General features: G+C 39.8%; 2 protein-coding genes across 5 annotated transcripts; both read right to left on the bottom strand.

Moving 5' to 3' along the window:
• Positions 1–18,861: 18,861 nt before the first annotated feature.
• On the bottom strand, positions 18,862–71,012 carry LOC118235604 (myelin protein zero-like protein 2). Of its 4 annotated transcripts, XM_035433119.1 has the most exons (6): positions 70,701–71,012; positions 59,521–59,728; positions 32,442–32,611; positions 32,058–32,268; positions 25,686–25,848; positions 18,862–21,367 (listed from the first exon to the last, which is right to left on the bottom strand). In XM_035433119.1, exons 3-6 carry the CDS (start codon positions 32,589–32,591, stop codon positions 21,034–21,036), a joined length of 858 nt encoding a protein of 285 aa, XP_035289010.1. In that variant the 5' UTR covers positions 32,592–32,611; positions 59,521–59,728; positions 70,701–71,012; the 3' UTR covers positions 18,862–21,033. The 4 variants fall into 4 exon arrangements, with proteins under 4 accessions (XP_035289010.1, XP_035289009.1, XP_035289007.1 ...); XM_035433118.1 differs by lacking the exon at positions 59,521–59,728 and having other exon boundaries at positions 32,442–32,619; XM_035433116.1 differs by lacking the exon at positions 59,521–59,728.
• LOC118235593 (general transcription factor II-I repeat domain-containing protein 2B-like) lies at positions 34,482–37,068 on the bottom strand. Its single transcript, XM_035433081.1, has one exon. It carries the CDS (start codon positions 36,812–36,814, stop codon positions 34,997–34,999), a length of 1,818 nt encoding a protein of 605 aa, XP_035288972.1. The 5' UTR covers positions 36,815–37,068; the 3' UTR covers positions 34,482–34,996.
• Positions 71,013–72,089: the final 1,077 nt, after the last annotated feature.

Below are 72,089 nucleotides of genomic sequence, written 5' to 3'. Positions count from 1 at the left end.
AAAAACTTGCCCTGAACCCCCAAATAGCCAGCAAATTAAAAAACTCCCTAACGGGGAGAAAAAACCCTCTAACAGTGGTGAGAATAAGCAGACCTGCCAACCTTGGGAAAATATTTTGAGTACCACAAGTCAGTGTAACGCTTAGCCTAGTTCTGGCACAGCCATACTGTTTGGCTATCTTACTATCGGGAAACATCTTCCTTGTGGTCAGGCATGGTCTGCAGCAGCTAACGTCAAGTTGTGTTCTACAATGAATGTACTGAAAAGGGTTTCTGCCCGAATTGGTCTCAAATTGCGTGCTTGTAGTTAATGAGTTAATTCTAGGGACTGAATCTGTAACAGCCATAATTTTAAAATGTTTTTTCCCCTCCACATGGCGTCGAAGTCTGCAAGAGAGACACACACACACACACACAAGCCTTTCTTCATAATTCTAGTTTTGACTGTTGAAGTGATCAGGCAAAATTGTATAATTTGACCTGAGTCTAAAATATCACTTGTACTGCACTGGGCTATATTATGATATACTTGCAAGTCGAAAGTTTGAGTAGCCTACACCTGCTTAAAACCATTTTTTTCATGATTAATATTTCATTATATGATATGTGCGCTTATACAAACTGATAACCATAAGTGAATTGCATTCAATTATTTAATAAAAACTGAAATTATTTATTTTGTATGTTGTAACGTTTTCATTTTCAAGTATTTACAGAAACTTGTTGTAATGTAAAAAAAAAAAAAAAAAAAAAAAACGTTGCGATGTAAAACACTGTCAATTATGAATAAAACCAAGTTTCTGTTCATGATTTCCATTTTTATTTAAAGTAATAATCTCGAAGATTTTCATTAAAATAAATGTCTTTTAAGTCACTATCTATCGCTGCATTGGGTAACACAATGGTGATTGAGCCTATTTATGAATTTATACTATTATTATTACCATAATTCATGATTAAAAAACTTGGTGTCTGTGGCGACATTCCCGGGAAAAAATGGCGCGTTTTTCATCACCCATCAGTGGTTGGTCCGCCAGAGAGGGTAGGCGGAACTAACGCAACAGGCTCGCTCTTCAACTCACTTGTGTGTGAGCGGCGTACCGTTTTTTCCGGTGTCTGCATGCTTTACAATAACAGAGAAAGGGGGGGTTGGGGGAGTTATGGAACCCTAAAAAGTTTTTGTGTAACATGAGAGATCATATTATTTGTTGATGTAGAGTTCGTATTACATTTAATGACAATGTAAAATTACTAAATTACATAGCTATTTGCACAGCTAACGCTAGCTACCGGACCATGTCAAGAAAGACAACATTAGCTTAGACAACGTTGCGCACAGTATCCATCTCTCATATCAGGTAACGTTGCGTTAGCTAGCTAGCTAGCTAATGTACTTAACACAATCTAATGTCGGCTAACAATTAGAAAAAGCGCTAGCTAACGCTATCGACCGGTACCGACCTCGCAAACCATCTCTCGAATGCAATGCTACCTTGTTGCAACGTTGCAGTGTAGCTAACTTAAGGCCAGTTCAGATCAATGATTCGCAACGAGACTGGGTGCAACTTGCAAAATTCCAAGACGTCTGATTGTAAACGTTCTAAAACTGCACTTGGCGATTTGACAAGGACGGTCTTTTAAAACCTCAGGGCAGGCAACGGCTCTGCTACTAGCCAGTTCACACCGCTGCAATTTTCTCTGCAACATTCTAAAACCGTTTCGCCTCGTTGCGAATCATTGATCTGACCTGGCCTTAACGTTACCGTTATTGACATTGCCATCCAGTTCATCAATATATTATAATGATCGGTATAAAGCCGGGGTATGTGGAGCAGAGTCGGGTCTGATTTCTGAAGACGTCATGCAGGAGAAAACTAAATAAAAGAATAGGGCAGTATAGATTAGCATTGTTATTTTATTACGCTTCCTCATATGTTCCTTCAGCCTTTATGCCCTTTTTGATGAAATCTCCTTTGTTTTTGTTTTATTCTTCTTGTTCTGATTGCTAATTTAACACCCAGGTCAGCTTTATTCTCGAACAGTTTAGCTAGCAAAACCAGAAACACCAGGGGTAACATTTTGTATGGCAGTTGTTTAAAAAATACCACACAACAATCATTCACGAAAAAGACTGCTTATTGTGCACGAGATACATAATTGCACGAGCCACAGCGAATCCTTTTATAACAACCGTTTTTTATTCAGTAAATAGTAAGTGTTTACAGTTGGCGTGCCAACTGACTGACGTCACACAGGCGACACTGGTTGGATCCGGTTGGATCTGTGGGAAGTGAGGTCCAAAAACACACCTGCAATTACCGCTTCTCGCCATTGGCACCGCCATAGAGAACGAAACTGAAATCTTCGAGATTGTCACTTTAAAGCTTTATAACTTCAGATGTGAACACCACAGAGACTTGAAAAACGGCTTAAATGAAGCAAGACATTTGTACAATTTACAATGCTAATGCAGATTAGTTTATATTCATAATTTTGGAAGAAATAAAGTGCCACAAATGCAATTCTCTAGACAAAAAATCAAAAATGAATTTGCACTTTTTTAGTTTGCAATGAAATACTGAGAGATTGCATATATACAGCAGGTTAAACTATACATGTGCTGGATCAAAAACTTCTTGACCATAAAATATAAGGGTGGATATGTAGAACTACTATAGCTTTATGAAGCAAAAACTAAGCAGTGTACCCTAGTAGGGTACACTGCACCGATCCACTTTTTTCAGTTCCCATACAGATTCCAGTACCTGAATTTGGATATCTGCCGATACCGATTCCGATACCGATACTAGAGCTCTTTTTTCTTGAATAATAACAATGATATTATTTTTTTTTTTTAATTTATTTGTGTAAGCTTATATGAGGCTGTAATAAACACACAGCTCTTCTTATTAAAAGAGCAAAAAATATAAAAAGCAATTTATTTGAACTGTAGTTTAAGTAGGCTTCAAACACAAACTGGTAGTAATTATAGGAGTGCAAATTGCAATGGCAACTCCTTTAACGTTTTTAAATACTTGAACAAATCAAGTGCAGGGCAATGTATTTTCAACTACTAGTAAATAGATGAATTCAAAAGCAAAAGTAATAAGAGAATTTCAAAGAAACATCAGTACAATGGCAAATTGACAACTCCTCAAAAAGTTTTTTAAAGTGAATATTTGAAATAAAAGTGCAAGAACTGTGTAGAAAAATAAATATCTACACTATCAAAAAAAAAAAAAAAAAAACCCTACAAATAAGTTAAAAACAACGGTCCACCTCCTCAGCGTAAGCGCCGCATCTCCTTCTAAAGGCTGTTTTATACGTACTTCTGCGTAGTTTGCTTTGTGTACGGCACTCGCGAACGGGCAGATCATTCATGCTTGTGCGGCATGTTGCACGGGCTACGTGATTAGATTTTGTTACTGACAGTTATGAATGAAGGTATTTTCTTTAGGACTATATTTCCAAACCTACTAAATACTGCACCAATGACCACAAAAATGCTTAGCTAGGTGTAACTTGTTGCAATGAAGACATTCACCTGACAAAAGCGCTTTTAGCCGCATATTTAATGTTGCCTATTGGTTTTGTGCATCAACTGTTATAACCTGTTAGCCAGAGCCGTATGCCAGTGACCTCATCTTCTTTACGGTGTATGCGGGCACTGGTTGCTACCTACGCGCTTTTAAATTTTTAAGTCTATGGACAATATTGTCTATCTTGGCATTCATAAAAGCCATTTTTCAAGTCTCTGTGATGTTCACACCTGGAGTTATAAAGCTTTAAATAGGGTACCCCCTAAATGGGCAAGGATTGGCAAGATTTGGCATGTGCGCTAAGAAGTTAAGTATGTCTGTGTATTTATGTCTGTTTATAATTTGTAGCCTATATAAAGTTTACCACTGGGTGGCAGTGTAGATTAGTGTGGTAGGTGAAATCTAAGGGCACAGGTGCAACAGGTCTAATCATGGGTGACGGGGAGGTCTCACGGTTTTTACCGCTTGCACTCTCGCGACAGCCACACCAGAAAGCCAAGCCAGCCATCATATCACCACACAGGTTTTGTTTGCAATATAAAATCAGTTTATCAATATTATTCAACTAAGTAATTTTGCTGTAAACCGAAATCTTCATTAAACGGGAACCTCGCCGAAAAGTGAATACTGCCTGGATATCTACTCATTGAAGCGCGTCAAGAACAAGATCTTCTCCCGAACCCAGCCGAGTGGCTAATTGCTGGTCAGGATAGTCGCTATAGCACCTAAATGTGTAATAATTAACTCTTGTATGTATTTCTATACTCTGTACTCTTGTATGTTTTCTTGTATGGGGATGGGACAATATGAAAACAATTTTCAACCGTCCACCACGTATTGGCAATGTTCCAACACTAGTCATCACTACGTTTTCATGCACGAAATATTCAGTTTTTTGTCCTTATTCCGAGAAAGACAATATTCCTACTAAGCTGTTTACATGGCTAATGAAAATGAATATTCCACTAATATTCTTGTTTTCATGCAGCTGTGCATACTCCAATTAGCGTAATGACATATGTCCTATGGCTACGCCCTATGGAGGAATCTATTGGATTTTTACAGGTATTTATTGATTTTTACACGTAAACGTAAAAATAAGATTTCTTCAAAGTTTTCCACCGGTGGCGCACTTGTTTGACCGTGCGAACACAGCTTCCCTCTTTCATTTGTTCAACCACCTTCTTGAAAAGGTCAGCGTTGCGATATTTGCGCAAAACCTGTTGATATCCAAGTCTTTCATAATGTTTAAAAGTAGGTGTGTTTCTCCTTCCGACCATAAATGTGGGCTTTTCCTTTGTGCATGCATCTCTACCCCAGCCTTGCAAACTGTTGGCTAGTTGGTTTGTTTACTACACACAGAGCTGACCTTAAACGGGCAAGAGGCCGTGTTGCAAACTTCGGTAAAAACCCCAATTGAGATGTGTATTCCAAATGCGCATGTCCAAAGAATGCTCCTAAAACCCAAATAATATCGGGATATCCCACATGTCTTAATCGGAAAATGCTACATTCGGAATAAGCCTAATTCGGAATATCCAAACAGAATATGCTGTTTGCATGACCCGTATCAAATTCGGAATATTGTCATATTCGGAATAATAGTGGAAAATTAGTGTGCATGGAAACGTAGTCACTATTGCATGCATCACAAAAACTATTACAGTACTAACTAACACTTACATTACAGTGTGAAATATCCACATTATATAATACCACTAACCCATTTAAAGATACTCAATTTAAAAAATAACGTATATAACCGAAATATTTTGAGCAGTAATACTTACATAGCAATGATGAAGTAAATCAATAACAGTTCTATCCGCTTCTGTTTTGCTCCAGAAAACGATGTCAGATAGGTCTATCAGCGAACATATGGCTTAGCTATGCCCAGAAGTCCTCAATAATAATGGTATTTTCCAAGGAATTACGAAAAATCGTTGACAACGTTTCGTTAGGTGCAACGTCTTTTAATGCTACCATATAGCGAATGCCATGGTAAGAAAATATTCGGTTAGGCTAACCTATAAAACGCTATTCCAAAAGCAAAATTAGACATGTTATACATCGTTAGAAAGCTTATACTCTCACCTACTGATTGAGCGTCCGCCATTGTAGCAACCTCACACAGTAAACAAACATAGGCTACTACCACACGGCTTTATTTATGGGCGGTGGCTTGACTGAAACTAAGTGACAATAGCCAACGAAATCAAACATGCTAATTAAACTGCACCCCCATCACGCCTCCAAAACCTGGCTGTAAGAATCACTAAAACAAGCCGACTTTGCTGACGAATTATAAGTATTTAATGACCCTAAAAATGTTGTTTATTCTATTGAGTGACTTCTTTAACACTTTAACTTTCGTAATATGAAAAAAAGGAAAACAATAAAAAAAAATTTAAAAAACCTTTTTTGCCTCCTAGCGCGATTTCAAGATTTGCCACTTGTGGACCTTTCCTCCAGAACCCGTCACATATTGTAACTGTATTTTGACCGCATTTGTACTGTAGACTTACATGGAAACCGGATGTGGAAACACCTATACTGGAGCCAACCGCAGTGGCGCTAGTGATCAACGTCTCTCAATAAGACCAGGAAGTGAGCTTCAAAAACAAAGTCTGGTTTTGGCCGCTTGGTTTGATTATAGTCTCAAAATGGCCAGAAAAAAAGAACTTTCTTCTGAAATTCGTCAGTCTATTCTTCTTCTGAGAAATGAAGGCTATTCCATGCGAGAAATTGCTAAGAAACTGAAGATCTCATACAACGGTGTGTATTACTCCCTTCACAGAACAACGCAAACTGGCTCTAACCAGAATAGAATGAGAAGTGGGAGGCCCCGGTGCACAACTGAGCAAGAGGACAAGTACATCAGAGTCTCTAGTTTGAGAAACAGACGCCTCACAGGTCCTCGACTGGCAGCTTCATTAAATGGTACCCACAAAACACCAGTCTCAACGTCAACAGTGAAGAGGCGACTCCAGGATGCTGGCCTTCTAGGCAGAGTAGCAAAGAAAAAGCCATATCTGAGACTGGCTAATAAAAGGAAAAGATTAAGATGGGCAAAAGAACACAGACATTGGACAGAGGAAGAAAGTGTTATGGACAGACAAATCGAAGTTTGAGGTGTTTGGATCACACAAAAGAATATTTGTGAGATGCAGAACAAATGAAAAGATGCTGGTGGAGTGCTTGACACCATCTGTCAAGCATGGTGGAGGAAATGTGATGGTCTGGACAGAATCCAGAAGTGGGCAGAATCCTGGAAAATTAAATTCAATATAACTAAATGTAAAGTTGTACATGTGGGGGAAAAAAACATAGGGCAGGATTACTTTATGGGTGTTACAAAATTTGAATGTGCACATGGAGAGAAAGACTTGGGAGCAATAGTTGATCAAAGCCTATCAGGGTCTGGTCAGTGTGCTGTAGCACCCTATACATTACCCTTGTCAGACCACACTTAGAGTATTGTGTGCAGTTCTCGGGACCGTACTACAAGAAAGATATAGAGGCGCTGGAAAAGGTCCAAAGACAGGCAACCAGGTATAAAAGATAAGTGCTATGAGGAAAGGCTCGAGATGCTTGGACTTTTCAAGCTTAGTAAAAGGAGACTTAGGGGAGATTTGATTGTGGCTTTTCAATTTATTAAAGAGATTAACAAAGCGCACTGCAGGAAACTATTCAAGTTGAGTTTGATTAGTAGAATGAGGGGGCATAAATAGAAACTGGCTAAGGGTAAATTTCATACAGACATTAGGATTAAGCATTAAGCAGTGGCGTCACTAGGGTTGGCAACACCCTGTGCGGTCGACCGTTGGTGTCACCCGCTGTTGACGACCGGGGGGGGGGGGGGGGGGGGGCTGTTTGAAGTTTGTTGACGGGGGGGACTCGTTATCATTAGGGGTCCAAGCAGCGAAGCTGGTGGAACCCTATCGTATCTGTTAGGATTATTATTATTATTATTAGGGGTCCAAGCAGCGAAGCTGGTGGAACCCTATTGTATTTGTTCTGATTATTATTAGGGGTCCAAGCAGCGAAGCTGGTGGAACCCTATTGTATCTGTTAGGATTATTATTATTATTATTATTATTAGGGGTCCAAGCAGCGAACGCAAGACTGCGTTGTTGCTGTTCTTGTTTGTGTTAGTGTTAATCAGTTTAACCTACAGGGTCCAAGTTGAACTATGCGGTTGTTCCCTGCACTTGGAGCGGTACTTCTCTCTAGGGTTTTCGACACACTTGTTCCTGATTATGATTATACACTTTGTGGTATGTCGCTTTGGATAAGAGCGTCTGCCAAATCCCTGTAATGTAATGTAATATTCCGTGGCAACAAGCGACATTAGCCCTAAAATATGCCAATACAGCAGTGAAAACGCTGCTGACTGAATAACAAAATAAACGAGACAAAGTTTTTTTAATTATACCATGTCATTCTACAGTCAATGTCTGGGACTAAACATTGAATAAATATACAATCATACCATTGGTTTTACCCGTAGAGATGTCCCTTTTGCAACTGAGTGGTCATATATTGTCTTGGAAAATCAGTTTGTGACACATACGCGCATTTGTGACGCCTGGGTCGGCTACCTTCAAAAATAACTGTGTGTAATACCACACCTGTTGCTTACGGCATTGTCGCCTTTTTTAGTACAATTTGGCTTGATTGACAGTTCATTTATTCAGTAGGTGAGAGTATAAGCTTTCTAACGATGTATAACATGTCTGAATTTGCTATTGAAATCGCGTTTTATCGGTCAGCGTAACCGAAAATGTTCTTATATGCCAGTGTCTAAATAAATAATACGGTAGGCTACTCTGTGAGCAGCACGCAGGTCGCTAGTTGATATTTCGTTTTTTGTTTCGTTTTTTCTCAATGTCATATTTATTATTTGAAATGAGTACTTATGTGTTATTATTATATATGTCTCTGAGGCGCTCTGAAATGTGCATTCTCTGCTAAGCTGAGCAATGGATTGGAATAGGTATGTGTCTGACGTAATGTTGCACGGTGTACCGAAACTTCAGCACTTTTCGGTACTTAAAAAAAAAAGAAAAAGAAACGGTTCGGTATTAGAATTTTCCGACGTTCGGTAGTTTTGCGTCAAATGTAAAAGCCAGGGAAATGTGTCTATCGCATTACTGAATGAGAGGATGAAAAGTGTAATTTATCAGAATCTTCGCTAGATGGCAGGAGCAACTAAGGTTGGCAAGTGAGGTGACGTGCGCTTGTGCATTTCCCGTAGTTGATACAGCGGAAGCTTAGACTCAGTTCACTTCAGTAGCAATAGCTGTTCTATCTATTTTAAAGTGAAAGACCTGTTTAAAGATAATTTACTTTACAATTGTTTAATTTTTGAAATATATTTAATATAGTTTTCTATGGTTTAGTGTTGTAACACTATAGTCCTATGCTTATTGATATGTTGAACAGGCTTCAACTTAAAGGTTGTTAATAAACCAGGTTTTTAATAAACCATGAATTCGAAAATGAGGTCATCCCTTGTGGACATTACGTTTCTGATCTATTAAGGTAATTTCAGTATTGTTAGGTACCGAGTATTGAATCAGTATCGTTTCAGTATCAATTATCGTGATGCTAAACCTGGTATCGGTATCAAAGTAAAAATTTTGGTATCGTGACAACACTAGTGTGACACCTTTTTTAGTTGCGGCATGGAAGCGCTGCAGCTCTACATACACACCGGGCCAGCTAAGTGTTACGACATGCCATCTAAATGTTACGACATAGTAAAGGCCTTTATGGGAAGCGGCCAGGACACATCCATGGCGATGCAACTGTCATCCGACAGCGTCTCTTAGTACAAAATTGGCCATAAGTCATCAATATTTTATACAATCATCATGATATTCAGTAGATATGTTGGGTGAAGGTGTATGATCATGAGGACAAAGCCATTTTAAAATCGCTCTATAGGGGGCGCGATGGTGCCAATGCTTGGACCCCTCCCAACGCCGCTTGCGGCTTTAATTTTCTTTGTTTTTTAATTCTTCGTTATCTATCAAATGATTAGATTTAGTGGCCAGGTATCCACACTTTCCACAATTAGGAACCTGTTGATTTGCCTCAGTCTTTATTTTGATTAGTTAAAAAGTTTTTTTTAACCTCTTTACGCAATTGTCTACAATATAGCACAATGTGAATATGGGACCTTTATTCTTTATGGCATGCATAGCTATTTCTGACACAAGGTGGCTTAAGTGGGCAAATAATCCCTCTGATATGAGAAGCACCTAATTAAGGAAATATTACATTTTTCCTGATCATTAGCTTACATACTAAATATGCATATACTGTTTCACACACACTTCCATCTTATATTTAATCAACCAATCTCATAAATTAATAATATAAAAAGCTATAATCAGAGTGACAATAAAAGTTCCCAAACAATTTGAGAAATAATAATCCCAATTACTCCCAGATGAAATTCCAGTCCCAGCAATAGCTTGACCTGTTTAGAACACCTTAATAGCAGTGAATCATTTGTGGGCTTCCTTCACATGGCCATTAGCACTACGAACACGTTTTTCAGCTTTTAGGATTTCAACCTTAGCTTTAGGATTTTCAAGATCAGTTGCGATCCGCTTGTTAAGTCTGGCAAAACGCGTGACGGTTTTGCCCTTTCCGGGTCCACACGCTTCTTCAGATCCCGAACCTGTGAACCTTTTCACGATCACTTCCTTCTTTAGTGAGGCACCATTGAGGGTTAAAAAGGGTCTAAATTCTTTCAACTCCAATAAAATCAATGCACTACAAAATCCAGCATTCAAAAGCAGTTAAAACAGCAACATTATTCTTTCGATTTTGAATTGTTGTTATTGTTGTGTCCCCTCTCCTTTTCAATGTTCAATTTCGCAATAGATGGCAATGTTGAATCACGGTTCTAATTACTTCATTTAGGGATGCCAACCATCCCACAAAAAACTGTTTTTCTTCATTTGTTTAAGAATTGTAACCTAATTATCAACTGCAGCCATTTCCTCTTCTCTTTCTCATCGCAAGGAAAGCGGTAGAATGACAATTGAATAGTTTTTTTGGACTCAGATCTATTCAAACAACAAGGGACACGGCATTGCGGCACGTTGAAAAGACGAGAGCCTCAGCCAACGCAGCAGAGGCTTGGACCCGGAAACAGTATTATCGGAAGGTCGATACATCACGGCTTAACAAGCGGATTTCATGGGCCATATGCCATCACGTACATTACCCAGTTAGTCTATAATAAATATATAATTTATTATTATTATTATATATTCTCACTAACCAATTATGTGGCTCTAAGTGAAAATTAGGAATATGCAGAGTCTGTAAAATAACTTGTCCCATACAGGTCAAAGAACAAGGGTTTTGGGTAAAACAGACAGGTCTCATAGAACAATCATTTTCAATAATAATCACTTCACCTGTCCTGCACCAGTAAATATGTGCTAATTTGAACCAGCTGGAGATTTGGGAGTGTTGGTCACTTCAAAACCAGTGGAAAAACCCAAAATGTTAATTTTAGAAACATAAGTGACATTACAAAACATATCTAAGCCAACTTGTTGAGTGTTAGCAAATCAGTTAATTCTTGTCATCTATATAAGCCATTTAAACCAGTGTTGATAATGGTCTCCACAGGGAAATGTGAGAGCAGTTACACAGCACACAGCGCATCCAGGCCTGCAGACTTAAGGACATGTAGCAACACCCTTTAGTGTGTGATGAGAATCAACACCGACCCCCAATACAGGTAGAACTTTGCCTACAATGTGCTATGGAGCTTGGAAGTGTTATGGCAGCCAGAACCTGGCCTGCTATTTCGACGATCCATAATCATAGTGATCCACTCGGCCACAGTGGCTTGTCGTGCTCTGCAACACTGCTGCTCTCGCTCCGCCCTCATCACCATCCTGCTAAATGGAAAACATAAACACTCCAGTTCATAACTTTTACATTCTCACCAAGTATGCCTAGGCTGTGTTGTCGCATTAGCAAAACTCGAGGCAACGTTAACAGAAGTGTTGGCTGCTCAATTCACCCACTCACTGGCAGTTAGTAGTTTATGAACTCAGCTATGGTTATATTCAAATATAGCTTGGGCGAACGTGTTATGTGTTCCTAGACCTAACCAGCCCTCAACTGATCTCCTCTCCCTTTCTCGAGGGCAGGAAAGAAGATGGGCAGGCATTTTTTCACTAATCTCATCAACTAAACCACAAAATACCTTACACATTTTTATCCAAGGCGAAAGGCCCATACCTCAGACACCTGTAATATGTAAAGGGGATAGATTGTATAGCATCTAGAATGTTTTACTAAACCAGTCGCTACAATAGACTTAACTTCTGGACAAAACTCAACCCAATCAAAATTATTCATATTAACACTAGTATGGTTATCATTAATATCCTTAGATAATATCCCAGAAGGTCCTACCATATAACATTTCCTTGGTGAATGACTATAATATACGATACAATATTGTTTTCCAGTCTGGATTTGCCTCCCATTGTTTTGTTAATTTGTGTTAGATTAAACATTCCTAACAAGAGGATAGTTCCCAATCCTCCTAACGATTTCATTTTCTTGGCTTTCGAACTTTGCAAACTCCAGGTTTCCCTCCTTTTGCAAAGAAAGAAAGTCAAGGCACCTCCACATAACTTGTGTGGTACGTAAAAAAAAAGAAAAGAAAAAACTAGAAATACCGCCTTGCGGTTGTATGCCTCCGTCAACCAGTAGCCAGTGCTCTGTTTTTCGCGGTGATGTCCTGGGGTGGTGGTATCAAGGCTTGGAGGCCAACAGTCTCAACTAGCTGTTAAGGAAGGCCAGCTAGGTGATCAGGTAGGAACTGGACAGTGTGGAGGCAGTGGCGGAGAGGACGACGAGTGTGTATATACATATTAATTATGAAATTATAGATAAAATGAACAGAGTGGAAGCATTTTTTTGGGGTTTCAGAATGGTTTTATACGCAAGAAATGCAATGGAATTTATAGCGGAATTTCACACTTTACAATCCGTGTCTCTGTAGAGTTATCTTTGTAGACGTGATCATCACTATTTGGTCCTTGTGGATGTGTGCCTTACCGTAATGAAAATGCAGTAAAATGTGTGTTGAATAATGGCCAGAAAAGTGTTTTTGCAGAACATTATGATGTCTCAGTGAAGTTGACCTTTGACCGTTTGGAAATAAAATGTCATCACTTCATCATTTTATCCTATTAGCATTTGTGTGAAACTTTGTCATAATTAGCGTATGAATTCTTGAGTTATGGCCAGAAACGTGTTTTGTGAGGTCACAGTGACCTTGACCTTTGACCACCAAAATCTAATCAGCTCATCCTCGAGTCCAAGTGGACGTTTGTGCCAAATTTGAAGAAATTCCCTCAAGGCGTTCCTGAGATATCGCGTTCACGAGAATGGGACAGACGGACGGGCAACCCGAGAACATAATGCTGCCGGCCACGGCTGTGCCATAGCGGAGGCATAAAAATCTCAGTTGGAGATACTGGGGGCCATGCTTCTCCACTGAGAAGCAGATGCTGTTGTAGCCTTTTGGGAACATTTACAGTATCAGTAAGCACTCAAATGTCCAATTGTGCCCACAGTTGTAAAATAGTAAAAGTATTAAAATTAAATCAATAACCATGCAAAATCAAAACAAAAGCCGTGTATACACTTAAATGAAAATAAGAAAGGTTGCAGAAGAAAGCCCCCTTTAAAATAATTGAAAATAAAATATTTATGCAATCCAAAAGGCATCTAAATTTCCTCCCCACTGCCCTGACCAGACGAAGTGTCATTTTTTAGGTTCATCTGGAGGCAGAGGATCGGACGCTGTGCGCGCAAGTTGTGCAGGTGGAACTAACTTCATCTAGCTCCTGTGAATGTACAATCTTATGCCCTGCAGTCTTACTGCTGATGTTACCACTAATAGCAAGACATGTGGTCTGGACCAGATTAGTTTGAAAGATCCTTTCCTAACCATTAATCATTTGTTTTAGTCAAGTCAAATCAAGTTTATTTATATAGCACAATTCATACACTTGAATGCAGTTCAAGGTGCTCAATCAATAAAGTGGACAACAAGACAATTAAAAATAATTAAACATTATAAGTAGATAAAAAATAGTGCAAGATAAAAAGTAATTAGACAGTATAAATGGATAAAAAAATAGTGCAAAGATAAAATAAGGTAGAAATAAAATAACACATGTAAAATAACACATGTAAAATGAAAAACATAAGATCAAGAGGGCAGAAAATTAAAAATAAAGTGCAATACAGTTATAGTGGAGCTCAGTCAAAGGCCCTTGAGAAGAGCAGAGTTTTCAATCCGGCTTTAAAAGACAGAACAGTGGAGGCATTACTAAATTCATAAGGTAGTTGGTTCAATCTGTGTGTTGCATAAACACTGAAAGCTGCTTCACCATTTTTTGTTTGGACCCTTGGCACTATTAGGAGGCCAGACTCTGCAGATCTAAGTGTTCTGGTTGGTTCATAATGTTGAAGCATTTCAGAAATGTATTTTGGTCCTGAGTCATTTAGTGATTTGTAAACAAGTAGCAGCACTTTAAAGTCTATTCTTTGACAAACCGGAAGCCAGTGTAGGGACCAGTGGCGTAAGGTGGTTACGACGGGCCCCAGTGCACGCTATTATGACAGGCCCTAGTGCACGCTAGTTACTAGTTATGAAGCACACACACACACAAACATACACCATTAGGCGTATATATATTTTACCAACAAAGTGTTGGATTTTACAGTCGAATGAGTTACTTAGGCTATTGTATTGGGAAAGTAGAGAGGTCAAAGAGAAAGCTATCAGAACCATGGATAGCGCTGTGACACCCGGTAACATAAACAGACGGTCAATCAAATCAACAAGTCAACTAATCAACTATAGCTGGAATGTTTCTTACTGCCGCTTCGATGTTTGAAAGGCATGATGACTGCTCACTCAGCTTGCAGATGTGCTCAGCTTGTCAGTCTAGACGTTAAGATTTTGCGCCTAAACTAGCTATATCATATTGTCTCGTTACATGATAAAATAGAGACTTGACATTGGACAACAACATACATATTACCCAGCAGTCATCATTGCATATCTGTATATGACAAAAATACCAAAGAAAATAAGAAATTATTCATTTAATTGAATAGTTTTTGTATAGTTTGTTTAAAGTTTTTATAGTTTATGTAGAATAAGCATATACTTTTGTTATAGATTGCAACAGACTATTTTGCCAAAAGAAAATGAAAACCATGACGGAGATGGGTTTACCTTTTCGAGGGCATATATAGCAAATGGCACCATTTTTAATTTAATGTGAGTTCTTTGAATACAGGCGTACTTCTGAGGTGGCAATCTGAATCACTCGCAAGGGCCTGTTCTCTGCCCAACACATTGTTGGAGGGCCCGCTCTCTCTATGGGCCCCCCCACCCCACGGGCCCCAGTGCAACCGCACTGTCTATATTTACGGCCCTGGTAGGGACCTGAGGATTGGGGTGATATGTTCAGTTCTCTTTCACCTAGTTGAAAGCCTGGCAGCCACGTTTTGGATAAGTTGATGTCGTTTGATTGACTTTTTGGAGAGACCGGTAAAGAGAGCGTTGCAATAATCGACTCTACTTTAAATAAAAGCATGAATGAGAGCTTCTCTCTCTTTTTTGGACATAAGACCTCTGATTCTAGCTATGTTTTTGAGATGGTAAAAGGCAGATTTGGTTATTGATTTAATGTGGTTGTCAAAGTTGAGACCTGAGTCAATTAGTACACCAAGGTTTCTGACTTGTGTTTTTGTTTGTAAGGCTTGTGACATAAACTGGTCTTAGACATTGACATTGGGGCTTGTTGCAGCTGGAGGTCGTCATCACAATTGGATCTGGGAAGAGATTGAGAGAGCGTCTTGCAATACATTAGTAATCTGTCGCCCATAACATACAATTCTCTACCTTTCAGGCAGAGATCTCCAGGTGCCTCTCTGGTCAACCTGTCAACATTTCAAAAGTTGATAAGTTAGAAGTTCTGTTACACATCACTCTCATTGGCCTCAATCCTCTGTCTGCCGAATCACCTCCATGTCTTCTTGGAGTGTCTTTTCATCTGAGGATGAGATCAATAAATCATCAGCATATTATATTGTGTGACTTTAACTTAAGCAATCCTTTAAGTATTTTAGCTAAAGCTAAAATTAACCTATGTTGGGGAATTATTAAAACCATGGAAAGAATGAGTCCAACATCATTTTTGAGAAGAATTACAAAAAACAAAAACAAAAACAAAACAAATGCACGTCAGAACTGCAGATCAAAAATCAAAATGAACAGAAAGTGAGAAAAATCCTTGGCAAATATCCAGAACGGAAAAGTATTTGTGTTCTTTTGGTATTGCAGTAAACACAGTAATAGGATCAGCCACTAGGCCGAGGATCTAACTTAAGTTGTGCGCTTTTTAACCTCAGAATAATCAATAACCAATATGTAAGAACAATCTAGTTTACATACAGGAAGTAAGAGTTACGAACAGGGAGAGATAGTGTATTTCACGATGCAACATTCCTCCAAACTATCAATAGTTTTCTTTACAGCTTCTTCTGCTTTAGGTTTACTAGGATATTGACCTTTGGGAGTGGTTGTTATACTGTATGTACAGGCCCCATATCAATCAACCCAGTCTGACTTATCCTTTGCCCAAACACCATCAGGGCCATGGAGCCCATGACAGGGATATATCTGAGTAGAGATGTATTTTTTTATTCTTCATTCATTGAAATATTTTATTAAATCTGTGCAATCTTGGTCTCAAAATACACCCACGACATTATTCTTAACTTCAACTGGAAAATGAGCTACTCAATGTTGCCAACTTAGTTACCACGTCACCAGATGTGGACATTTATACCAACCAGGATAAGCAGTGTACACAAGATGTTCAATGTTTCTCTCTAAGTTGTCCAAAAACAAATATGCGGTATTTTGTTGTACAACATGCACAAAATGGACCTCAGAACAATGAACAACTGCTTCGGGTGACTTCCATCTACAAGACATAATGCTTTGAGGTTTACCTCTCAAGTTTTCTGTAATGCAGGATTGGCAATATTTTGGGCACTTAAACCTGTACACAGTAAGCCTAAGAAATGCACAATGACATATAAAAATGGTAAACAAAATCTTACGTTCCTTTTCGTAATCAAATTTTGACTTTTATCCACTTGAACATGCATGTTCTGGATCAATTATTCCAGTAGTTATACTAACTCATGTTCCCAAATATAATGTTAAAGTGTAACTTCACCCTAGCACAAACATTTCTCACTGAGCTGCGGCTACTGTGTAGTAGTAGTACAGATTTGTACCTTGAGACTATATGTCGTCCTCATTACTAACATTATGAAAACCCAAAACATTGTGAAATTACAATAATGTTTCTAATGAACCATGATACACTTGCACACGTACCCCTTTCCTTGTTTTAATGAAACTGTAAACTGTAGCATGATCCTTTCCCCAGCTTTCAACGAGACTAGTAATCCAGCCTTATTTTTTCAACAACAAGGTTATTTCTCAATGCTACAAATATTCAGATTTGTGTACAATCTTGAGACGCTCTAGTCTGCACTCTGCAGCTACAGTCGGTTGAGGATTTACAACCACCCTACCTCCTTGTGCAGCTGTGAGTCCTCCAGTTACTTATTTAAAACATTTTTTTTCTTTTCCTGCACCTACACTGAGCATAGATGGCAGTTTTGCTGCAATACTCTTTCATAGTTCAAAACCACAATATCAACAGCCATATTTTTCTTAACCTTGTGTTTTGCCATTATTTCTTCATAGTATTAACTTGCTTGATTATTGGAGCATGGGGTCCAAACCCTTGTTTATCATCTTACTTATACTGTTATTAGTTTCACCACCTAGATTCAGAATTCACCCTCTTTTCTGTCTCTTCACTGTCAGTCAAAATCACTTGTAAATAAATGTATTTCAGTAATGAGATCTTAAACTTATAGTTAATGATGGGACAAAAGTAAATCATCCCCTTAAAAAAATAAAAATACACAGCGTCCTGTGTTTTCCTCATTTTTGACTGCAGTCTTGCCATTTCTGATTGATGGCCCTTTTAGCTAGCAAAATTCCAAACAGACATAACACATATTGCATGGATCCTAGGGGGACTTAAATCCCTTTTACACACATATCAAAGGATCCATCTCCTGGAAACTGCAATTTAGGATAATCTTTTGTATACTAGTTCAACTTTTTCAGATAAGTTTTATATTAATTTTTATGATATAAACATATACATATTAAATACTCTTAGGGTGTAACAAGCTCCTGTTTATAAATAATAATAATATTTAATCGGTCATTGAAATATCTTTTAGAACAGGAAAACATCAATCTTCCCTCGAACTGCAGACTGATGGCAAAACAAGTCTAGGGACACTTTATAGGGAATTTAAAAGGCTCCCTAACTTTTTAGTTTTTTGGTGGCAGTTTCACAGAGTTGCAAGTCAGAAGTCATCAGGAGAACATTTCTTACGTGCTACTTTTTCCTCTTTAACTTTGAGTTTAAACATTTTGACTATAAAATTTTATCCGTTATAGATTTTTCTCTATTATATCAATTCATATAGTATCATTTCCGTTAATTGATTTCAATTAACTATACCTGGTCTTGCCCTGTCACTTATCAATAAGGCTTAACGCCTTTTTCTACCAACTAGTTTCACTTTACCAATATACACCAACTTCCAGAACCCCGTTCTGGTTTTATTCCACCATACAAAAAAAAAAAAAAAAGAAAAATAGCAGCCACACCTCCCGATGCAGTCTTACGCAACCGGCCCGCCACAGGACTTCCTATGGACTTATTTACCGTAAACAAACAGCAGCCCCACCTCCCGGTGAGGTCTTACGCAACCGGCTTGCCATAGGTCTTCCTATGGAGTTATTTACCGTAAACAAACAGCAGCCCCACCTGCCGGTGAGGTCTCACGCAACCGCCTATAGGACTTTTATCACCACGTGCATGCGTATAATACTATTTAGTCCTGCTTCAATATTAACAAATCATCAAATCAATACTATATCTATAAAACAGAATAACAACAGAATAAGGAATTTCCATAACCTAATGAGGGTGGTATTTTAAATTTACTCACCTCTCCTTGGAATCCTCAGGTTCTATAGCCAAAATGAGAGATTATTTCTAATCCCACCGCTGCCACCAAAAGTAACTGTAGGAATTTCTTAACAAAAGTGATGGTGTTGAAGATAAAGATAACAAACAACAGAGTCAGGAGCTCCTTTATATAATTGAATAATACGACCGATCGGGGTACAAGTACAGTCTTCAAAAATAAAAAGTCCAATATATGAGTTTATATAGTTTACAGAGACAAAGGACAGCCTATGAGATTCATTTAATCACCATATGCAAAGATTCCATTTAGCCAATCATCAGTTAGGATCAGGGAGACCATACCAAGGCTGACCATGCAGGCCTAGAGGTCCTCTAAACCCCTAAATCACTTGATATATATCACAGCTGCATTCTATCTCCTCTAGCTTACATTGCAACAGGAACATGGCATGGGGTGAAACAGCATACACTTAGATGTACAGCCTTTAAAAGTACACTTTCAGAAGTATACAATGAAAACGTTTATGGAACTGCAATAAATGTTTTCAGAAATTGTACATTATCTGATTCACAAAACAAGCCATTGTTAAAGCTGGAAGCAAAGCATGTCACTAACTGTGCCCAATGAGCAGGGCTTGACATGAACTTTTTGCCTTGCCAGCCACTGTGGCTAGTAGTTTTCTAAAGTCATTAGCCACTCAGTGTTTTCACCAGCCGATAACCTTGCCATGAATATGCTCCATGTATCAGTTACAACAGCAAAAAGTACATGTATTCACAATTTTATATAATGGTGATGAAATTTGCACAATTTAGTGATGCAAATAAAATTTATTTTATTTCTCACCCATAGCCTAATTGAGGAGACCTGGCTATATCAGATGGTACTGAGCATTGTCAGAATAGAATGTGCTTACATTCATTTAATAATGTCAATGTTGAAGCTCTGCAGAGGCACTTTCATTTATTTATTTACTCTTACGTTAGTTTTAAATTGCAATTGCAAAATATCATTGGCAGTGAGAAAATTACTACACCTGTGTAGGATCGTGCATCGTATGCTACAGGGTTAAACCGAACACTGCGACAAGCCTACTTTCTTCTTTGGTTTTTCTGTAGTGCCAAATAAACTAAAGCCACTCTTAAATTGTGGACATACATTTTTTACATAGAAAATGCTACCAAAAGGTCACCAGCCAAAGTGGCTGATAAGAGTGACAGAGTTACAAGCCACTACCAAATTCTACCTGCATTTGGCGGGTGGCAGGTGTTAATGTCAAGCCCTGCCAGTGAGACCAGTGCGAAAGAATGCCTACCTGTGTCTGTTCTAGTCATTCCTATGTACATATATAATGACTGGGTCTTGTACCAATCACAAGACAGATTTAAACCTGAACATGCCATGATAAACCTCCTCCCTGGTGTTGTCATAGCTACACCCACAGAGCTTGCCACTTACAACTGGCGAATTAAAGTCTAAATGAGATCATTGGTATCAATGAAACATTTTAACCTCAGGAAAGAAATATCACATCTTCATCATTAACTAAGAAGACAACCACAGCAGAAAGTCAGTCCCCATTTTAGGAGGAAGCCAAAGGTTGATTTGAGTTGGCAGTGTGACGGTCATGCAGAATGAGTCGATTTCCAAAGCAGAGAACATTTAAAATGCAATCCCAGATCATGAAGGCACCCCTCAATTTTAGCGCCAGAAAAAAAACCATTTGGTTTTGGTGGAACAGGTTTTTGTTAAGCCCCATAGGTGGTTTTTTATAATTTCAATAAACCCTGTAGGCAGTGGTATAGAATTCTAATAAGTGCTGTAGATAAAGGCATCAAATTTTAATAAACCCTATATGTGGTGAGACAAGATTTTAATAAGCCCTTCAGGAACATTTTATTAGGGAATGACAGCTGTACAGAATCATTTCCACAGGGTCATTTTAAGATTCTGGCAGTAATATTAATGATCTATGTTAAAAAATCATAACCAGACCTGAAAATGCAGTAAAAATTCTTGTGAACCTTTAGTCCAGTATGATAAAAAAGTAACTAAAATACTTTATAAAAATGATAACAAAATGTAGTAATTCTCCCAGTGAATTATACTTAGCCTCAAAAATGGCACAGACTTGAATAGCACACCATGGAAATGTAAATTTGGTGCTTTGTGAGCAGTACTCCAAGGAGCCTCTGTCCTTCAATGGGACAAGCTGAAAGTATGACCAATAGCTTCCAGTGAGCCTAGGCAGGAAAACATTCAATTCCCAGTTCTGCTTGCAAAAACTGCAGATCTGCTGGATGATTAAGTATCTAGAGTAGATCTCATTTTCCTGTTGGACTATCCTCTGGCTTTGCTTTCTCTGTGGTTTCCTTGTTCATGCCAGATGGATGGTTTATCCCTTCTTTTGGGTCCACATCCATATCATTCATTGCCAGGATGGAATCAGCATCAGGTTTCATGGGGATGTTGTATGTGTCATCCTTTACTGAGATGGTGCCAGAGTTTATGGTCACTGTGTCAGTTGTAACTTCTGCCATCACTTCCAGGCTTTTCTTCTCGTCCTCCCTGGAGCTGATTTCTCTAGCACTGACCTCATCAGTGCTGTTGTTCTCCACCTCCTCTCTTGAGTTCAGCGGCAAGGTTTCCACTGGGTCACTGCAACGCAAATACACATGCATATGAGCATGCACACAAGCATGTACACACAAACATGCATGCACAGATACAAACACGTGCAGAAGCGCACACACATGAGCAGTCATTCATAGAGTCAAATACAGGACTAGAGAATCCATATCAGCAACTTATATCAGCTGCAGCTCCTCAGAGAAACACCCAACCATGCCCTTCAAAGGCAACCACATGATCACAGCGGCTCTAGATAATAAAACAGAGTACACAGTAAAATGTCCAGTGTTAATTCAACTCTAACAGAGTACATATGGTCCCACTCTGGTACATACGTACTCTGCAAGAGTTGATTTAACACTGGCCATTTAACTGTGTAAGCAAATACACTTTGAGTACTAATTTCAAAGTCATTTTATAAATTTTTATTGATTTATTTAAAATATTGGTGCACAAAGTGGGCTGTAAATATCCAATTTCCACCCTAATTTGGAATGTCAGGTGCACACCTGACCAGTGGGAGTTGCTAGAGAGTAATGAAATGTTGACCCCTAACCGACTGAACCCTCCCATACCCAGGGCACATCACCTTATGGAGCTACCAGCCACAGTCGGCACTAGCATGTTATTTATAGCACTAGTCATTTCTTTTTGGGAGGAAAGGCAACGGCCCAGGTCTGAGACATACCCGAAACACCCACAGCATGAGAATATATAGCAGGCAACACATCTCCTCCTGAGAAACCCTAACACACAGGGACAAAAAACAGGAAACTGCAAGATTTTAAGTGAACAGTAAGTTGTGAGATATCACATTAGGTGACAATGTTACCAATAATATTACAATGTAGAATTTAAAGAGATAAAAGAATGAGTCTGTGAGGGTGGGGTTGTTTGGTATGTTAATTTGTGAGTATTAATTAGTCATGTAAGCTGTCAGTTATTAATTTTAACTGAGGGATAATTTTTCCCTGTTTGTAAATTTACAGCATAGTGTTTGTTAGTCCACAAATCTAGTCACTAAAGCAGTGACACCCGGCATACAGAACAGGAAGTAAGACTGCCCTTCGTCTGTGTGGTGTGGGGTGGCTGCACCTGTGCGTAGTGAGGCAATCAGTGCGCACAGGTTAAATCTGCCATCCCCACCCACACAAAGGAGCCTCGGTCATGACTGTTTTACATCTGCTCATGTGGCTGTACCATCTTGCCACCCTTGTAAATAAATCTGGACTGTTGGAACATCATCTCCCTGTGTCTCTGTGCTGGAGGGCCCCTAGGAAAGCTACTTCGGTGGCCTGTGGCAGGCTTGTTTGCCACAGTGGCGCCCAACGTGGGGCTGCTCCGGCACAGGAAAGAGGCACAGGAGGGCCAGCCAGGAAGCACACTGGAGGAGGGGCAGCTCAGGTGTTCCCGACAGGGCTTCAGACGGATCCTCCAGGCCAAAAACAGGGAGCGGGAGATGACCATGGAAGGGAAGGAAGCGATCCTCAGCTGGGACGCTGGGGAGCTGGACCTGGCCGGGAAGGCAGGTCAGCTATGGGCGGTGCACGAGAGGTGGTCGCGCCGTGAGCTGGACTTGGCCGGGAAGGCGGGTCAGCTACGGGCAGCGCACAAGCGGTGGCCGTGCCGTTTTGCTTCCTTTTTTGTCCGTTTTGTTGTTTTAGTTTGTTGTTTTGGCCTGGTTGGTTTGCCCGGAGCCCATGAGGGGGTAAGCCTGCAGCAGCCTGCCAGCAGAGCCGACTGGCGGCCACCACAGCTACGAGGGTTCCAGGTCCCCAGCCCCGCAAGGAAGCAAGCCCACCAGCCCAGCCACCCCACCACAGCCCCTGGAACAGCCCAAGCCCGGCGATGCCCCCACCAGCCAGCAGAGCAGCCCAGGACTTCCCGTGCTCTGGGAGGGAGGAGGAAGAAGGGCTGCCTTGTCGTCCGGGGGAGGGTTGCAACATGTACTGGACTGTTCTGGGGCCACCCACCCTGACTCTTTAGTGGAGTGTTTTTATTTTGTTTTTTGCTTTGTTGGGAGTGCGGGGGGGGGGGGGGGGGTAGGCAGGCTTCGGCCAGTTTGGCATTGGGGGTATGTGGTGTGGGGTGGCTGCACCTGTGCGTAGTGAGGCAATCAGTGCGCACAGTTTAAATCTGCCATCCCCACCCACACAAAGGAGCCTCGGTCATGACCGTTTTACATCTGCTCATGTGGCTGTACCATCTTGCCACCCTTGTAAATAAATCTGGACTGTTGGAACATCATCTCCCTGTGTCTCTGTGCTGGAAGGCCCCTAGAAAAGCCACTTTGGTGGCCTGTGGCAGGCTTGTCCAAATGTCTTTCCCCATAAATACAAAACAGACAGAACCAGCATTTCATTCATTGTTGTGAGGCTGAGCTGCTGTCACCTGATGTTGTCAAAGACAAATTATCATGAATATACAATATAAATACACTACATTTCCAAAAGTATGTGGACACCTGAACATCACACCCATATGTACTTATTGAACATCTCATTCTAAAACCATGGGCATTACTATGAAGCCTTTGCTGTTATAACAGCCTCCACTCTTCTGGGAAGGCTGGGGGAGCATTGTCATGCTGAATGAGGAAAGGGCCTTCCCCAAACTGTTGCCACAAAGTTGGAAGTGCACAATTATCTGGAATGTGATTGTATGCTGTAGATTTCCCTTCGGTGGAAAAAAGGGGCCTAGCCCAAACCATGAAAAACAGGCCAAGACCATTATTCCTCCACCAAACTTCACAGTTGGCACTATTCAGGCCAGTACAGTTGGCACTATGCATTCCACCAAACCCAGATTTGTCTGTCAGGCTGCCAGATAGTGAACTCCAGGGAATGCATTTCCACTGCTCCAGAGACCAATGGCAGTGTGCTTTACACTTGATGAACAGTTCTTGTGCTGTCATTGTTTCTAGAGGTAGTTTGGGACTCTGTAATGAGTGTTGCAACTGAGGACAGATGATTTTTATGCACTACACACTTCAGCATTCGGTGGCCCCGCTCTGTGAGCTTTTGTGGCCTACCGCTTTGTGGCTGAGCTGTTGTTGCTCCTATATTTTTCCACTTCACAGTTACAGCACTTCCAGTTGACTAGGGCAGACCTAGCAGGGAAGATATTTGGCGAACTGACTTGTTGGAAAGATGGAATCCTATGATAGTGTCATGTGGAAAGTCACTGAGCTCTTCAGTACGACCCAATTTATTGCCAATGTTTGTTAATGGAGATTGCATGGCTGTATGCATGATTTTATGCATATGTTAGCAATGGGTGTGGCTGAAATAGCTGAAACCACTAATTAGGAGTGTCCACATACTTTTGGAAATATAGTGTATTTCACAGGAATGTGACAATGTGACTCTGGTTCATTTGCTTTTCGCCTAAGATATTTCCCTACATACAAATCTAAACTTGACCTGCATTTGTTAGAAAAATAAACTAAAATTTGCACTAGCATTTGGGCACAGCCATCTTGGAACAAGCTAGGCTTGTGACATTTTAGCTTGCTTTGTATTGGCAGCTCAAGCTATTCCTATTACTACACTGCTGACTTTCAATTAACTCAATGATGGATTATGAAAAAAATTAACTTTTGTATGACTTTTGAATTATCAAACAGATTTTTATTTTACTTTCACAAGCTACCTCTGATGAGACCACAACTACTGTGCTGCTGACTGGCTGCTCTGAAATAGTGCACTTGTAGAACAAGGGGTGAGGGAGGGGGTGGGTGGAGTCCAAGATGGCTGCACCCTAACACTGCAAAAAAAGATCAAAATTTAGTTTATTTTTCTTACAAATATGGGTCAATTTTCAGATTTGAATGCAGGACCATATCTTGTCATATCAGGTAAAAGGCAAATGAACCAGAGTGCTTTACCCACATTTAATATGAATTTTTAAATCTTCAAATTAGTACTTGTCTGGATTTTCATTTGTCTTGCTATTTAAAAAGAGCAGCTTGTTTTTTAACAAAATTAGTAAAATTAATAGAATTGGTGCACGGTAGATGACCATACAAAATACCATAGGCCAGTAGGCGACTATACAAAATAATGTTTAGCCACAGTCTTCTCCTTAGAACAGAACTGAATAGAGCTCTCCATGGACCTGCCACACAAGAGGAAGTACATATAGAATTGTAAAGGAAGAGCACAGAATATACAAAGGTACAGGGCACATAGAAAATCAAAATTTTTCAGAGTAAAATTAAAAGGTTCCAGAGGAGAGCTACAGGTCAAAAATTTACCCAGCTGTTCCCCAGAGGAGGGGGATTTCTAGAGGACTGACAGCAGTGTGTGTATGTTTGAGTGTCCCCTGTCATGCCTCACTGCCTTACCACACAGCTAAGTCCTTCCTGTCACATTGAGGCATCCCCAGTTCCCTCTCCATGCTCCTCCGCCGGCAGAACTTGTACGACACAATGATGGCGAGGATGAGGAGGATCAGCCCAATGGCACCCCCGACAGCTGTAGCCAAAATAGCGATCTCCGAGAAGGAGGCTGCAATGAATGAATGCATCCGGAGTTAAATAATGACACCAAAAGAAGGGCTGCAACAAAGTTCAGGATCTGAAGCCTGTCTTTTTATTGATGCAAATGACTATCTTCCAGTGCCAAATTAGACACAAATCACAGGAACTGTTGTCTACCAAAAGGTCAGAGTAACAAGTGCCTCTGCAGTATCTACTCAGATATTAGTCTAATGTAACTAACATAACAGTACACAATTACATGAATTTAATGTAACTACTTCAACAGTGACATCATTATATTAATCCAAGTACAGTTGAGGCCAAAAGTTTACATACACCTAGGCTAAAGATATTCAAACTCAGTTTTTCACAAATCCGCACATTTCATGATACCATACATATCTTTTGGAAAGTCAATTAGGGCATCTACTTTGTTCACAACAGAGGTAATTTTAAAACAATCGATTAGAGACAGATTTATTTCAGCTTTAATTCACTGTATCAAAATTCCAGTGGGTCAAAAAGTTTACATATACAGGGTTCATACACTTTTTCACCAATGATTTTCAATGACTTTCCCATGACTTCTCCACAACCTTTAACTGAATTTCCATGACCAAAACAAATTACTTTATCCCAGCGGGACGATTTAAAATTATTTATTGTAACACTAAGTGAAATTAGGTCTGCATCTGAAACATATGGTGCCTCTCTAAAACAAATAAACACCAGACAGACACACTTAGATACATTCTCTCATATTTTAATTCGAATAGTTTAACATTTTCGTCAATTTCTCAAACAGGGCTCGAAATAGCGACCATTTTGGTCGCATATGCTCTCGAAATTTAATCTGTGCGACCTCGAAATATAATTGGGAGCATTTGTGTGAGTGCAAATAATTGTTCTGGTGCGACCTTTTGTTTTCTTTTTCCAGTTGAACGTCTTTCTCTGTACATTCGCTAGTTAGTACACTCAGTATGTCCCTTGTGAGCTGACGGTGACCCTTCTAAACAATCGTGAGCTTGACATTCTTACCTTTAATGCTGATTTTAAATTGGTTAATATTAGCCTTCAATCACTCCCTTTCACTGCACTCCACTGTCACGCGACACAGAGAGCTAACACGTTAACTAATGTTACCTGAAGACAAAAGTTTATGTTCAATTTATTAGCGTTATCGAAAGCTGAAAAGTTGAAGCGAACAATTACGGCATTTTTTTTTTAAACGTTAACGTAGTGTTTTGTGTAGCGACCCGGTTGAAACAGCTAATTTATCCGATGCAGTTTACTGGCGGTTGATTTAATTAGCGGTATTAATGTGACGAGAAGCGCTTTGTCGTTTGAAAGCATAACATGCAATTTCTTGAAGAGTCGACACATTTTAGGCGTGACAGTTTAACTGTTAGGCTACTTGTAAACCGTACTGTTATATTGTCATTTTTTATCAATAAAAAATCTATTGCATATATTGTTGGTGCTCCTTACATTTTGGTGGGTGCTCCTAACTTTTTGAAGTTAGGAGCACCAGTGCTACGAAGTACAAAAGTTAATTTCGAGCCCTGATATATTATTGAAGCTGGACTTCCCTGGCATATTGTCGGGACAGTAGGGCCTACGTTTACTAACTGTTACATTAGCAGAAGCGTGCCTGTTGGGCGTGCCTGTAAACAGACTGAGCCAGACCGAATTAACTTCTCACACCACCAAAATACCGCGAAGGTTACGTGCCAATTTACGTTTTATTACTATATATACTATTTTTATGATTGGATTAATTAGTAATTATATTTGATGCAACTTTAGCTGTGTTTCCATTACTTTTCCAAAACTTTTCAAAAAATATTATTTTCCATAACTTTTCCAGGGCCTGGAAATTGCATTTTAAATTTCAATGACTTTTCCAGGTTTTTAATGACCATGCGAACCCTGCATATACCAAGTTGACTGTCTCTTTAAACAGTCTGGAAGATTCCAGAAATTGATGCAATGACTTTTTAGAAGCTTCTGATTGGCCAAATGTCATAAGTATGAGTTGACTAGGAGTTAATTGGCGGCTGTGGTTGTATTTAACCTCTTAGTGCAAAGCCACTAGTGGTCGGCATGCCGAGATTGCTGAACTCAGTCATTCAGTGCTACTGCAACCAAAGTATGAGTTAAAAACAGAAACGCTTTGTTTTAGTTTCATTAGTAGACAATACACGACAACTATGCCAAATACGGAGTTTTGCAGCACCACCATTGTCACTCTGGTCGTTCATTTAACAAGCACCCCCCCTCCCTGCAGTCTCACCTGCAACTACACCCCCCACCCATGACATAACGGACAATATTTTCGATCTGGGCATTCGTAAAAATATTCTTTCACCACTCAAAAATTGTATTCCGTCATGACAAGGAGATAAACCCAACAGCCTTAAGATATGCCAATACAGCAGTGAAAACGGTGCTCACTGGACTAAAAATTGAATAAATATACAACCTTACCATTGGTATTATGTGTAGATATGTCCCTTTTGAGACTGAGTGAAATATACACGCATTTGTGATGCCTGGGTACCTTCCAAAATAGCTGTGCGTAATACCACACGTGTTGTTTACGGCGTTGTCACCCTTTTTAGTGCAGTCTGGCTTGAATGACAATTCATTTATTCAGTAGGTGAGAGTATAAGCTTTCTATGTATAACATGTCTAATTTTGCTTTTGGAATAGCGTTTTATATCTCAGCGTAACCAAAAGTTTTCTCATCATGCATTCACTTACGCATTGACGGTGTTAGCAGTAAAAGACACTGCACCTGACGAAACGCTGTGAATGATTTTTCGTAGTTTCTTGGAAAATACTATTATAATTGAGGACTTCTGGGCATAGCTAAGCCATATGTTTGATGATAGACCTAGCTGACATCGCTTTCTGGAGTAAGACCGAGGCGGATAGAACTGTTATCATTGATTTACTGTCTCTGTCTCTATCTACTGAACACAGATAAGATTTCATCATTGCTATGTAAGTATTACTGCTCATAATATTTTGGATATATACGTTGTTTTTGAAATTGAGTGTCTTTAATTAGGTTAGTGGTATTTTATAATGAGGATATTTCACACTGTAATGTAAGCGTTCGTTGGTAGTTTAGTAGTTTTTGTGATGCATGCAACAGTGATGACATGAGAGTTGGAACATTGCCAAAACGTGGTGGACGGTTGAAAATTGTTTAACATGGTAGAAATTACCAGGACCATTTAGAATGGTATAGAAGCTTGCATTTCCTCAAAAAATTTCAACAAATTCAAGGGGTATGAATAATTTTGGACATGGCATTTTTTGTAAAAATGTAAAAAAACATAGAAATAGGTAACATTTTTCATTAATATCTCTAACACAATGTCTTACCGTCTTTTGTCACCTTCTTATGTCATTTCCAACCAGAAGAAACCTATTTGTCAAATAAAAATTCACTATAACTCAATTTGGCATGGGTATGAATAATTTTGGGCTTAAGTGCAGGTGTTACAGCAGTGCACCTTGATTCAGTGACCGATGAAAGCAATAATTTACAAGTATGCTACTTGTAAATGCCTGCGTCTAATTGAGGTTCAAGAAATTAAACAGGCTTCAATGGGATGAGAATTTCTTAATTACAAATCTAAAGTTACACAGCAAATTTCAGGGATTCAAAAATCTGGAGTGTTACATGTTAGATTTCTGGAGTTTATTTTCAGACCTACGTGTTCAGGGTCCATCCTTTGCGGTGTATTATCTTGGAGTTCATTTATTAGGTGTATATGAACTTGATTCAACTCCACACCACAGCGTTGATTACATACCTTGCACTGTGCTGTGCCCTGTGGACTTCACGTGGTCTTCGTGTTGCAAGCATGCTAAATATAACATTTAATTTTTATATGACCAAATAGCAGTACTTTGTAGAATCAGGCACACAATTACACAATGCCAGCACAGCATGGTGGTGCAGTGGGTAGCACTGTTGTCCTTGGTTCAAATCCCAGCCAGCGCCTTTCTGTTCTTCCCATGTCCATGTGGGTACTCTGGTTTCCGCTCGCAGTCCAAAGACATGCAGAGGTCAGGTTAATTGGAGAGTCTAAATTTCCCCAGGTATGAGTGAGTGAGTGAATGATGTGGGTGTGCCGTGTGATGGACTGCAGACCTATCCAGGGTGTATTCCTGCCTCTCACCCTCCAACCCAGACAAGGATAAGCGGATTAAATAATGGATGTAACATTGATGTAACATTTGCTAGTTAACAGTTAGCTTCAACTTTGGTTGCATTTTCTCCTCCACGATTTCCATAACATTTAACCCGGTATTGCTCAGTAGGCTAACCCTGGTTTGCGTACATGTATATTCCTACATGTGTTCAGTTCAATCTTATTTTTAGCTTTATTGTTTTACTTTCATTAGGATTCAAGGCAGACTCTACTCAACATTGAGGAGGATAGCGTTATTGACTCCAGATCAACGAGAAGTCAAGGGAATGACAGGGTAAGCTTGAACTGTTGGTAGCGTTAGCTATGATTTTGCAGGTGTGTTCTGTTATCTAAATATAAAGTTGAACAATCTACAGCATTGGCAACACGGTGGTGTTTGCATGTTCTCCCCCTGTCCACATGGGTTTTCTCCAGGGCGTACTTCTGTCGCTTACCCAATGTATGCTGGGATAGGCTCTCATAATCCTGCCCAGAAAAATGCAGAATAGATAATGGATGGATAGAATCTTCCAAATGGAAGCAATATTTGAACTCCCTTCAGTTTCAACTCCTGAAGAGAGTTAAAAGATAAGCTCTCAGAAAAGAGTTAGTTTAAGTCTATTCGATGGTACACTCAAATCGAGTTGAATCTAACTCCCATGGAGTTTATTCCAAAGACCAAAATGCTGTGCATTGACTGTAAAGAAAATAATGGTTTCATCATGTTGCCACTCGCTGAGGTCCATCTAAACTGGAAATTTGTGTTTGGTCGCTCATATCTCTGTTGTTACTGATATTGTATCTTATATCATTGGAAAGCCTGTTAATTTCCCTGTACAATGATGTCCCATTTGTAAGGATCATGCATTTGTGGGATGAGCAGCACAGCTGTGTATGTGGGTGGGGTCCCAAGTGAAATGTGCCAAATTTCCCTGCCAATGTCAAACAGTGTATTCTCCTGTTGGTATTGACTCTATTGTTTTGAGTTGTTTGGGGGATTGGATGATTGAACTCTCTATCAGTAACAAGGAATAAACAAGACATATTGGTAATTTTATGCTTTATTCATTGAACAAACAGTCAGGAGCCTCAGTAGCGGGTGGAAGAACCATACGCAGCCACAACAGCCTGGCACCTCCTCCTCATGCTGGTCACCAGAGCCTGGTCATGCGTTGCTGTGGGATGGCATTCCATTCCTCAACCAGGATTCGTCGTAGGTCAGCCAACGTGGTTGTGTTGGTCACTCTAGCACGTATAGCACGCCTGAGCTGATCCCACAAGTGTTCAATTGGGTTGAAGTCAATACCAACAGGAGAATACACTGTTTGACATTGGCAGGGAAATTTGCCACATAATCAGCTGTGCTGCTCATCTCACAAATGCATGATCATTACAAATGGGACATCATTGTAAAGGGAAATGAACATACTTTCCAATGATATAAGATACAATGCTAATAATACAGTGACAACAGAGATATGATCGACCAAACACAAATTTCCAAACTTTTTTTGAGGAGTTTATTTTAGAACCAGAGCAGGCTGGCAGTGGGGAATGACAGGATGTCAGGGAGGAGGGAAAAGGAGATGAGGGGTCTGATGATAATCAGCCATCTAACCTGGCTGATGACTAGGAGGATGCAGGAAAAGAGAGGCGTCCAAAACAGTGCAATGTCATTTGGAATTACTTCACCGGAGGTACAGTACAGAAATACAAATAAATTTAACAAACATTAAACATGAAAAGGCAGGCACATTAGAAACAAAATTTCCAGTTAGAGGCAATCCACTGAGTCAATCACTCAGTGAATATGAATTTCCATTGGCTAAACCCTCTTATTTCCTGTACTGTTATACGGCGACTTTATGGTGATACGGCGCTAAATTAATCCAGTGAACTGCATATGCGCTTAAACTAAGTGCGTTTCATTGAATCTAGCCCAGTGTAATCCCGCTTCACATTTTTCCAGTGCACTTTTGTGTTAGGTATGCTATCATACATTTCTCCAGGTGAGTTGTTTTAGACTCACCTGTGCGCACCACCTTTAGCTGCAGCTCTCCCGCCATGCCATGCACATCAGGAGGGTTCTTCACATGGCAGCTGAAGGTTCCATTGAAGGTGAACTTCACATTGCGCAGCAGAATAGAGGCATCACCCCTGGCAATGTCACCTGCCCACTCCACCTGTTCCTTGAAGCGACCTTCCAATACAGGATATGCCTTCTCTTGGAAGTAGAACACCTGGAGGGAGCAGGGTGAGAACACCCCACTGGTTAAGAACAGGGAAAGTGGCCAAATAGGTAAGCAGTGCAGTGTAATCTGTTATGAACATAGTTCCTTAACTGGTACACTAATATTGCCTCAATACCCGACACATCCTCCTGCTACCTTAATTGCATTTCCCAATTACTCACTGACTCTTCAATCCCACCACCCAGGGGCTGGAAGTTCCAGGTCACAGACGCCACGGACGGCAAGATGGCCACTGTAGACTGGAAGGTACACTTAAGCTTCACATCCGTCCCATTTACCGCCTCTACCTCCTCAGGTGTGTACACAGTCATCCCACGGACCTGGAACACACCTGGGAACCTCACACAGAGAGAATGACCAGTCAAGAATAGATACAGGCTGCATTTACACATGAAGTGACACTTTACTCTTAAATATAACACCCAGGACTTTTAAATATGTTAGGACATCTGGCAATGCAATTCAAAAAAGCATTCTGCTTTCATATTCCAGCTGGAATCCTACTGAATAGTTTATATTTGTACTTATTTGTAGCTTAATTATTTGTACTGTACTTATTAAGTAATGTCTCGGACATTCACAAAAGTGATTTTATGGAAGTGAATTTCCTGGAAGATATGTCTCTCTCTGTTGAGTGAGAAATCCCCCGAATCCCTGATTTCACACCATCTGGTATACAGTATAACCTATGCACAACGGGAAAAAATGTTTAAAAACATGGAATTCTCTTCAACAGAACAAGAACTTAAAGGATTAAAGCCACAAGCGGCGTTGGGAGGGGTCCAAGCATTGGCACCATCGCGCCCCCTATGGAGCGATTTTAAAATGGCTTTGTACTCATGATCATATGCCTTCACCCAACATATCTACTGAATATCATGATGATCGTATAAAATATTGATGACTTATGGCCAATTTTGTGCTAAGAGACGCTGTTGGATGACTTAGTTACGTCGCCATGGATATGTCCTGGCCGCTTCCCGTAAAGGCCTTTACTATGTCGTAACACTTAGATGGCATGTCGTAACACTTAGATGGTCCGGCGTGTATGCACAGCTGCAGTGTTTCTGCACCGCAACTAAAAAAGGCGTCACACTAGTGTTGTCACGATACCAAGATTTTGACTTTGATACTGATACCAGGTTTAGTATTACGATACTCAATACTGAAATGATACTTGAAACTTAAACGATGCTAATTCGATACTCGGTACCTAACGATACTGAAATTACCTTAATAGATGAGAAACGTAATGTCCACAAGGGTTGACCTCATTTTCAAATTCATGGTTTATGAACAACCTGGTTCATTAACAACCTTTAAGTTGAAGCCTATTCAACATATTAATATGCATAGGCCTATAGTGTTACAACACTGAACAATAGAAAAATGTGTTAAATATATTTCAAAAATTAAACAGTTGTAAACTAAATAATCTTTAAAACAGGTCTTTCACCTTTAAATAGATTTAAAAACAGCATATTTTAATAACAATACAGCATCTATCTATAATATAATATTTCCAAATTGGAACACCTATTGCTACTGAAGTGAACTGAGTCAAAGCTTGCGCTGTATCAAGGAGCTGAGTGCACAAGCGCAAGTCACCTCACTTGGCAACCTTAGTTGCTACTGCCTTCTAGCGAAGATTCTGACAAATTACACTTTTCATCCTCTCAATCAGTAATGCGGGAGACAATTTTCCCTGGCTTTTACATTTGACTCAAAACTACCGAACGTCGGAATATTCTAATACCGAACCGTTTCTTTTTTTTTTTTTTTTTTTTTTACGGACCGAAAAAGTGCTGAAGTTTCGGTATACGGTGCAACACTACGTCAGACACATATTCCAATCCATTGCTCAGCTTAGCAGAGAATGCACATTTCAGAGCGCCTCAGAGACAGATATAATAATAATACATGAATACGCATTTCAAATAATAAAGACGACATTGAGAAAAAACTTTGTCTCGTTTATTTCGTTATTCAGTGAGCAGCGTTTTCACTGCTGTATTGGCATATTTTAGGGCTAATGTCGGGTTTATCTTGTTGCTACGGAATATTACATGACATTACATTACATTATTACATTATAGGCCAGGGGTGTCAAACTCAGTTTGGCTCTGGGGCCGGATCCAGACTTTCTGTTCTCGGGTGGGCCGGATCAGTAAAAGAATGTCAACTCCAAATATTTAGCTTTGTTTTTCAGTACTATGCTTTATCATTCAGCCTACATTTGTAGCCTACCCTACATATTATAATCACGGATGACAAGGGATCTTTTCTAAGCACAACACATTTATTCACAAACAATGGAAAAAAAAAAATGATTTCATGTTAGGCGGTGAATGTGTTAACAACTGGTTTATTTTAACAGTTAAGTGAATGCAGTTTTACACCTGAACCAACTCACCACACTAAACAAACTCAAGTGGGAGCTATGAAAAAAATATTTTCGCCTTAATTGTCATACTGCTTTGAAATAAATAAAAAAAGAAATACAAAATAAAAGTTATAGCAGTGCATGGGCAATAAGATTAGACTACATCAGATCAAACTACTAGGCTGGGCCTACTGAAGCTGAGAATATACTGCACAATATTAATTGTCTTTAATATGAAACCAGATTAATCTTATTTTTAATGATCTGTATTCATGAGTGCAAACAAATTTCGTGTCATCACACTTTTTTTCTCTCTCACTGCACTCCTGCAGTCTACTTGCTGCTGCTGGCTCCTGAAACTTGGGATCTTTTTGCCTTCACAAGTGTATCGATATTAGGTGTCAAATCCTGAGTAGCAGCACATTTAACAATGTCATTCAAGTGTTTATTTGTTAACCTTGAGCGCTGCTTTGTTTTATTATTGTTCATTACGGAGAACACCTGTTCACAAAGATAAGTAGTCCCAAACATGGATAGAACCTTTGCAGCCATGGCTGTTAATTTGGGGTAACCTGGCACGAGATATTGATCCAATCCCACGGACCCAAATTTATCCTTCATAGCGGAATCGCACTGCAAGTCAATAAGCTCGAGTTGAATGTCAGCTGGCATATCAGAAGGCTTCACTGTAAATGGCGAGCGAAAAAAGCCAAATTTGTTCTCAAGTTCACTGAATACCTGAAACCTCTGCTCAAACTCTCGCAGCAAATCTGTTATGTTGTCTTTATATTTTTCCAAATCATTATCGGGACGGTCCGGTGCCTCCGGACGCACAGCTGTGAGACAAGAGAAATGCGCGGTGTCACCGTTGGATAGCTGCGTCTCCCACAGTGACAGTTTCATCTTGAACGCACTTATGCTGTCGTAATATTGAGTGACAACTCTGTTACGGCCCTGCAATGTAGTGTTAAGTGTATTCAAGTGTTGTGTAATATCAACCATAAACGCAAGATCCTGCACCCATTCCTTGCATTTAAGTTCCTTTACTGGGCGTCCCTTCTTCTCCATGAACTGTCTAATTTCCCCTCGTAGCTCAAAGAAGCGCTTGAGTACTGCACCTCTGCTTAACCACCGCACGTCAGTGTGGTATGGTAGGCCAGCATGAATGACATTATCACTGAGAAATGTGTCAAACTGACGGTGATTTAGACCGCGCGCTCTGATGAAATTGACAGTTTTCACAACCACACTCATAACATGGTCCATTTGCAGTGTTTTGCAACATAACGCCTCCTGATGCAAAATACAGTGAAATGCCCAAAACTCTTGTCCTCCATTTGCGGTCTGTACTTTGTCACGGAATTTTGTGGCAACGCCTGCCTTTCTCCCGACCATTGATGGCGCACCGTCGGTAGCCAGGCTCACGGCACGGGACCAGTCCGCTCCCACCTTGTCCAGCGCTCCAACGAGAGCGCTGAAAATGTCATCTGCTGTTGTGGTGTCATTCATGGGCACCAATTCAAGCAGCTCCTCGGTGATGGTCAAAGTTTCATCAACACCTCTAACGAATATGGCCAGTTGAGCAATATCTGTGACATCGGTGCTCTCATCTATTGCAATTGAAAATGCGATAAATGACTTGATTTTCTCTTTCATTTGGCCTGTCAAGTCACTTGAGAGTTCTGTCACCCGATCTGCGACAGTGTTCCTCGTTAGACTAATATTGGCAAAGGCAGGTCGCTTTTCAGGGCACACGACTTCTGCAGCCTTCAGCATGCATGTTTTTACAAACTCCCCATCAGAAAATGGCTTGGATGCCTGCACCAGCTCGTTGGCAATAATGTAGCTGGCTCTTACAGCCCCATCAGCGATATCGCGGCTGCGCGTAAAAGTAGACTGCTGTTTCTTCAGACCAGCCACCAATTTGTTTATCTCGTCTTTCCTTATTTGTCCTTTCAAGTGGTCATACTTGTCTTTATGATGAGTCTCATAGTGGCGCCGAATATTAAACTCTTTGAACACTGCAACTTGCTGATTACATACCAAGCACACTGGTTTTGCATTCACTTCTGTGAATAAATAATTCTCAGTCCATTTTTCCTTGAAAACTCTGCACTCCGTGTCCACTTTTCTTTTTTTTGACAGTGCCATTTTGGGAAGGGTGTGTTGACCGATAACTTGTTTAGTAGTGGTGAATTGTGAAGCAAGATTGCCGGTTTATTTTTAGTACTAACTCGTGTCAATGCCGCATGCAGCTCTTTTACACATGTACTGCCCTCCCGCGGCCGGAGGGAGCATTTGGTTTGTATTTATTTTAAAAAATCATAACTTTTGATAGAAATGAGCTAGAGACTCGCTTCTTTTTTTGACATACTCAGAAATTTATGCCGGGCCGGATTAAATCATCCAACGGGCCGGGTCCGGCCCGCGGGCCGTATGTTTGACATGCCTGTTATAGGCATTTAGCAGACGCTCTTATCCAGAGCGACGTACAACAAGTGCATAGGTTTCATGATGTAGAGGCGCAAAAGAAACACTACAATGAAGTAAGGATCGTAGTGCCAGAAGTGACCACATCGATCAGGACTCCAACCCTGTAGAGTAAGCTTGTTCAGCAAGCAAGAATCCTACCAAGTACAAACTAGCACTGGAATCACACCTAATCATACAAAAACAATCCTGCCAGATACACTAACATAATCAAATTATCCTAGCTAGATACAGTGAGCTGAACTATAGGCTAGAGAGGGGTGGGGAGAGGTGCAGCCTGAAGAGATGAGTCTTCAGTCTGCGTTTGAAAGTGGTGAGATTCTCTGCTGTTCTGACCGTCACGGGGAGGTCATTCCACCAGCGAGGGGCCAGGACAGACAGCAGACGGGAGCGGGAAGTGCAGACGCGAAGAGGGGGAGGTGCCAAGCGTCCAGAGGTGGCCGAACGGAGAGGTCTGGCTGGTGTGTAGGGTCTGATGATCCTCTGAATGTACCCTGGTGCTGACCCCTTAGCTGCCTGGTATGCAAGCACCAAGGACTTAAATTTGATGCGAGCCATAACAGGCAGCCAGTGGAGGTCAGTGAGCAGGGGGGTGACATGGGAATGTCTGGGGAGGTTGTAGACCAGACGCGCTGCAGCATTCTGGATGAGCTGCAGGGGTCTGATGGCGGATGCTGGCAGACCAGCCAGTAGCGAGTTGCAGTAGTCCAAGCGGGACAGGACCATCGCTTGAACCAGGAGCTGGGTTGCGTAGGTGGTGAGGAAGGGGCGGATTCTCCGGATGTTGTACAGGAAGAACCTGCACGTTCGACTCACCGCCGTGATGTTCTGGGAGAGGGACAGTCTGTTGTCCATCACCACTCCAAGGTTTTTTGCGGTGGGTGATGATGACACCACAGTGTCCCCCAGGGAAATAGAAAAGTTGAGAAGGTTAGAGGATGGAGCAGGGATGAAGATCATCTCCGTCTTGCCTGGGTTCAGCTTAAGATGGTGGTTATCCATCCAGCTCTGGATGTCCCTCAGGCAAGCAGAGATGCGAGCAGAGACCCGAGTGTCAGAGGGCGGGAAGGAGAGAAAGAGTTGGGTGTCATCGGCATAACAATGATAGGACAACCCATGGGCAGAGATTACAGGACCAAGAGATTGGGTGTACAGGGAGAATAGGAGGGGACCAAGGACAGAGCCCTGGGGAACTCCTGTGGCAAGGGGGCGAGGTGCTGATACTGCACCAGCCCAGGCGACTTGGAAGGAGCGACCGGAGAGGTAGGACTCAATCCAGTCAAGTGCTGTGCCACAGATCCCCATAGCTGCCAGGGAGGACAGGAGGATGGGATGGTTGACGGTGTCAAAGGCAGCAGAAAGGTCTAGGAGGATCAGGACAGATGAATGGGAGGCTGCTTGTGCGGCGTGAAGCGACTCATTGACCGAGAGGAGTGCGGTCTCTGTCGAGTGGCCAGGTCTGAAGCCAGACTGGTAGGGGTCTAGGAGGTTGTTCAGGGAGAGAAAAGAGGAGAGTTGACATTACAGGCATTTGGCAGACGCTCTTATCCAGAGCGACGTACAACAAAGTGTATAATCATAATCAGGAAAAAGTGTGTCGAAAACCCTAGAGGGAAGTACCGTTCCAAGTGCAGGGAACAACCGCATAGTTCAACTTGGACCCGGTAGGTTAAACTGATTAACACCAACACAAACAAGAACAGCAACAACGCAGTCTATGCAGAAATACAAGCAATAGTTAAGACGAGTTAAGACTAAGTCACCTACGAAACAACTACCTAGTTACAACCCTAAGCTTACAGTCAATTTAGAGATGAAATTGAGAATACGATTTCTCTCAGCATAATGACGATTTAAAGACTAAACGAACTCACCCGATATTGTCTTCAAATGGACCGTATTATTTATTTAGACATTGGCAGACTACAGCATAAATCTTTTGTTTATGTGCAATGTTAGTAATTGCAGCGAGAAACTGCAGCTGTAGGTCGTTATGTTATGGTAGCAACGAAACGAAGCGGACTATATATGTATTAGGCTACCGTCATTGTTTCATTATACCAGCGTGTTTTCGCGCGTTTGCACAGAAACTCAGAACCTATCAATAAAATGGTTTAGCTATTTCTCAGCATAATGACAGATTCAAAGACTAAACGAACTCACCCGATACTGTCTTCAAATGGATGCAGGCTAAAGAAAAGTAATTATTCATCCTCTCAAAAAGATTTTACTAACAAACTTGGTAGCTTAGCATGCACTCTGGGTGGCACTGTCTTCCACTGCTTCCCCGACGTTCAGACCCTCCCCTCACTGATAAAAACTAGACCCTACAGTGTCGGATTACTCGCGTCGCCATGGATGTCGCTTGCCGTAAAGAAGTTTACTAGATGTCGTAACGCTTAGATTTGGAGCTCCAGCTTTTCCGCACCCCAACTAATAAAGAAGTCCAAATGGCGGGCAAACCATATGGCGGACATCGGTGGTCCCAAAAGCAAAGTTGTAGAGCACATTCAGATGCATCGGTCGATGAAGTTTTGTGTTGATCTGACATACGGTGTGGGAGTTAGGACCTTTTAAACATGACTCTTTTGTTATAGCGCCACCATCTGGCCGACATAGGTGATTTGTAGTGCCTGAGTAGTGGGGGCTTCAAGGAACCCACCCACCAAATTTGGTTGGTGTACAACTTATGGTTGCTGAGCCGCAGACATTTTAGCGGAGAAAGCTTCCACGCCCCAACGAACAAGTCAAAATGACAGGCAAACAATATGGCGGTCATAGGTGGTGCCAATGGCAAAGTTGTAGAGCACGTTCAGATGCATAGGTCGATGAAGTTTTGTGTTGATCTAATGTATGGTGTGGGAGTTATGGCCTTTTACGCAAAACCCTTTGTTATAGCGCCACCATCTGGCCGACATAGGTGATTTTTTGTGCCTGAGTAGTGGGGGGCCATAGGAACCCACCTGCCAAATTTGGTTGCTCTAGGACTTATGGTTGCTGAGCCTCAGACACTTTTAGCAGAAAAAAATAAGAATAATAATAATAATCCTAACAAATACAATATGGTTCCACCAGCTTCGCTGCTTGGACCCCTAATAATCCTAACAGAGACAATAGGGTTCCACCAGCTTCGCTGCTTGGACCCCTAATAATAATCCTAACAGATACAATAGGGTTCCACCAGCTTCGCTGCTTGGACCCCTAAATATAATCACTCAGTGATTGCCCTTCTGTAACCAAGACAAATAGTGATCACTGGTGAGTAATCTTATATGGAATAGTGATATCCTTTATTTCACAAAACACAATTCTTCATGAAGAAGTATTTGTTGCAACACATTTTATTTCCTGAAATAACATTTAATGAGTTTTACATCAGCTAGTGAGCCTTGATGCTATATCTGGTAATGAAAGCAATTTCATTGTTGTAAAATCATTGGGCCTCATTCACAAAATGTTTCTTAAATTCTTCTTACTTTTATTCTTTTGAAAAGTTCTTATGAAAAACCAATGTGGCGTTCATGAAACATGCACAAATCTTCAATTTTCTGTGAGTATCCCAGGTGTAAGGGATGATAATTGCCAACTGTTCATAATTTGGATGTGCATGCCTTTTCATGTGATTAGCAAAGGGAAACACCATAGAAATCCAATGAAAAGCATACCGACTTCAATGTCATGTGTAAACATCAGCCATTCATCATTCTCCACAACCATACAGTACCTGTGTGATCCCTAAAACGTGCTTTCTCCCCAAGGCACAATTAGCCAAGTAAGCAGCAAATACAGCATTGCTAAGTGTTGGGTTTGACTGCAGGGTTTCCACCAGTGTACTGCAAGCCCGGCGGCCCGCCAGGCCTAAATTGACCCCCCCGCCGGGCCTAAGCATCAGGGATTTAAAAAATTTTTTAAAGTATTTTTTAGATGTTTTTTAAACTACTGTTACAGTGGGGCGGCTCGATTGGAAAGCTCACCAGCGGCATCTGTTGGTTTAAACGTGAACACACTATAGGAAAACAGCAGGTCTGTTCTTTACCCTCATTGTGCATAGAGTGACGTTCAACAATTGATGTTTCCAACCATCACAAACTAACGGTACCTAGCAAGGCACCATTTCTTTAGTAGGCTAACTAACCTCGTTACAAACTGTGTTATCACTTCATCTCGTCGGTAAGTACATTCTTTTTATATTAACTTAAGCAGTGTGTAGGTAATGTTAAACTAGTAGCATGAATGTAACGTTCGATACATTGTAACATTACATGATTTATTAATCGCCATCAAAATAACGACTAGTTTATTAATAACGTTAGCTTGATGACATTGATGTGCACGACAACGTGGTCATTTAGCTAACTTAGCTAGCTAGCCAAACAGTCAGTAACACAGATACATAGATATTGTTGTTGTTGAAATGCGCCCAGCATTCCAAGGCTGTACATTGTTGTAAGATTCAGTGGCCAATCAGTAGGCAGTGTTGTGCATATCCCACTCTTACAGCTCGTTTCCAGCCCAAACCACTGCAAAGAGAGCAAACTTTTTTTTTGTCAGTGACATTTCCTTCTGACATCTACAACGCAATTGCAAACACAACATTTATTTTGCCTTTTTGTATAGCTATTTCCATGGATAAAATCACATTTATTCTTATTATTTATTGGTAAAAACATTTACTTCATATCCAGGGAGATAGCCAACTACTTGCACGTTACATGACATGTGTAGCCATTTAGTAACGATCGCATTTCAGGCTAGAAAATAACCTGGTAATCCAGAGAAATTGCTGAGTTGTCTTAGAATCTTTATCGCAACAGAATGTATCAAGGCTGGCAGCCCGGATCAAATTTGTTGTGACAGCTACCGTCCAAAACAAACACCTGAGAGAGGCTACCTGAGCGCGTGCCTCCCCCAAGGCGTTACGTCATTGTTTTGCAATGCGCAGCTGTCGTAAAAACATGCTGGCTTCGATAAGCGGAATCGATAAGCTTGGAGCCATACGATTCCAATGAATAGGACAACTTGGAACCGGTTTGCGATTCCCATCCCTACTTAAATATGCCCAGCATTCCAAGGCTTGTTGTAAGATTCAGTAGCCAATCGGGACTTGAATACAAGTTTTTTGTACAGTGCAAAAACTTTGATATTATTTATTTTAATTTAATTTCTTTTGTTGTTGTTGTTGAAAACACAGTGTTCCAAGTCTGTACATTGTTGTCAGATTCTTTGTAAGACTATGCTATTCTGTAAATAGTTGTTGATTTTTTAAAAATGTGTGTTGAATAAATGACTTATTTATAACAACATTCACATTACGTAGTTATATTTTCAAATCTCCAGTCAGCTTTTAGCACTGACTTAATGTAGGGCCCTATGGAATCTGTGTTATAGCTTTTTTAAATTCTGAATTCCGCGATTCCGTCCGTGATTATGTTATCACAGAAACTATAGGGCCCTACCTTAATGCTGCCATCAGTCTGTCGCTGGCCCGCGCCGGGCCCCCATCAAAAAAGACACTTGGCCGTCGGCCCACGCCAGGCCGCCGGCCCCCGTCAAAAGATACTTGCCACCGAGCCTAACAATTTTTCTGGGGGAAACCCTGGACTGTGCACTTGTGGGTCTTCATATGTCTTCATCTATCATTAGAATCATTCACTTTTATTACTAAATGAAATAAATTAAATGTTACAACAAGGTTATTATCACAAACCAAAAATAGGACTAGGTGTCAAAAACATTTTAAACTGAAAAAAAAACTTTTTTGAAAAAATGAAAACTTGCAAACCACTCTTGAAACATGAATAAAAATTTTAAACTAAATAAAAACTAGTGAAAGGCCAAGGTTATTCAAATAGGTTAATGAAGTTAATCAATAGCCTATCTAGGCCTGTAATTTTACTGATAAACATTTAGCTGTTACTATGAGGTCTGTAATTACTTAAATTGTATATTCATATCACTTTTCTTACCTTCACGTTGTTGATTCACATGCAAATTGGCACACTAATAGATGGTACCCCCCAACCACTACTCATTAAATTTGTTGCTAAATGGCTACATGGTAGCACTATAGCAGTTAACTGAATTTCCACAAATTAAAAACCCCTTAGCGCACATGCCAAATATGACAAATCCTTGCCCATTTATGGGGTACCCTATTTAAAGCTTTATATCTCCAGATGTGGGTGTCAGACTTGAAAAATTGCTTAAAAGAAGCAAGACGTTTGTACCATTTACAATACTAACTTAGATTATTTCTTCCTAAACTATGAATATAAACTACCAAAGTGCCACAAATGCAATTGTCTAGGCAAAAAATCAAAAATCAATTTTCTCTTTTTTAGTTTACAATGAAATACTGAGAGATTGCAAATATACAGCAGGTTAAACTATACATGTCCTGGATCAAAAACCCCTTTGAATCAAGTGTAAGCAGTGTACGCAGTGTCTCCAAATCTATTCAAAATGTCTAAATTATGCATTGCTGTAAATCACAACATAATCATGTATTTCACTACAAATCAACTGTTTGATAAATGGTAAATGGACTGCATTTATATAGCGCTTTTATCCAAAGCGCTTTACAATTGATTCCTCTCATTCACCCATTCACACACACACACACACCAAAGGCTGCCATGCAAGGTATCAATCAGCTCGTTGGGAGCAATTAGGGGTTAGGTGTCTTGCTCAGGGACACTTTGACACGCCCAGGATGGGGGATCGAACCGGCAACCCTCCGACTGCCAGACAACCGCTCTTACCTCCTGAGCTATGTTGCCCCCTGGTTTGACTGAAGAAAGTGACTGGGAATTACAAGCTTTCAGTCAGTACAGTGGTCTAAAATAGCTAGGGGTCCAGAAACACAACAACACATGAACACAAAAGGAACCTCAGACCCCTCTGATGTAATGAATTATCGACCCGTATCGCTTCTACCCTTTCTGTCCAAAACCCCTGAGCGAGCAGTGCTTAAACAACTAACCTCTTTTCTCCATCAGAACAACCTGCTAGACCCTCACCAGTCTGGCTTCCGATCCGGGCACTCAACAGAGACTGCGCTCCTGGCTGTGACGGAGACACTCGCCACTGCAAGAGCCTCACGCCTCTCCTCTGTCCTCATCCTTCTTGACCTGTCTGCGGCATTCGACACGGTCAACCACAAAATACTCCTCTCCACCTTGGCTGAGATGGGCATTGCTGGGACTGCCCTGTCTTGGTTCGCTTCGTATCTTACAGATAGGTCCTACCAGGTCACCTGGATGGGGTCTGCCTCTGCTTCTCATCCCCTTGTTACGGGAGTACCGCAGGGATCTGTACTGGGTCCTCTGCTGTTCTCCATTTACACCAAATCTCTTGGTTCAGTTATTAATTAACATGGCTTCTCCTATCATTGTTATGCAGATGACACGCAACTCTTCCTTTCTGTCCCCCCCTCGGCCTCCCAGGTCGATAAGATATCTTCCTGCCTGGCTGACATCTCTACCTAGATGGCCAGCCACCACCTGAAGCTCAACCTCAACAAAACTGAGCTTCTCTTCTTCGCATACAAGACCTCCTTACTACGTGAGCTCTCAATCACGGTTGATGGCACCAGCTCTCAATCATGGTTGGTGACTGCCTCTCACTCTGCTAAGAGCCTGGGGGTGGTCCTGGATGATCAACTGGACCTCAAGGAGCACATCAAGGCAACATCAAGGTCCTGCAGATTCCTTCTGTACACCATCAGAAGGATTCGATCATACCTGACCACACACTCTACCCAGCTGCTTGTCCAGGCTATGGTGACCTCCCGCTTTGATTACTGCAACTCTCTCCTTGCAAGCCTGCCAGCTTGTGCCATACAGCCACTACAGATGATTCAAAATTCCGCTGCCCGACTCATCTACAACCCTCCCACTTCACACCTCTGCTACGATCACTCCACAGTATTTCCCAAGAAATTATGAATAATAGTTGACCACGTTTCGTGCTGCGTCTTTTAATGCTACCACAGAGTGAATGCATAAGTGAATGCGACGATAAGAAAAATTTCAGTTATGCTGACCTAAAAAACGCTATTCCAAAAGAAAAATGAGACATGTTATACATCGTTAGAAAGCTTATACTCTCACCTACTGAATAAATGAATTGTCAATTGACCACCTGAAACACTAACCTACTTATTTCATATTTATTTGAGAGGACTGGATGCCATTACCTCTTAAAATGCAAGTCCTGTAAAAATACACATAATAAACTTTCTAAATGAAAATAACTTCATGCATATACAAATGACAAATTAAAGGAAAAACTAATATAAAGTATCTTAGTAAGGCATTGGACCACCATGAGCCACCAGAACAGCTTCAATGCGCCTTGGCACACAATCTACAAGTCTCTGGAACTCCACTGGAGGGATGGAACACCATTCTTCCAAAATATATTCCTTCCTTGTGCTTTGATGATGGTGGTGGCATTGCCATCCTGGAAGAGACCACTTCCATCAGGATAGAAATGTTTCATCATATGATAAAGGTGATCACTTAGAATAACTTTGTATTGATTTGCAGTGACCCTTCCCTTTAAGGTGACACGTGGACCCAAACCATGCCAGGAAAATGCCACCCACAGCATAACTGAACCACCGAACCCCCTCAGTGTAGGGATCAAGTGTGTAGTTGTCGATGGACTGTTCTCGCTGATGCGGTCTGACCATGTCCTAGTTTAACATTCTCAGTTACCTGAGTTGCTCATCGTTTTTTCCTTATATATTGCACTAATGCATGAACATCACAGTCATCGAATGTGCGCTTTCGACCACAATTTCTGACTCCATTTACTGATGTTTTTCCCATAGATCTAAATGCAGCTGTCACTTTATCACTGTTCCTATTGAAACACTACCCAGTTGAGCAGTTTGAAGTGACTGAAGTGACTTTGTGACTGAAGCTCCCGCCATTCATGCCACAATAATGAACCCTCTTTTCAAAGTCACTTAGATCTTTTCCTCTTCCCATCTTGATCCAAAATCGAGGTCAGCTGGGCCTGCTCAGCATTTTTATACATACCACAGAGCATGATAGGATGCTAATTGCTTATGTGTATCATGCCGTACACAATTATGGAAGCATATGCATTCGTTATGTTTCTCCATTTATTTATTAAGGTTTTTCGTTATATTAACAAGGCCTCTTTAACAATAGCTTGCAAGTCCTGTAAAAATACACATAATAAATGAGTAGCTTACAGAATTTTGATGTGGAATAAGAATAAGTAATACGGAGAACACTAAACTACCTTTTTTCAGTGAACTTACATGCCTACTAGTGGGGCTATAACTTTGTCGAACACCCCATCTTTGAGTGAATCTCCACTTTATAAATATGAAAATAAAGCCTCTATTTGAGATACACTTTTTCAAGCTCTTCAATTACTTCTGTCTCAGCATAAAACTGTTTCATCCGATCCACCATAATTATAAATTTTAATAATTTCATTTTGTAGCAGAATGTTTAGTTGTTTCAAGAAGTAGCTTGCTTCCATGTGCGCACAATGTCTGATTGTCAGCGCGATCTACATTACGCACTGTAAGAAACCCCTCACCAAACGGTGCATTGAGGTCACCAACTGTAAGAAACCCCTCCGCAAACCAAACAGCAGAAGTACCTGAGTAGCAAAGGAAGTGTAGTCTTACCTAGTGCCACTGGAATGGAATTAATTTAATGTTATCTTGATTATCAGACTCCAAAATTGTGTTTTAACCTTTCCTCTGTGATAACAGTTATGCATAGACAGTAGTGTGGCTCTATACAGATTGCTATTTAACTTGAGTGGTCAAATGTTGTCTTGAACAATCAGTTTGTGAAATATACGCTCATCTGTGACGCCTGGGTACCTTCCAAAATAGCTGTGCTTAATACTACACATGTTGTTTACGGTGTTGTCACCCTTTGTAGTACAATCTGGCTTGATCAACAATTAATCTATTCAGTAGGTGAGAGTATAAGCTTTCTAACGATGTATAATATGTCTAATTTTACTTTTGGAATAGCGTTGTATAGCTCAGCGTAACCAAAGGTGTTCTCTCACCATCGCCTCCTTACGCATTCACTCTGCGGTAGCAGTAAAAGACACTATACCTTGCGAAATTTTATTGATGACTTTCATCATTTCTTGGAAAATATGATTGAAAGATTCTGAGCATGGCTAAGACATATGTTTGCTGATAGACCTGCAGTTGAGGCCAAAAGTTTACATACACTTAGGCTAAAGACAATCACTCATTTTTTCACAACTCCACACATTTCATGTTACCATACATTTCCTGTGTTAAGTCAGTTAGGGTATCTACTTTATTTTCTTAAGAGGTCATTTAAAAATAATGGCTAAGAGACCGATTTATTTCAGCTTTTATGTACTATATCAGATTTCCAGTGGGTCAAACGTTTACATAAACTTTGTTAGTATTTGGTGGCATTACCTTTTAATTGCTTAACTTGAATCAAACACTTGGGGTAGCCTTCCACAAGCGTCTCACAATACTTTTCCAGAATTTCTGTCCATTCCTCCTGACATAACTGGTGTAACTCAGTCAGGTTTGGGAGCCTCCTTGCTCGGACACACTTTTTCAGTTCAGTCCACAAATTTTCTCTGGGATTCAGGTCAGGGCTTTGTGGCCACTCCAAATACTTTCACTTGACTTGTGGTACTTTCTTTCTTCCAAAATTATGAATATAAAATAATCTAAGTTAGTATTGGAAATGGTACAAATGTCTTGCTTCATTAAAGCCATTTTTCAAGTCTCTGTGATGCTCACATCTGGAGTTATAAAGCTTTAAACAGGGTACCTCCTAAATGGGCAAGGATTGGCCAGATTTGGCATGAGCACAAAGGGGTTAAATTCTGTCAATGGCATGAACAACCTGGCTGCCAGTAGGGTTTTCGTATAAACTCTTGTAGGCTGCTGTCCAACAAAATGCAAGCACAATGCAGAGAGTGGGAGAGCTTTCTTGATTTCAAAGGAATCATTCCTTTGATGGCTGATGACCTTGCCCGGCAACTAGTGTGCCTGTTGTGGAGCAGAGGGATTATGGGCAGGGCTCTTTAACGTAGACAGGAATCATGGAGATATACTGAAACACTTTTCTTTAAAAACTTTTTGGGAAAGAATGATTTGGCACATGTCTGGTTTATCATTGCACAATGACATCCGATTCAATCAAAAAACATTGTGTTACAATAAAAAAGGAGCAATCTTGGCTACAAGAAAAATAGTGATAAGCAAATTGGACAAAAAAATCTGTGAGGATAACAAAGTGGGCTATACAAAATTAAAGTATGGTGAGAAAATGCTGTTGGTCACATTTGGTCAAAATTGCATCTAAATGTTACCTATGTATTATATCTATCTTTAATTAAATTAAAGTAATCCCAGCCATTTTTTAAGATCCCTGGTGAGAACAAATAAAGTGATGAATTAGTACTGACAAACTCATGTAACTGCTCTGGTCCTCTGCCATGAACAAATGAATAAAACTGAATTAAAAAAGTTGTAGAATACATAAACTAGGACAGTGCTATGTCAAAAGCTGGTGTCTATCAAAGTATAAAATTTGAATAGAAGGGGCATAGGTGTTAACTGTGAAGATGCAGCCAGAATGCCTGTACCACCTACACCCCTGAGCCAGAAAAATCCCTGGGGAACAATCATTTCTTCTCCTGTCAGTTACCAACACCACAGTTTAGGTCACATTTCCATAATTTATTTAATATGTCACTGTTACACCCACATCATTTTATGCATCAAACATCAATGTTGTAGTCTGTATAGCTTCAACAAGAAACTTGGCAAAGACCATTAAAATTGATATTTTTATTTTTAAAGTGTCAATGAAAAACCAAAAATAACATCTAGTCGCCATATTCTATTGAAGTAGCCCTTTAACTGGGATTTTACATGCATGAGATTACTGAACTCAGACATTCAGTGCTACTGCAACCATTTAACACGCACACCCTCCCTGCAGTCTCATCTAGAAAACACCCCCCACCCTTGACATAATGGACAATATTGTCTATCTTGGCATTCACAAAAATATTCTTTCACCACTAAAAAATCATATTCCATCATAGCAACAAGATAAACCCGACAATAGCCCTAAAATATGCCTATACAGCAGTGAAAACGCTGCTCACTGAATAACAAAATAAACGAGAAAAAGTTTTTTTAAATGATACCATGTCATTCTACAGTCAATATCTGGGACTAAATATTGAATAAATATACAACCTTACCATTGGTTTTACACATAGAGATGTCCCTTTTGAGACTGAGTGGTCATATATTGTCTTGGACAATCCGTTTGGGAAATATACGTGCATGTGTGATGCGTGGGTACCTTCCAAATTAGCTGTGCATAATACCACACCTGTTGTTTACGGCGTCGTCGCCCTTTTTAGTACAGTCTGGCTTGATTGACAATTCTATTCAATCTATTCAGTAGGTGAGAGTATAAGCTTTCTAACAATGTATAACATGTCTCATTCTGCTGTTGGAATAGCGTTTTATAGGTCAGTCTAACAGAAAATATTCTTAGCATCGCATTCACTTACGCATTCACTCTGTGGTAGCTGAACCTAACGAAACATGGTCAACGATTTTTTGTAATTTCTTGGAAAATACTATTATTATCGAGGATTTCTGGACATAGCTAAGCCATATGTTTGCCGATATACCTAGCTGACATCGTTTTCTGGAGCAAAACAGAAGCGAATAGAACGGTATCATTGATACTGTCTCTGTCCCCATCTACTGAACATAGATGAGATTTCATCATTGCTATGTAAGTATTACTGCTCAAAATATTTCAGTTATATACGTTGTTTTTGAAATTGAGTGTCTTTAAATAGGTTAGTGGTGTTATATAATGTGGATATTTCACACTGTAATGTAAGCATTGGATGGTAGTGTAATAGTTAGTGTAATTTGTGAAGCATGCAACAGTGATGATGTGAGAGTTGGAACATTGTCACAACGTGGTGGACGGTTGAAAATTGTTTTCATGTCGTCCCATCCCCATACAAGAAAACATACCAGAGTACAGAGTATAGAAATTCATACAAGAGTTAATTATTACACATTTAGGTACTGTACCGCATTGTGTGACAATATTTTTGCATTATTTTAAAAATCTGATAGCATCTTAAACCTTCATAAGGGGCTCATTTATATGCTTTATAATGGACAAAAAACATTTTATTTAATTTTGGAGAGATTTTGGATGTTTCTGGACCCCTAGATATTTTAGACCACTGTACGGACTGAAAGCTTGTAACTCCGACTTGAAAATGATGCAACAGTGATTTTCTTGAGTCAAAACAGTTGATTTGTTGTGAAATACGTGAATATGTTTTGATTCACAGCAATGCATAATTTAGACATTTTTGATAGATTTGGAGACCCTGGGTACACTGCTTAGTTTTTGCTTCATACATCTATAGTAGTTCTACATATCCACCCTTAGATTTTATGAACTTGTGGTCAAGAAGTTTTTGATCCAGCACATGTATAGTTTAACCTGCTGTATATATGCAATCTCTCAGTATTTCATTGCAAACTAAAAAAGTGCAAATTCATTTTTGATTTTTTGTCTAGACAATTGCATTTGTGGCACTTTATTTCTTCCAAAATTATGAATATAAACTAATCTGCATTAGCATTGTAAATTGTACAAATGTCTTGCTCCAGTTAAGCCATTTTTCAAGTCTCTGTGATGTTCACATCTGGAGTTATAAAGCTCTAAATAAGGTACCCCCTAAATGGGCAAGGATTGGCAAGATTTGGCATGTACGCTAAGGGTTTAATTTTTAAAAAGTAAAGGGCAATTTCATTTTAAGCTCTAATAATAAAATGAAAAGAAAACAGTAATCAAAAAGACATCACCGTAAAATTTATGTTGTCCGCGGGGTCTTAAAAAGTATTAAAAGGTCTAAATACTTTTAATACTTTTCGTCTCGCCATTTTACGAAGTATTACATTTTGTATGCGAATAGCCTATTTGTCTAAAGAGTTTGTATGCTAAAAGTTTGCGTGAATTTATGTAAGGAATAAACCACGACGGGCTGTCCCTTTATTGGAAAGTAACGGACGACGGGGGTGGTGATGCGGCCGAGGCAAAGCCGAGGAGGAGGGGTTTATTTCACTTATACAACAGGTTACCCATAATGACTATATGGTTACTTTTATATTTATTGATTTTTATCGACTTAATCAGCTGAAAGTGAAATATTCTTCCGCGGCTGTTTGGGCATATTACTTTACCATTATCAAGCAAAACTCGTAGCTACAAAATTTGTAGTTCTATTTGGACCGCTGATATGCAAAAACACTGGTTGGTAGTTCTATTTGCACCTTTGTTAAAGTTACAATCTCAAAGATTTCTGTTTCGTTCTCTTTGGCGGTACCAATGGCAAAAAGCAGTAATTGCAGGTGTGTTTTTGGACCTCACTTCCCAGAGATCCAACCGGATCTCTGTCGCCTGTGTGACGTCAGTCATTACTATTTACTGAATAAAAAATGGTTGTTATAAGAGTAATGTTATGTACACACTCATTCATTGTCTAACATTAGGTTAACATAAGCTGCCTTTACACTGCCGAGCTGGGTTAAAATGCTGTAGCAGACCTGGGGTAGAATTAGTGATGATCAATTTCCACAGACGTTCTTTATCCACCTTTTGCCCAGTATGAACATCTTTACACTGCAGAGAAGAATTTGCGGTATTCGCTGCGGCTCGTACAATCGTGCACACTAAACAGTCTTTCTCGTGAATGATTGTTGTGTGATATTTTTGAAACAACTGCCTTGCAAAATGTTACCGCTGGTGTTTCTGGTTTTGCTAGCAAACTGTTCGAGAATAAAGCGGAGCTGGGTGTTCAATTAGCAATCAGAACAAGAATAATAAAACAAAAACAAAGGAGATTTCATCAAAAAAGGGCAAGGCTGAAGGACCATATGAGGAAGCGTAATAAAATAATAACGCTAATCCATACTGCTGCATTCTTTTATTTAGTTTTCTCTGGTTTGACATTTTACACTGAAATCAGACCTGGCTCTGCTCCACCTATACCCCTGGTTAATGCTCTGTGTAAAGACGGCTTTATTCCGATCATTATAATATATTGATGAACTTGATGGCAATGTAAATAACGGTAACGTTAAGGCCAATTCAGATCAATGATTCGCAACGAGACGAAACGGGTTTAGAATGTTGCAGAGAAAATTGCAGCGGTGTGAATTGGTTAGTTGCAGAGCGTCTGAAGCCTTTGCCTGGGGTCTCAAAAGACCCACCTTGTCAAATCGCCAAGTGCAGTTAGAACGTTTACAATCAGACGTCTTGGAATTTTGCAAGTTGCATCCAGTCTGGTTGCGAATCATTGATCCGAACTGACCTTTAGTTAGCTAAATTGCAACGTTGCAACAAGGTAGCATTGCATTTGAGAGACGTTTTGCGAGGTCGATACCAGTCGGTAGCATTTTTTCTAATTGTTAGCTGACATTAAATTGTGTTAATTACATTAGCTAGCTAGCTAACACAATGTTACCTGATATGAGAGATGGATACTGTGCGCAACGTTGTCTAAACTAATGTTGCCTTTCTTGACATGGTCCGGTAGCTAGCGTTAGCTGTGCAAATAGCTAGGCTATTTAATTAGTAACGTTACATTGTCATCAAATGTAATACAAAATCTACATCAACAAATAATATGACCTCTCATGTTACACAAAAACTTTTTAGGGTTCCATAACCCCCCCCCCCGTTATTGTAATGCTAGCAGGCACCGGAAAAAAACAGTACACGGCTCACACACAAGTGAGCTGAAGAGTGAGCCTGTTGCGTTAGCTTCGCCTACCCTCTCTGGCGGACCAACCACTGATGGGTGATGGAAAATGCGTCACTAACTATGCGCCGCTTGTGATTTTTTCCCGGGAATGTCTCCACAGACACCCAGTTCTTTAATCATAAATTATTATGTTAATAATAATATTAATTAATATAATAATAGGCTCAATCACCATTGCATTACCTAATTCGGCGATAGATAGTGACTTAACAGACATTTATTTTCGAGATTATTACTTTAAGCAAAAACCTCTGGTCTTTAATTCTATGCAAACAATGATTCTATCAGGAAAAAATAGTTCGTTCTCGTTTTATACCATACAATCTTGGTCATTTTTGTCATTACATTATTTAAGAAAGCTGCATGACACCATAACTCAATTAAATTCATCTCCTTAGCTCTGTCTTGCTTTTTAAACCGGTGTGGTCACGCAGTGTAGATATTGTGTCTTTCTAAGACCCTCTGAAACCCGGTTTGAATGCCAGCTAGCTTTATGATAGGTTTGCTGTCACTTGTCACCTAGCCATTAGTAAAATTTAGCTGGGTTTTAGGTCAAAATGGTCTCAGGGTATGCTTATTATCCCAGCTAAAACAACGGTTACTATAAACGCAATCGTTTACAAAGATACGGAATAAAATGCATCCAGTAGCCAGCAGTTAAATACGGAATGCCTATTCTACTGTCGGGATAGTTGGTGACCCTAAATGAAGCCAGCTACAGTAATTAGAACTGTGGTTCAATGTTGCCATCAATTGTGAAATTGGACATTGAAAAGGGGGATGTAACAACAATTCAAAATAGAAAGAATAATGTTGCTGTTCTAACTGCTTTAGAATGCTGGATTATGCTGCGCATTGATTTTAGAACTGTTAAAACGCAATGAAAAACAAACTGAAAAATTGTTGGAACGCAAAGCAACTGAATTGAGGCACATGCCATGGATCTTGATAGGTATTTGTAAGGAGGGAGCCCCCCCAACAGCTCACCATTTGTTTCATATATTACCATTATCTAAGTTCAAAGTTTACACAAGTACATATCGTGAAATTCTGAGTTCCGAAATGAATGATTTCATAAAACTGTGTGTATGTGTGTTTGTGTGTGTGTGTGTGTGGCTTTATCAGTTGTAATTGTAATATAGGCCTAGGAGTGTCCTTCTAATGGCTGAGTTGCCATTCACTGCTGTAGAGCCCCACCTGCCCAATAGCATGCTGACGATGTGATTCCCAACAATGTTTTGTGTGAAAATTTGTTAGGCCAAATGCAATGGAAAGTGAATGGGAAAGAGATCAAAGCATGCAAAGACCAGAGATTTTTGTTAATGACCGTGTTGTGTGTGTGTGTGTGTGCGTGCGTGCGTGCATGTGTGCATGTGTGTGTGAGTGTGTTACTGTTACTACTTTTAATAAACCTTGCCTTTGGGTTAGTCACTTAGTTTATTTTCTTGAGCTTTGTTCCCTCCCGGCCTATCTGAAGTTATCGCAAACTAAGACTGTTTAGTTTGCAATCTCAAAACCAATGTATAGTAATTGTAAGTTAAAGGTGTGTCACTGATGTAACCGGTTACAGCTCGAAGTGGCGTTGAGGTCTTAAAATATATTGAAAAGGTCTTAAAAAAGGTCTTAAAATGTACTGAATTTAACTGCAGGATTCCTGCATATACCCTGATGTAGAAAAGGCACTACATATACTATTATTTACTGTTAGACATGGCCAATCAGAGAAGCAATATATCCAGGCAAAGAAAACATGTTTACACTGGAATAAAAGTTCCAGTCTGGAATAAAATTACAGTGAATTGTCATTCTGATCTCTGTGAATAAGTAAGCATTTGGTCTGCATACAAGCCTGCTCGACACACCCTAATAAAAACCACTGCTGTTTTTCATCAACAGTACATGTATGACTCAAACTAGCCACAATCCTTGAAGAGATAATACTGGAGCTGAATCCATGGAAATTTAGAGAAGAACATTTGGTCTGCCAAGGCTGCCAAACAAAATAAAGCCAATAAAAAACCCAACACTCATGTACTGTATCATAATGTGTTACAGGACGGAGCGGCCATAATTTCTTCTCAAAGTGCAACTTGACTTTGCTTATAAAAGCACTATCTTCTTACATTCATGTATTGTTTATATTTCTGAAATGTAAACAGGTATTAAGCTGCACCATTAACAGTCTGGACAGTACTGAGGGTAATGGACAAAATCATTTATTAAGAAATTAAATGCCCCGGCTTTCTTTGTCTCCAGATTTATATCTGGAGGAACAAAAAGTTAACCACTGACCTGATGGGATACATGCCAACAAATATGATCTTCCCCTTTTCCCCTTGAGCGAAAACATACTCTTTACTCACTGGTTAATTATTGCCTTATGCACGTCAACTTCTATATGACTGTACTGGTGCTTCCACTGTACTGTATAAAAGTGGTTTCCACACTGGGTACCAGGGAATAAATTGTTAAAAGCTTTTTTATTTCAAGAATCTTTCCCACCAACTCTACTACTGCTGTTACTGCAATATAAGGTCAACTGTATTTGGAATGACTTCTATTTTTAATTAAAGTAATCGAGCACATGGTTTGGCTTAACACTCCACTGCATTAAAATCAATTACTGGTCTTATACTTTGTGCTGGTAAGGCCATGTATAAAGGACTACATCGTTCTAGAGGACATAAAAAGAATGGCCCTGTAGTGAAACCACTCAATATGGAGCCACATTATTCATACAGAGTTTGTACCTATGTATATTACCCAATTTTTCAAAAAATTGTGTTCAAAATTTTCTGTTGGAAATATTTCTTATTGGGATGGCAGGTATACCATCCCACCAAGTTATGGCTTGGTGAGGTGGCATGCCCCATACCTATACAGCACCAAGATGTACACAATGGCCACAGGCTCTCAGCCCTCTTGCCAAAGGGCAACATAATCATCATGAACTCTGATTACGTGATTATGTGTTCACCTGTTAGCAATTCGGGAGCTAATTGGTTGTAACATTTATTCCGCCTAGTTGCTTTGTTCATCACTGTGTACTGAGCCTTCATGCCTGCTGCTCCATGCTGGCCTCTGATCTAGTGCCCTCTGAGCGTAATACGTTGCCTTGAGTATTTAGTTTTTGTTTCGAGCTCCCAAAGTTTTCAGTATGCTGTTATTCTGATTTTACTCTGCAAAGTCTCTTATATTTTTTGACCATCTCCTGTTGCCTTTCTCTGCTATTGTGTTCACCACCACCATTGTTACACTGATTACATCTTCATAAATGCTCCAGACCCACTAAGAATACATCTCCCCATTGGACATTTAGGTACATCAGCCGATAAAAACATTAGATACTCACACAAAATGGCGTCAACTTAACTTGTGGCTCACCGAGTTGTGCGTGTCCCTTTGGAACTTTTTGGATGAGTGACAGTCCCGAGTTCAAATCCCTCTTGGACAGAAGTTAACCTTTATCTCATTACACTTGCTAGCTGGCTAAAGAAAAATGTAACATTTACTTTAAAAGTATTGCTTTTGCATTTGTACAATCTTTGCGGGAAACTCATTTATATTTCAAATAAAATACACGCACACTTTAGACAGTTCCGCGAATATTGTTTAATGTCATTTTGATTTCAATACTTTCAATGGCAGACCTAGATTTTAATGTATGACTTATCGACAGTGCTTTGTAGGCTATGTGTGAGTAACCTGCCATTTTTGTATGTTGAAAATGTGGTTTTCATCAGAAGCAGACAACCTGAGACCATAGCACTCCAGGAAATAAGTATTCAATACCTAATCACTCAGTCTAATAGACCAGGCCTACAAGGGGGGGTTTTGGGAGCAGAGTTATATGCTGTGTCTGGGTGTAAGTTTTTGTTTATGGGTCTTTGTTTATGGGTTTTTGTTATTACTTTGCCTCGGAGGTTTTTGGTTGCCAAATTGGCCTTTTTTTCCTTGTTTAGTTGAGAATTCTGTTGGATTGCCATTTTTGGGCAATAAACAGAGAAAGTCAAACATTTTTGCTGTTTTTGCTGTCTGTTCACCATGCGATCAGTGGCCACCCCCAGCCCTGCATCACATATATTAAACTGATGTTTATAATTGTAAACAAACAATGCAACTCATGTTTGTATGTGCAGCATCTAGTAACGTGATGTTGCTGTACAAACTGCTTTGAAGCTACCTCAATAGTCATCTTATAGGACTGAGCAGTCAGTGCTGTCACTAGGGGTTCTTTTTTCCATGATCAATGCCACACGGAGGATGGGCACAGTCAATGGCGCAGCATGTAGGTGCACTGAATGTGGTTACTGAATGTTTGCATGACATGGGGAAAATTAGCTGGATTATGCTGAATATATTATCAGAGTGTGCGTTGTAGCACGATTCATAAATAGCCAATCAGATTAACTCTTTTCACCCCCTTTAAGTGCATGGTGTACTGCCAGTTTCCTTGGTCTACCACTGCAATGGAAAACGAGGATAAGGATACTAATCAGACATTTCTTCCAAGATGTTCTTATGGGGTAGGTGCAGAGTTGGGCTGTCGCTTTTTTCAAAAACTGAATTCAAATGAATCTCATAAATAAGAGAAATTTGTTCAAATTTTCTTCTGTAAAAATTTCAGTAAAACATTCTCTTAACGTTTATTATGGGTTTTAATTGTCGATTAAACCTATAGCTAAATAGCTTACATGTGCAACGCTATGACAACAGTAGCTGGAAATTTTATTAAACAAAATAAACCCAGTGACGATCATAACAATGCCTGTGATCCTGTTCACAGCATTAAAATAACTTGAAATGAACTGTTGCTCAAATGAAAGGAAAACTATAAAGCACAATTTATCATTAACTCACAACAATGGAATATCTTACTGTGGGACAAGCAAGGATTAATTAAAAATGTTTATTTTCTGAATCCAGCAGTTCCAACAGTCAATGCCCTTGTTAAAATGTTCAGTACTCTGAATACTGAACACAAGCGATATTGCGTGCTAGGACCCCTCACTAAACCTACATATACAATATATTTTATGTGATTTTATTTAATAATTATTGTTGAAAATGAGAATTATCAACTAAATCACCAAATTCATTGACAGGTCAGTCTACAGTAAACTGGTGGAATCAACTAACAAGTCAAAACAAGCACTATATCAGGTTTGAAGGTTAAATTATTGTATTCAATACAAAGCAGTCAATTAGATTAATGAATTGAAGTCATACATTGTTTATTGGATGCAGGCACACTATTTCTAAATGACAAAACAGAAAACATAATTCAAAACATTAAACAATTACTTTGGAAATACCAGAAAAAAGAGAGAGACGGATAAACCAGACCTTGTCAAAGTGTTACACACTTCCGGTTTAGGCACCACAGGATGAACACAACGCAACACAACAACTCTTTCCTGTGGTCATCTTAAATACCTTACCCAGCATGGCTTGAGGATGTTTGCCCTGATTGGGTGATTGCCGAGTTCAGGTGTAGGAGGGAAGAGAAGGGGGGTCAGACTCATTTATGACAAGGACTGGCCTACCTAAAAGCAGACCTCATCCTTATTGATCAGTGTGAGTTTATGTTGTTGGAAGCAGCGTTAAGCACTATGCTATTATTATCAAAAGATTTCTGAATTAACTCTCTAACAAGATCAAACCTGAATATGTAAGGAGGTATTTCAGTTCAGCTTTTGAATACATATAAAAAGCAAGGAAGTTTATCTCTGCTTCTACAACAGGATGATATTTGTAGACAGATAATTGTAAAAGCCAGCCAATTCTAACCTCCACCTTCAGTCAAAATATTTTCCATACAACAAAACCAAATCGTACCATGTAGGTTTCCGCTAGAAACTGTAATTGGTTCTAAAAATTGAGATTTCCACTACCAGGCCCCAACACCTGTATAAACATTAAGATTTTCACTCACTCACTTAAATGTCACAGATTGCATTCAAACTTAAAGGGGAATTGCACTTTATAACACTTCTGCTTCTGATGACTGATATTTTCCTTCTAATGAATGTGTCACCCTTCATTTTCAAATTAGTCATTTCATTTTAAATGTCTAACGTTAGAAACAAAGACCTTTTTTTTTAGTGCAAGTCCACATAGTAGTACGGTTTCCGGTTTTTTCTTCTTCAATTTCGTTTCATGGCAAATCGAGAAGAAGCGAGAAGCAAAACATTCCGTTAACTTAGCGTTGAAATCGAACAAACTAACGTCTGCTAGCTTTTGTTTGATGCGATATCGGTGTAATAATGAGGTGCATGTACCCGGTTGTTATAATGTCCCCGTTAAACTTGACTTAAAAGCACATTTTCATAGTTTTCCACACGATGCCAGACATGGTTGGATGTAATCAGACACCCCAACATAACAGCCGAAGAAGTTCGCAAACAAGGACTAAGGGTATGCAGCGACCATTTTGAAGGCACCGACTACCAAGGTGACCGTCTGAATCCTGGAGCTGTACCCACCGTTTTTCCATCGTTGGTTGAACCGCTCGAGGTAGGTACTATGCGGGCTGGCTAACGCTATCGCGTCTGTCTGTGATACATAGGATGTCTACCACCAGTTGCCGTGTGTCCAGGGAATAGCATGTGGTTCCTCAATCACAGTCCGCTCCTGACTTGCTCTCGCACGATCCGCCTGAAAATCAGCCAGCTCTTCTTCTGTGTATTCCGGCTAGATTCGATAGGGCACAACAATCCCATGATCAAAAACAAAATCTCCTTCGTCCTCAGACATTTTCGGTTTCGCTAGCTAGTAGTCATACAACACTATTTCTACGACCAATCTAATGTTATTGTCTGCAGGCACATCTGGAGTTTGAAAGCCTTAAATAGAACACCCCCCTAAATGGGTGAGGATTGGCCAGATTTTGGAAGTCTGCTTTCCTGAGATATCTCTCCATATTTGGTCAAGCAGTGCAGGCACACTGCGCCAGTGAGAGTACATGGAACATTTCAATCCTGGCTCTTCCATAAACAATAAACAAACACCCTCTGTGCACCAGTATGTCAACACAACTAGTTTTATTTATGTAACACAATATGAGCGGGGGGGTTTAAAGTAGAAACAATGACATAGAGAGGCCATTGTGAATCAGACGTGTACAGCAATACTGCTCAGGGAAAAGGCAACACAGATTTTTTTTTAAAGAATCTAATTGAGGGCCAGCTGAGAGCAGAAAGTGCATGGGATTTGCTGATTTCATTGAGTTTACTCCACTGCTGGCTTACATCTAGAACAACCAATAATCCTGGTGAAAGCACGCACTGTATAAGGTTACACACTTAAAACACCGAGCTGTATTGTAACCCTGCCATAAATACAAAATGGATTTGAATTCCCATCAGTGGAAAGGTCCCCAGACAACTAAGTCTAGCTGTACTAAAGCTCTTTGTGGACATTTGGACATCTATTGTACTGTGCATGTTTGTACATACACACAATGTGAATGTCAGAATTTTAAAAATACCATTATCTCTTTTAATAAAATACATACATACTCATATCACATATTCTAAATGCTAGACATACAACATAATGTTGGATAGAAGAGGGTTTCTTTTAACTAAACAAAACATAAAATATTATTACTTGTACTCAACAGGTTATGAACACAATATTTTTCATAGTAAAATATATTTAATGGTAAATATTTTTCATGGCAACTTAATCAACTGCTATACAACACTACTGTGAAGTACATACTGAAGTACATATTGATTAGTAAATTCCATAATTTTCAGGGCATACATTCCATGCTGTGGAAGAGAAGGGCGAATCAATCTTGTTTGGCCAGTTTTCATTATTGTCATGGTAATAATGCAAGTGAATAGACGTTTTCCTTGAAAGAAAACTTGACACATTCTCCACAGCCATGAGAAATCTACATCACAATGTGCTTATATTATTATTAGTATATTTGTTGCATTACCTTGAATGCTCCCAAATCTCTGCTTAGAATTTAGTAGGGCATATGTTTAAAGCACTCAAAACACCAAGAAAAATATTATAAAATTAAAAAGTTTTAATGTACTTAGCATTTATCTGCAGATAGCAGCATTTCCTTATTTCTGTTCAATAGTACCAGTTTAATAAATTGTCCTCTCCGCACAAATCAAATAAATAAAATTTGTAAAAACTTACATAAGTAAAAAATAAATATATAATGTGAGTGAATACAGTAGCAGCAGCATCTCTTTGTTTTCAGTCAGTAGTTCCAGTAGTTCCAGAGCTGCAGGTTTTATTTATTAATGACATCGAAAAGTACATATCAGAGTCAGTGTCTGGGCTAAAAACTAAGAAATGTCATGTATAATTCCATTATTCAATCCACATTACAATCTAATATACAGTTATCTTAGCCAGTAAAAGGTTGTTTAGATAGCATTCACGTTAATAAGCATTCACGTTAATATATGAAAATACATAATGCTGTATATTTCAGAATGTGACTGGCATTTAAAGGAGACTGGGGGTCAGTTTTTGAGTTAAAAGGCAACGTCATGCAATTGGATTAATCTGTCGACAACATTACAACGAAATATACATTTAAGCAGTACTGGTTTTATACTATATTTACTGTTATTTAGAATAAGAAAAACATGCTAACATTTTGAAAAGTTGATGGTGACTGAGGAAATGTAGGCTGATATTTATAGCAAAACGGTATATCTATATAGGTACTGTTACCATGTGTGACTGGGAGGTAATATTTTTGGCACCTTGCACAGTGTTTGCTAATGCTAGTCAAGTGGGCAAACATCCTTCATCTTTGAAATCTCAGGATTCATTTACCTATCAACAGCAGAGTGTAAGACTGGTCACTCTACCATCATTTGTGAATGTATATCACTGAATTAGCTGACCTGCTGCACTGTTTGTAGCTGGCTAAGTTACATAGCCAGTTGACTTCCCCTCAGGGTACCTATCAAAAGTACCTAATGTTAGCTGAGGAGGTAAATCTTTCAGTGGCTACAACAACAGCTAACACTACTTTGCAAACCAAGACTTGCATCAAACATAATAGTATAGGTTAGCCACTGACTGACTTTTTGAACAATTAACACAATAATTGTTCTGTGCATGAGTTTATATTTAGCTAATTAGCAAATTCGCTAATGTTAGCTTTATTGTCTAGCTAGCTTATCTGGTTGATGATAGCTAGTCTTGCACTGGCTAACATTACTTATCGCCAACCAGAAATAGTGTTCTCTTGCTAAAAGACCAGAATCAATCGAATTATACATAAAATAAACATTGTATATGTTATATATTAAACATGGCCAATTAGGTGGGAGAACTGGGACATGGGGGAGTGCTAACATTTTTGTTAATTGGTCACAGGGGTACAATCATCAGTCGATACTCATGATCTCATCGATTGACCACTAATCACAATGTGCTTCGAAATAACATCCACCAGACACAATGGCTGTTTTAACAACAATGTTAGTTAGAGACCTGGTGTCCCCTCCAATTTACTTTCTCATCTCAAAATAATTCAGAACTCTGCTACTAGAGCCCTTACCTGCACATGCACTAGTGACCACATATAACCAGGACTGCAAACTTTCTACTGGCTCTCAGTCAGATTATGAATAGAGTCTAAGGTCCTTTTCCTGACCTGTAAGGCTCGATCTGGTCTGGGCCTCCATTACATTAAGCCTCTTCTCCATGCCGTGCTGTACCGTACCATGCCGTACTGTTAACTAGTCTTACCATTCTTCTTTGTTTGCAGTGATGAAGCTGTGTCACACTCAAGTCACTGTTAGACTTAATAATTAGTAAAAGTTAATTTCTCTCATGTTCAGACAACAGTAAAACAGGATGAGGGCTTCAAACTCCATGCTTTTTATGTTTGCAGTGATTGTTGTTGTTTAGTTCACAGTGTTGCATGCCAAAATTACGTTGGGAGTGCAACCGTTACTTTTTTGGTCACACCCTCCAAAATTATCATCATCACAGTTCTTAAAAGGGTGGTGGAAACAAAACTGGAACGTACTGCAGACACTACTGAGGTTCCGGATAGGTCCGGGTATGGATGGTTCCTGAACCGTTTCGTGAAATGCAAAAGGGGCTTTGGTGAACTCATGAACCCCTACAATTCCAGGCCATCCCCGCTGATTCTGGCACGCTTACAGTACCTTCCACCAAACTTACGTCTATGGGTGGCAGGGCTTTCTGCACTGCTGTGCCCAAGCTCTGGAATTACCTACCAGAGTGCATTAAGGCTGTCAAAAGTGCCATGAAATTGAGTTTGAATATTAGCTTTTGTGATTAGTTAGAGTTCGAATATATTTGAATACCATTTGCCTATAATTCACAAAAATAAGCTACGCGCAATATGTATGTGATGCTCCCTCCAAACTGGCCTGCGCGTTATTTTCCACAAGCGGGCAGTAGAATAGAGGACATCGGTGAACTTACATACTAGGTTACTACATCTGGGGCCTCATTTATAAAACGTATTTTCGATCAACTTTGTGGCGCGTACATAGAAAACCACGTCAAAGTAGTGATATATAAAAAATTTCAACATGACTCGATTTGATCGTGGAAACGATTGTAGCTCCACGTCTGGTCTTCACTTCGCGTATGCATGCAAGTTCATTTTATAAATGAGCCCCCTGCAGTTTCTATAGCCTAATGCGCAAATGAATAAAACACTTTCTCATGGATGTAATTTGTCACAACTCGGCATTTATTAATCACAATAATAGGGAAATGATTGTTTATAGGAAATCCCTGTTTATTTCTTACCACAAAAACTATTCAAACGGCTAATACCTGTAGCCTAAAACAACATAAACAAATTAAACAGAGTAAGTAATTTAACTTCTTTCATTATCCAATTTTATCAAAATCTTCAGAACAGAAAGGAAACATAGCCTGCCATGGGACCATTATTTAGCCTAAATTGTTCGCTGACCAGATCTGCTGAACAAAGTGAAAAAAGAGACTGGCTCGCGAGGCTAGCTGACCAGTAACGTTAGGTGTCCATGGAGCTGAAAGTATCACGGTTATTGGCAAGGAAAACGATCCACTTGCTCTGGATCCAGGGCAGAATGTTTTTTGTTGACAGAGGAAGTAACGTTAGCACAGGAAATGAACTTTGCGTGCATGAACATGATTCGCCGCATGAAATTAAAGCCTGTATATTCATGTTAATTACAAAACGCGGGATCCAAAACTAATATTCGAATGCTCAAATTTAGGTTCGACCTTAAAAAAAAGAAAAGATTTTCGAATAGTTTTCGAACTTCGAATATTTTTTGACAGCCCTAGAGTGCATTAGGTTTTCTAATTCCATCCACTCTTTATTATTAGGCCTATTGTTTTTGTTAGTATTATTATTAGGGGTCCTACGAAGTTTTTGTTAGTATTATTATTATTATTATTATTATTCTTTTCCTGGAAATGGTCAAATAACTCAAAAAGTCCTTGACCAAAAATCATATAAATTACCAGGTCGAAAATAGAGACCATGAGTAACTATGCCAGAAAGAATCACCATGATTCGTCTAGATGGCGCTATAGTAACCAATTCAAAAAGCAAATTTCAAAATGCTGGCATTTCCACCCCGTTTGATGAAAATGCATGAAACCAGGTGTACTTGTGTCATTCCTCATGAGGAACAAATATGCCTCGAGAACCCATAAAGTCCGCCATGATCGATTTTCCTGCAGATTGAAAATTTGGCAAAACCTATAAAAAGTTTCTTCTAATAAACCATAAGTCGGATTGGTCCGAAATTGCCCATGAAAGTGTATGGTGCATATGGTCTCCCTATACGTATGTAGATTGTCCAATATCATCTCTAGTAAATCTGTGACAGAACATTTGCTGGGTTAAAAGATGACTGCAATACAGGGTAGATGGCGCTGTCATATAAACAAGTCTGTAACCATGAAACTCTTGAGTGGCGAAGCTTAGCAGTTTAAAACCTTGGGCTGCTTGGCCATCTCCTATATACTGCAGTCTATGCCGCTTGGACTCTTTTCTCCTTCACCTAGTATTTACCCTGCTTGGACATGTTCGTAGGGCCCCGCATTGCTGCTTGCAGCTATATTTAGGGGTCCAAGCAGCGAAGCTGGTGGAACCCTATTGTATCTGTTAGGATTATTATTATTAGGGGTCCAAGCAGCGAAGCTGGTGGAACCCTATTGTATTTGTTAGGATTATTATTATTAGGGGTCCAAGCAGCGAAGCTGGTGGAACCCTATTGTATCTGTTAGGATTATTAGGGGTCCAAGCAGCGAAGCTGGTGGAACTCTATTGTATCTGTTAGGATTATTATTAGGGGTCCAAGCAGCGAAGCTGGTGGAACCCTATTGTTTTTGTTAGGATTATTATTATTATTATTATTTTCCGCTAAAAGTGTCTGAGGCTCAGGAACCGTAAGTCCTAGAGCAACCAAATTTGGCAGGTGGGTTCCTATGGCCCCCCACTACTCAGGCACTAAAAATCACCTATGTCGGCCAGATGGTGGCGCTATAACAAAGGGTTTTGCGTAATAGTCCATAACTCCCACAACATAAGTTAGATCAACACAAAACTTCATCGACCTATGCATCTGAACGTGCTCTACAACTTTGCCATTGGCACCACCTATGTCCGCCATATTGTTTGGCCACCATTTTAACTTTTTCCTTGGGGCGTGGAAACTTCCTCCGCTAAAATGTCTGAGGCTCAGCAACCATAAGTTGTAGACTAACCAAATTTGGCAGGTGGGTTCCTATGGCCCCCCACTACTCAGGCACTAAAAATCACCTATGTCGGCCAGATAGTGGCGCTATAACAAAGGATCATACTTTAAAAAGTCATAACTCCCACACCGTAAGTCAGATCAACACAAAACTTAATCGACTGATGCATCTGAATGTGCTCTACAGCTTTCCTATTGGGAGCACCTATGTCCGCCATATGGTTTGCACACCATTTGGACTTTTTCATTAGGTGGGGTGCGGAAAAGCTGGAGCTCCAAATCTAAACGGGACGGAGTGTGGCACAGTGGGTAAGGAACTGCGCTCGTAACCGAAAGGTCGTAGGTTCGAATCCCGGGTAAGGACACTGCCGTTGTACCCTTGAGCAAGGTACTTAACCTGCGTTGCTTCAGTATATATCCAGCTGTATAAATGGATACAATGTAAAGTGCTACGTAAAAAGTTGTGTAAGTCGCTCTGGATAAGAGCGTCTGCTAAATGCCTATAATGTAATGTAATGTAAACGGTTACGACATCGAGTAAACTTCTTTACGGCAAGCGACAACCATGGCGACGCAAGTAATCCGACACCGTAGGTCTAGTTTTCCAGTGAGGGGAGGGTCTGAGCGTCGCGGAAGCAATGGAAGACAGTTCTTGAGCCTGCATCCATTTGAAGACAGTATCGGGTGAGTTCGTTTAGTCTTTGAATCTGTCATTATGCTGAGAAATAGCTAAACCATTTTATTGATAGGTTCTGAGTTTCTGTGCAAACGCGCGAAAACACGCTGGTATAATGAAACAATGACGGTAGCCTAATGCATAGTCCGCTTCGTTCCGTTGCTACCATAACATAACGACCTACAGCTGCAGTTTCTCGCTGCATTTACTAATATTGAATATAAACAAAAGACGCAATTTATGCTGTAAATCGTATTCTCAATTTAATCTCTAAATCGACTGTAAGCTTAGGGTTGTAACAAGGTAGTTGTTTCGTAGGTGACTTAACTCGTCTTAACTATTGCCGTAGGGTCTAGTTTTTATCAGTGAGGGGACGGTCTGACCGTCGGGAAGCATTGGAAGACAGTGTCGGGTGAGTTTGTTTAATTTTTAAATCTGTCATTATGCTGAGAAATAGCTAAACCATTTTATTGATAGGTTCTGAGTTTCTGTGCAAACGCGCGAAAACACGCTGGTATAATGAAACAATGACGGTAGCCTCATAGTCCGCTTCGTTCCGTTGCTACCATAACATAACGACCTACAGCTGCAGTTTCTCACTGCAATTACTAATATTGAATATAAACAAAAGACGCAATTTATGCTGTAGTCTGCCAATGTCTAAATAAATAATACGGTCCATTTGAAGACAATATCGGGTGAGTTCGTTTAGTTTTTAAATCCATCATTATGCTGTGAGAAATCGTATTCTCAATTTAATCTCTACATTGACTGTAAGCTTAGGGTTGTAACTAGGTAGTTGTTTCGTACGTGACTTAGTCTTAACTCGTCTTAACTATTGCTTCGATTTCTGCATAGACTGCGTTGCTGCTGTTCTTGTTTGTGTTAGTGTTAATCAGTTTAACCTACCGGGTCCAAGTTGAACTACGTGGTTGTTCCCTGCACTTAGAACGGTAGGTTACTGCCCCCTAGGGTTTTCGACACACTTGTTCCTGGTTATGGTTATACATTTTGTTGTACGTCGCTCTGGATAAGAGCGTCTGCCAAATGCCTGTAATGTAATGTAATGCAATATTCCGTAGCAACAAGATAAACCCGACATTAGCCCTAAAATATGCCAATACAGCAGTGAAAACGCTGCTCACTGAATAACGAAATAAACGAGACAATTTTTTTTTTTTAAATGATACCATGTCATTCTACAGTCAATATCTGGGACTAAACATTTAATAAATATACAATCTTACCATCGGTTTTACGCGTAGAGATGTCCCTTTTGCGAATGAGTGGTCATATATTGTCTTGGACAATCCGTTTGTGAAATATACGCGCATTTTTAAATCACTGGGTAGGCTACGTTCAATAATAGCTGTGCGTAATACCACACCTGTTGCTTACGGCTTTGTCGCCCTTTTTAGTGCACTTTGGCTTGATTGACAGTTAATTCATTCCGTAGGTGAGAGTATAAGCTTTCTAACGATGTATAACATGTCTGATTTTGCATTTGGAATAGCGTTTTATAGCTCAGCGTAACAAAACTTTTTCTTATCTGCCAATGTCTAAATAAATAAAACGGTAGGCTACTTTGCGCGCAGCACGCAGTTCGCGAGTTGATATCACGTCTTTTTTCCGTTTTTTCTCAATGTCGTATTTACTATTTGAAATGTGCATTCATGTGTTATTATTCTATCTGTCTCTGTGTCTCTCTGAAATGTGCATTCTCTGCTAAACTGAGCAATGGATTGGAATATGTGTCTGACGTAGTTCTGCACGGTATACCTAAACTTCAGCACTTAAAAAAATTTAAAAAAAGAAAAAGAAAAAAAAGAAACGGTTCGGTATTAGAATATTCAGACGTTCGGTAGTTTTGAGTCAAATGTAAAAGCCAGGGAAAATTGTCTCCCGCATTACTGATTGAGAGGATGAAAAGTGTAATTTGTCAGAATCTTCGCTAGAAGGCAGTAGCAACTAAGGTTGTCAAGTGAGGTGACTTGCGCTTGTGCACTACTCGTTGGTACAGCGCAAGCTTGGACTCAGTTCACTTCAGTTGCAATAGCTGTTCTAATTTGTAAATAATTTATTATAGGAAGATGCTGTATTTTTATTGAAACATGCAATTTTTACATCTATTTTAAAGTGAAAGACCTGTTTAATGATTATTTCGTTTACAATTGTTTAATTTTTGAAATATATTTAATATATTTTTCTATTATTTAGTGTTGTAACACTACAGGCCTATGCTTATTAATATGTTGACCAGGCTTCAACTTAAAGGTTGTTAATAAACCAGGTTTTTAATAAACTGTGAATTTGAAAATAAGGTTAACCCTTTTGGACATTAGGTTTCTGATCTATGAAGGTATTTTCAGTATTGTTAGGTACTGAATATTGAATCAATATTGTTTCAGTATTGAGTATCATGATACTAAACCTGGTATTGGTATGAAAGTCAAAATTTTGGAATCGTGACAACACTAGTGTGACGCCTTTTTTAGTTACAGCATGGAAGCGATGCAGCTGTACATACACGCCGGGCCATATATGTGTTACGACATTCCATCTAAGTGTTACGATATCCCATCTAAGCGTTACGACATAGTAAAGGCCTTTACGGGAAGCGGCCAGGACACATCCATGGCGACGCAACTAAGTCATCCGACAGCGTCTCAAAATTGGCCATAAGTCATCAATGTTTCATACGATCATCATGATATTCAGTAGATATGTTGGGTGAAGGCATATGATCATGCGGACAAAGCCTTTTTAAAATCGCTCCATAGGGGGCGCGATGGTGCCAATGCTTGGACCCCTCCCAACGCCGCTTGCGGCTTTAATTATTCTTATTATTGTAGGAAATTTTGAGACTCCCCATGATTGAGATGACGTCACATGTTAAAGTTAGGGTATTCCCATCAATTTTGATCAAACTGTTTCCTCCAAACTCTCGATGCTGCATGATAAAAATATATCACATGTATAACTATACACTAATATAATCGATATGTAATCCAATAAACCTATATCAGTAGTTGCAGCTAAGCTTATGGAAACGCAAGAAACCACAGTGTACACTGTAGAAAAAAGCAAGCGCAGAAGGCTTAAAAAACCCATACTTACTCAGCAGAAAACGAACACTATATTATTGCCAAGTAAAGATGCTAGAAGGCGAATATTTTTCCAAAACTAACACAACGCTATTGAAGTGCTAGAAGACAACATTTTTACAGTGACCCTGATGTAAACTGAATATATATAGAAAAATGCTAGAAGGCGAATATTTTTCCAAAACTAACACAACACTATTGAAGTGCTAGAAGACAACATTTTTACAGTGACCCTTATGTAAACTGAATATATTTAGAAAAGTACAGGAGGCTATAAATCCTGAAACGTGTATGCTTAAAGAAACATTACAGAATGAAGACTAAGATTTGTATAAAGGAAAGCTGGGGCAACAGTTGACAATAATGTTATCATCTAAAGAACAGAAAATCATTGTGGTGCCAAAAAGGTCAGGTCGACCCAAGAGCAGGAAAATCAAAATCATTGTGGTGCCAAGAAGACCAGATGGCTGGTATTTTTAGAAATGTGTTAAGGGGAGTTGTGGGGTACATTTGTGTATAAAATGGATGTGAAACTGACAATCGAGGTTCAATTCGGCTGAATTGATCCGGCTTTGTGCACCTGTGCAATAAAGTCTAACTTTTCTGAAGAGATTGCTGCTGTGGTGTCTTTCCCCTTGTGAAATTGTTTTCTACAGATTGGCGTTGAAGTCTGTCGGTTCCTAGACACGACATTATTGTTGTTGTTTTATTTCAAATCCAGTGCGCTGGAGTACACAGCCAAAACAACAAAAATGGTTTTACTGTCAAAATACTATTGCATTTCACTCTGTGTAACATCTTTCATGAGGAAAAACGATATCAAAATATATGAAAACGAATTTACAGGTCTCGGGGATTATTATTTTTGTAAAAAAAGTTTCCAGTGTTTGGCAGTTGTAATCACACTTGCGGGCCAGACTAACCCAAATTAACACTAAACACCGCGTAGCCTAGGAGTCCGCCTGCACAAACCATTCGGAAAATATTGAAATCACTAGAGAACTGCTGTAAACCGCGAATTTATGCCCTAGTGTATTATGCTCGATATTTTTAAAAGCATGTCTTTCTTCAATATTATTATTGCAACTAAAAACAGTTTGTAAAGGTGCTCAAAAAAAGAAAAGAAAAAAGAAAACATGGAGACCGAAAATTTCGCTCACCTGAGCCTGCAAGTACAAGCAGCAGGGCGATGATCGGAAGGCGTCTCTCTTCCATTGGAATCCAGTTCACACAGTTAACAGCCCACACCGCACTTATTTTAGGTTATCTAAAATGTTGTCAAAAATTTCCGACTATGAAGTAGGGGAAATGTTTAGTTTTGCTTACTACAAGAAACAGACATCCTGGGTGCACGAATGCCGATTCTCGACGGTTCGTAGTTTGCGTAATTCCAGCCTTTGTCGTGGAGTTACAACGCCTTCCTCGTTCCCTTCCGGGGGAGTAACATTAACTTCTTTTTGAATTGGAAATCGTCTACTTCACCTTCCTCACACTGCAGCGTATTATTGCACGTTCATTGTTACATTTAGCATTCCGCACTGTAAAGGACAACACAGTCATGGGATAACCCTGTTCTCAAATAATGTAGTTGACTAAATTATTTTTTATGAGTTAGACGTCATACATAGCCTATAAACCTTTTTTTGGCTACAGGCATTAAAAAAAAAAACCGGAGCGAAACAGTTCACATGCATTTGTAACTGAAACAACGTAAAGGTGTCTAAACTTGATCAAACAAATTTCCATTTCAATTGCAGGGAAATTCAAGACTCGTTTTTCGCATTGTGGCTTTACTTGGATTACACTAAATGTGCGTTTCTCTCCGATTTGCAGATTAAACGTGGTAGGCTGATAGATAATTGTGGACATTTTCCCAGTTATGATTTGGGACAAATTAATACCCACAACTGCGCTACTGTCCATAAATTGACGTAGATTATCCACGGGAGATTGGATCTCTACGGAAAAACAGGTTACATGATTTCACCATTTTACAAGACAGGAGAGCACAGTACTTTACAGTATAGTTCGTGTCGAAAGCAAAATGGGCGTGTCAAAAACACGTTTCTATTGTCATATAATTCAGTGAGTCACATAGCCTACATCATCTAATCAAAAGCATCATCCAATGACATAGATGTATCAAACCCGTTTAGGCGTTTCTGGGAAAGTAGCCTACATCTGTTTTTTGTTGTCGGTCCTGTAGACGAACATGTCAGTGCTGGAAAACAAAGGTTGTGGTATTTGTGTAAACTGTTTCGTTCATTAACGCGTTTAACCGTCAGTGAATTATACAACATGTATTTTATTACACTTTGCAGCAGCCAAAACTATTGAAAGTGAAGCTAAGAATTTAACGTCGGCTGAATAATATGTGGTAGGTTACATCAAAAATGGAACATGCCACTTAATTGTTTGCGTTATTTGAAATTATCAGCGCTGCCAAGGTCCCCGGAGTCCCAGACAACACAATCTCATACATACAATTTGAATGTTGGAATTTCAAAAATACCATTATCTGTTTTAATAAAATACCTACTTAGTCCTGT

The sequence above is a fragment of the Anguilla anguilla genome, chromosome 9 (genome assembly GCF_013347855.1).
Source record: "Anguilla anguilla isolate fAngAng1 chromosome 9, fAngAng1.pri, whole genome shotgun sequence".
NCBI lineage: Eukaryota > Metazoa > Chordata > Actinopteri > Anguilliformes > Anguillidae > Anguilla > Anguilla anguilla.
The sequence above is the reverse complement of the archived record's forward strand: the minus strand, read 5'-3'. Positions and strand labels throughout refer to the sequence as shown.

Bases quoted from the DNA above. Each gene is read 5' to 3' on its own strand.
- LOC118235593 (XM_035433081.1), bottom strand. From the start codon at position 36,814: ATGGCACTGTCAAAAAAAAGAAAAGTGGACACGGAGTGCAGAGTTTTC.
- LOC118235604 (XM_035433116.1), bottom strand. From the start codon at position 70,755: ATGGAAGAGAGACGCCTTCCGATCATCGCCCTGCTGCTTGTACTTGCA. The intron at 32,269-32,441 runs GTGAGTAATTGG...TGCTCCCTCCAG, and splicing joins GTGGTGGGATTGAAGAGTCA to GTGTTCTACTTCCAAGAGAA. The intron at 21,368-25,685 runs GTAAGGCAGTGA...TTTGCGTTGCAG, and splicing joins AGGAAGGACTTAGCTGTGTG to TGACCCAGTGGAAACCTTGC.